The sequence below is a fragment of the Zea mays genome, chromosome 1, assembly GCF_902167145.1.
Source record: "Zea mays cultivar B73 chromosome 1, Zm-B73-REFERENCE-NAM-5.0, whole genome shotgun sequence".
In the NCBI taxonomy this organism is placed as follows: Eukaryota; Viridiplantae; Streptophyta; class Magnoliopsida; order Poales; family Poaceae; genus Zea; species Zea mays.
This window is the reverse complement of record NC_050096.1, coordinates 218,492,552-218,560,565: the sequence shown is the minus strand read 5'-3', so window position 1 is coordinate 218,560,565 and position 68,014 is coordinate 218,492,552. Positions and strand designations below refer to the sequence as shown.

Genomic DNA, 68,014 nt, shown 5'->3' with positions numbered 1-68,014 from the left:
GTCCTCAACGCAAAGGTCCCAAGACACGGGCTTCTAAATACTGGCCGGCGGGTTAATTATGAAGAACCCCGAGGGCTCTTGTGCAAGATGCGCTGGCTAAAGGGGTACCGGCCGCGATCAACCGTCCGATCAATACTGGACGCCTCAGATTAGATCCATATTTCATCGAACCGGTATCGGATACGGACCGTCAGATCACCATCCAAGGTTCGGGATCTAACGACACTAGCGCTCCCGCTCACCCACACATCCACAGATCTACGGCTCTGATTTGTTTTCCCCGAAGTGGTAAGCTACAATTGATCTGGGCCGCCCAAAGTCAAACGGACGATCTAGAGATCGCCCCCAACCTCCACTCAGCGGTGTAGCGCCGTTGAGACAACCCCACGGCAGAGTTGGTCGCCGGCGCTCATCGCTCGACGCCCCCAAACTCGTATCCCATGGTTACTTGCCCGCACACAACCACCCGACCCCCTGAACTCGAAGACTGATAGCAGGTGACCGATTGACAAGCCGAGCTTCACAACCACGGCGAACCGCTGCAACCCAAGCCGGATTAACACGGGTGAGCAATTGCCAACGCCCCAATACTCTAATCTATCCCAATCGAGGTATACACGCTGGTGAAGACGAGGCGAGCACGGGGTGGAAGCCTTACCAGAGCTAGGAGCCACGGAGATGCCCGACCACGGTGTGGAGGAAGTCCCTACGCTCGCCCCACTCCGGCGAGCAGCACACAGCACCGCGGCGCACCGAGATGATGTCGACCGCTACGACCAACCCCACGGCAGACTGGAGGTTCCCAAAGCTGCGCTCCCAGGGTCGAACAACACCGAGCCGTCGCTCACCCCGCGGTGCCGTTCGTGATCTTCCCCGTAGAAATTGGGTACGGCGATTCCGAGCTAATCATAGGCGTGGTTCCAATGGAGGGTTCTGCGACTCTGGTATTTGTAGCCCGTGACACGATCACCGCCAAAATCGCGCCAACGGAGCGACCGAATCAGCCCAGGAGATGCGCTTGGACCCAGTCTTCACGCGCGATGGTTGAAACAGAGCGTCTGCGAGAGGGGAGAAGACCATCCTGACCGGTGGGAACCACACGATAGCGATAGGTGATGACGCAAGAAGCTGACCAGTGGGCCACAACTTTAACGTGCGCGGCCAGCCGCATAAGGCCAGAGAAGTGGGCCGTGAGGAGCAAATCCGGCCCATGCAGAGGAGATGAACCCTTTTCTTTTTCTTTATTCTGTTTTTTTAAATTGAGTCCAAATTTTGTAGTGAATTTGTACTCAGATTTGAAAGTATGGTTTGGACATTCCATTATGGGTTGAGTCTATTTCTTTATAAATTCATTTTGCAATCTATAGTATTTCTCTCTTCTTTTCCATTTTTCAAATCCCAAACTCAAATTTAAATTCCCCTCTCATTCTCTTTTGATTTACAAATTTAAAAATCCAAATCCACGATAAAGTTTAGGAATTCAAATTTTTATTACATACTCAAAATCAATTATGAAGTCATAGGTATGTATTTATTTTAATTGATGTTTGAAACATGAGAAACACTCATATTGTTTTCTTTTTTTAGAAAAATAGTATTTTGAATGTGGGTAAGAAGTAAAAGTCACTTCAAAATCAAATATTCATGTAAATAAATGCTTATGGCGCATCATTTAATGAAATGAATAATCATCTAGTAGTTGAACTAAAAACCTTTCTATTACTTCTTTTTAAAAAAATAGTTCTTGGTTTCAAAATTCAGCCCTCAAATTTCAACACTCAAGTATAATTTGAGATTTTTGTATTTGCTATTTTATTTCTTCGTGTATTTATTTTATTATTATTTTTTTCTTATACACATTTTGGGTCTTACAAATCCTACCCCCTTAACAGAAATCTCGTCCTCGAGATTTGTAAGGAAAGGGTATATAAGCATGTTGTCTCAACACATATGCACAAACAAAATCTCAGCATGATGCATACTTTATTAGCAACACATGGGGTCAATAAGACCTTATTATTCTTCCTAAAATAGTATCATACCATCCACTAACTAGAGTAACATTTGGATCTTACAAATAGTAATATATATATATATGTATATTGGTGGAGCTAGTGGTGGTGGAGGAGGTAGTGGGCGTTGTTGTTGTCTTTCCAACCGTGCTTGCCTCATTTCTTGACGCATCTCCAGCCGGACCTGACGTACTTCCTCGCGTTCTTGTCTTATCTGATTTTGCATTTCGGTCACCATGTTAGTCATTTGTTGTATTACCCGCGTTTGGGCGGCAACTACTTGATCGATTCCAACCGGTGGAGGATTTGGAGGATTCATTCCTGTTTGTTGTTGCCTGATAATCTTCCCTTCCTAGTATTGACAATCGAAGTTAGAAGCATATGGTAATATAATTTGCAAGGAAAGTTATTTGGCAGGCTGACGAATAGGCCAATAACTGATTATGAACTGAAGATTTTTTTTGGCAGTGTTTAATCTTTGTTTTATGTCCAGATTGGGTAACTAGTCGTATAAGGTGAATTTCCAAAGGTAAGATAGCATTTTGTCAAGATAGATAGACTATATGGTGTAGGTCAAAAACTTGTTTGACATTTGATGGGGCAGATAGATTATGCCATTCATCATGACTCTATGGGTTGGGTTAGCTCATGGTTGAGTTGATCTAATGTGCTAAGTTTAGTTAACACCTGGCTAGAAGGGTCCAAGTACCACTAATCTGTTTAAGCAGACCACATTGGATTAGATCACATTAGATTCCATAATCCTATTTAAGAATAATATTTAGTTAAGCATAACAAGCTGACTTTATCTTTATGAAATTCTAGTATATTTTTTCCTCAGTGGAACCTCCAATTAGTATATATTTTTATACACCTAAAATTTTCATGCCATTAACAGGTGTGGTATAGAAACTAGGCTACATCATGTTTTAGCTATTTGGTGAGTGTTGACACAAAATGACTGTACTATGGCATAATCGAGCTTCCTTCGGGGGTCTGATTACGAACCATCGGTCGTGGTGTTAGGTGTCATTATCTGAGTTGGGATAACAATTGCGGGTTGATGGGGTAGTTAGGTTAAACAGAGTTTTACTTTGCTTTTGGGATAAATGGGTTGGGCAATCTATAACATAGGCTAGGTCGTGGTTTCACGGACAAGTTGGTCTAAGACACCACTTTAGGTTTAAAACCCATTTATAGGAATATGGTTTAGTTAATGCTTGTAACATAGATTAGACCATATTAGATTAGGTAGGGTCTAGATTAGATTGGATATAATTGGATTAAACTTAGTTTAAGTTAGATAGGTCTACCAGGGTAGAATATGTATTATTAGGATATGTTAGAATCTTTTGGGATAAGATGGATTATATGGTGTAGGTAGATCATAATTTCTGTTAGGTTAAAACAGAGGAATTATGCAACTATCGGGTGGTTAAGGTAGTTGCATATGGCCAGGTTGGACTAAGACTCCAATTTAGGTTAAAACCTATTTATAACAGTAGGGTCCAGTCTTATCTTACCAGTATTATCTAACATGGTTGTCCATTAGATTAGAATTGATCAGATTAGATGGGATCAGAAAATTGGTGTATCCAGATTAGACTTAGATAAGATCTACTTAATTTATTTTGGAATAGATCATGTTTGTTACACTGTTTTAAGATAAGCAAAGGATAGGTATGCTTATTAAGACAAGATGAGCCTCTAAGAATAAGATAGAATCTTTTGAGTTTAGTTAGATCTATTAGGGTAAGATAGAATCTTTTCGAGATAAGATTGATCTTGTTAAGATAAGAAAGAATCTTTTAGGATAAGAGAAAATATGTTAAGATAAAATGGATCTATTTAAAATAAGAGAGAAGCTTTTAAGATAAGATGGATCATTAAGGTAAGAAAGAATATTTTAACATGAGATGGATCTATTAAGATAAGAGATAGTCTTTTAGATAAGAGGGATCTCTATGAAATAGATACACTTTAATGGAGGATAATCTAAGTTATTTAGTTATCTCATTAATTTTATTTATTCATATTTATGTCTATATGTATATGCAGATGTAATTGTGGACGTTACTCCACAACTCATCACACTCAATCAAAGATCCAAATCAAACAAGCATCATAAGAACAAGCATTCAAGTGCATAGATACCTATAAAAGTATTTTTTCCTAAGAATAGGTCTCCTATTCCTAAAGTCACTTTAGGCACAAGATTTCAAAGTGTGAAATCCACATTTGTCTTTAGAAGGAACAGGTAAGAATAATCAGAGTAAAGCGGAAATAGATGAGATAGGATTAAGATAAGTTTAGAAAAGAATCAGAGTAATGTAAGTAGGTAAGGGTTGTCCAGTTCTATCTAGGTTTCGTCCTACAGTCAACATTCCTCTGATACCACTTCTGTAACACCCGGGCTTTAAGGGACAAAGCCGGGTGCATCTCATACATACGCCAAAGAAGACAACATATATAATAACAGAGTGTATAGAGATAAATGTCACAATATAATCAGAGTATTTATTACATAGCGGAAGTCTTATAAAATAAAAGATAAATATAAAAAGATCTAAAATCCATCCTTGGCGCTAGAAAGTCAACTGGGAGACGCCACCTAGATCGAATCGAACTCCTCGTTGTAAGGCTCCTCTTGAACCACATGTTATTCTCCTGTGGGGGGTGTGAGACAGCAAGAGTGAGCTCACACATGATCATAGCTCAACAAGTTGTGGGGAAACCAGTGTGCATGAACTCACCAAAGGTGTGAGTTCATGTGATGTGTAAGGCTGATCAACAATAGGGGTTAAGGCTGAGCATTGCTTTTAATAAGTTGGTCAAATTTTATTAGCAATTACTAAATGTAAGTAAATACCAAACCATAATAAATAATAGAAGAAAATTAATATAAGTCCCATGCAAATGCAAATGATAAAATTGAATTTAAGTTCCATAAATTAATCATGCGAGAGTCCTGAGCTGCTCATGACCGTGAGCTCGGCTAGTATACCAGTTTTACACTCTGCAGAGGTTGTACCCTGTACCCACAAGTCGTGTATCCTATGTCGCCAGGGTTAGCTAGACCCTTAGACACTACCGAGGTGAATGGCTAGGGATCCACTATGAGGCCTTTACAAAGTTCTACTAGCTTCCGAAAACCCGCTACAGTTTATGGGAAGAGCACTTGCAAGAATCCCTCGTATGACTGCCATCGCAGCAAAATCAACTCGAGAACCTCCTTGCATGCAACTCCCCTACTGCCCTTGCCCCTTTCGGGTAAGGTAATCTTCCACTAGCTTTCCTAATTAGTCAGCCAAGGGCATCCCATTCCACCCTTGTGGTGGCACGTGGTTTCTCAAGTTAAGCTCCATGTTCCAATTAACATTAATGATCTTGACATAAACATAATTAAATGAACAAAATAATTGGAACATGGATATAATGAAATATTATCCCAAAACCATATAAAGCAATTGCATAACTACCCAAGTGAATCAGGGGTAAACAAGGTAAACAGGAATAACAGACTAGGGTGACCTATTGGGTCCCATCAAAATTAAACCTATGCATTGAATAGTGATAATGAAGAATATTATTGGGTAACAAAAGTGAATCAAGGGCACAACTTGCCTGGCACTTGAGATTCCAGTTACCTGGGTAATTCTTCAGATCCTCGTGACCTCGCGCTAGTTGTAGCAATACAAACAAACATAGTATATGCAAGATTAACATCACACCAAACATAAGAATAAAACTGCGTAATAATGATCTACGCGTGCTACGAGATCGTGGAAACGAGAACCACTAAAACCGGAGTTACGGTTAAGGGGTTATGATTTTATAGAGGATTTATGTGATTAAAATATTAAACTATATTATAAATTGGTTAATATAAATCATATGAGAGGTTATCCTATAAATAATTATCTCAACTTTAGTCTAAGTTATAAATTGACCATAGCTCATATTCTGGTAGTTGATAATGATAAGCAGTTTAACCAAACTAACCAACATCAGTTAAATATAGGTCTAATTATAAAATAATGAGACATGGTGTAATAAATGATGTTATTGCATAGTAAATATTCATACGAGACTAACGCAACTTGAACGGATCAAATTTGAATTATAACGAAGGAGTTATGAATTTCCTAAGATTTTATGTATTTGATATAAGATTAATTAGGAAATAAATTTTAATATGACTTTCATATAAAAACAGTGGCACTAATTGATAAACAATAATATCACAAAATTATAGGAACTAAAATGGGTCAATTTGGACAAAATATGAATTAAATATGATTTATACAAGTTTCTTGAACTATTTTTGTACTAAAAATCAATTTCTAAATGATTTTCTCTGTTTTATATTCATCGAATCGATATCGTGTACGGACCGTCAGATCACCATCCAAGGGTCGGGATCTAACGACACTAGCGCTTCCGCTCACCCACACATCCACAGATCTACGACTCTGATTTGTTTTCCTCGAAGCGATAAGCTACAATCGATCTGGGCCGCCCAAAGTCGATTGGACGATCTAGAGATCGCCCCCAACCTCGGCTCAGCGGGGTAGCGCCGTCGAGACAACCCCACGGCAGAGCTGGTTGCCGACGCTCATCGCTCGAAGCCCTCGAACCCATATCCCATGGTTACTTGTCCGCACACAACCACCCGACCCCCTGAACTTGAAGACTGATAGCAGGTGACCAATTGACAAGCCCAGCTTCACAACCATGGTGAACCGTGGCAACCCAAGCCGGATTAACACCGGTGAGCAATTGCCAACGCCCCAATACTCTAATCTATCCCAATCGCGGTATACACGCCGGTGAAGACGAGGCGAGCACGGGGTGGAAGCCTTACCAGAGGTAGGAGCCACAGAGATGCCCGACCACGGTGTGGAGGAAGTCCCTACGCGGCTACGCTCGCCCCACTCTTACGAGCAGCACACAGCACCGCGGCGCACTGAGATGATGCCGACCGCCACGACCAACCCCACGGCAGACCGGAGGTTCCCAAAGCTACGCTCCCAGGGTCGAACAACGCTGAGCCGTCGCTCACCCCGCGGCGGCGTCCGTGATCTTCCCCGTAGAAATTGGGTACGACGATTCCGAGCTAATCCTAGGCGCGGTTCCAACGGAGGGTTCCACGACTCTGGTATTTGTAGCCCGTGACACGATCACCGCCAAAATCGCGCCAACGGAGCGACCGAATTAGCCCAGGAGATGCTCTCGGACTCGGTCTTCACGGGCGATGGTTGAAACAGAGCGTCTGCGAGAGGAGAGAAGACCATCCTGACCGGTGGGAACCACACACCAGCGATAGGTGATGACGCAAGAAGCTGACCAGTGGGCCACGACTTCAGCGCGCGTGGCACATCCCAGCCGCACAAGGCCAGAGAAGTGGGCCGCGAGGAGCAAATCCGGCCCATGCAGAGGAGATGAACCCTTTTCTTTTTCTTTATTCTGTTTTTTAAATTGAGTCCAAATTTTGAATTCAAATTTTGTAGTGAATTTGTACTTAGATTTGAATGTATGACTTGGACATTCCATTATGGGTTGAGTCTATTTATTTATAAATTCATTTTGCAATCTATAATATTTCTCTCTTCTTTTCCATTTTTCAAATCCCAAATTCAAATTTAAATTCCCCTCTCATTCTCTTTTGATTTACAAATTTAAAAATCCAAATTCACGATAAAGTTTAGGAATTCAAATTTTTATTACATACTCAAAATCAATTATGAAGTCATACATATGTATTTATTTTAATTGATTTATAGATGTTTGAAACATGAGAAACACTCATATTGTTTTATTTTTTTTTAAAAATAGTATTTTGAATGTGGGTAAGAAGTAAAAGTCACTTCAAAATCAAATATTCATGTAAATAAATGCTTATGGCGCATCATTTAATAAAATGAATAATCATCTAGTAGTTGAACTGAAAACCTTTCTATTACTTCTTTTTAAAAAATAGTTATTGGTTTCAAAATTCAGTCCTAAAATTTAACACTCAAGTATAATTTGAGATTTCTGTATTTACTATTTTATTTTTTCGTGTATTTATTTTATTATTATTTTTTATACACATTTCGGGTGTTACGCATCGGATCCCCGCCTCAACAGGCCACCTAGTCCAACGAGCCCCATTCCAATTCGGCAATTCCCATTTCCCCTTCCCAACAGGCCAACCCCCTCTACCTATCTTTTTCCTCAGCAACCGTGCTCGGTTCCTCCTCCCTCGAAACGGCTCCCACCCCCGCGCCGCGATAAGAAAACCCACCAAACCCTAACCCTAGCAGCGGTGCCACAACCGCCCGCGTTCCCGGCCGGAGAGGAAGCCGAGCCAGCAAGGATGCCGCCCGGGTCGGCGACGCAATTTCGGTACACGCAGACGCCGTCCAAGGTGCTGCATCTTCGGAACATGCCATGGGAGTGCACCGAGGAGGAGCTCGTCGACCTCTGCAAACCCTTCGGCCGGGTCGTAAACACCATGTGCAACGTCGGCGCTAACCGCAACCAGGCATTCGTCGAGTTTGTAAGCCCCTGCTCTCTGCTCAACTCCCCGTTTCTCGGATCGATTGCGATATCGGTAGCGATTTGCGCCCTGTTTCTGCTGTAAGGATGACTGAGATTACGAGAAATTTGCGATTTTCGGTGTGACGAGATAGCATCTAGTGATTGTACTGTTGCATGGTGTTCATTGTGGTAAACTATAAGCAATATGTGTCATGTATTAGGTTCTTGTGGGGCATGCCCTAGATCATGATTTAGGTAATTCATGATATTTAATCTCATCTATTTAGATGTTATTTGTTTGTGAACGTCAGGGTGTTGGTTGGTGGTGATTATTAGTATTTCATCGAACTTTTAGGGTCGACTGCTATTATTATAGCTGCATACTATTACAGCTCAGGTGCCAACTTACAACAACAGTGCCACTATATTAGATGAAATGCATTGACTTTAAGGCATGCATTAGGAATATGCTGTTCTAGCTAGATATTCTAGGTGTTAATGTTAATGTGTATTGTTTGCTTTTGGTGTGGTTTAGTATGGTTATGTTACATGGATTTTCAGTACTCCTAGGTTGTGTCCAATCTAATGTAAGCTAGAATTTCAATGAAATTGTACTCATCAGAAGTGGCCACAGCCCACATGTCCAATCATTCACTTTATTTATCTCACGGAACACGTGATATGCCGATATTGTATAAATGAAGAACTAATTTTGTTTGTTTCCTTAATTGGTTGTGTACATTTAGAGGAAAACATATTTGTACTGCGTGTTGCCCATTTATATCAAGTATTGCGTAGTTGCATTATATTTTACAGAGTGACGATGATTGAGTTGAAGTTTAAGAGGATGAAACTTGGAGGAATATGATTATTATATTCATCTTCTAATGCTCCGTTTTGTACAATGTTAACTTGTTTGACAACATTATATATGTGATGGAGTGGATTGTTGGTTACTAAGAGATTTTTGTTCCTCATCCTAGAATCATGGATGAAATGCCTGTCTCGTTGATATATATTTTGTAGCATCAATATTATGTTAACTGCTAGCAATGGAATACCTGTTTTCAGAAGGATAAGCACTAGCTAGCTTGTCGTAATTTATAAGATCTGTTGAACTTCATGTGTGGTCTCGTGGAAGGCAGCTTATATAAAGATATTTTATTCTATGCAAAATAGAAAATGTTTATTTATTTTATCAAATATGCAGGAGAGCTCTGTATCATTATATTTAGAAGAAATAAGGAAGGGTAAAGACCCCTAGTACATAGAGGACACACACAACTGTCACCTGATACAAACAAACACTACCACGACCAACACAAGGGAAAACACTAAGTGCCTAACCCACCGACTTGGAGAGAGGTTAGAGCTTTAGCACAGGCCATATGTCAGTACAGAAGCTCCTCCTTAGCCATTCTAACAGCAGAAATAACACTAGTAAAACACTTATAAAAAATACACTTATTTCTTGCTTCCAAATGATCTATGCGCCCAAGATGACCATGGAGTTGAGACAGTTCTTCAGTTGAACGGCAATTCTTGAACAACTATTCATCCACCAGGTTTCGAAGGAGAGATGAACTTGTTGGGGAGACAGTTCTTGCAGGTTAGCCAGCTGGAGGAAATCAAACCAAAATTGTTTGGCAAAGACACAATCTACCATCAAGTGATTGATGGTCTCCGAAGCTTGATCACAAAGAGAACATCGTTCTGGATGAGACAAACCTCTCTTGGCCAGCCTATTCGCAGTCCAACATCTGTCATGTTCAACAAGCCAAATGAAGAATCTGCATTTTTGGAGAGCCCAAGTCTTCCACACCCTCCTAGCCGGTTCAAAATCCACTGACCCAAAGAACAGAGCACAATAGGCCGAGCTGGTAGTGTATAATCCGGAGGTGTTAAACCTTATCTTGCACCCCTTGTCTCTGATTTCAAGTCGTCCGACTAATCGCGATTAGTTGGGCTGGTCGGTTTAGGGGTAGGCAATTAGGGAAGCAACCTGATCAGGTGATTTGGTCGACCTAGTCCTCCGACTAGTCGACGACTAGGTCCGATAAATCGCTCGATCAGGTAGTGCTTAGCGACTAGGGTTTATACCCTGTAAAAAAAATTGTGGGCCTTTTTGGCGGGCGGCCCGTCTACAGGAGGCGAAACGTCGGGAGGCGCCGTCGCAATATACCCTTGCACACAACGGTTTGTTTCCAATCTCCTTGATTCCTGGCGTCTTCATCTCCTTCCTTCTGCAGTTCTGCTTCTCTATCTCTAATCTCTTCTCTTGTCGTCGTTCTCTGTCCTCCTGGCGCCTGGTTTTTGATCACCGGCGTCGGTGCACCGCGCGAGGCTCCTGCCTCCTGGTAAGTTGATCGCCGGCGGCGCGGCTTCAGTGACAGTCGACATATGAGAAGTGAAAACCTCGCTCACAAGCACGGGTGTCGAACTCTAGTCTAGATCAGTGCCAATGCGGCACTACGAGTCAAGGTGCCGGATGATTGATCGAGGGAAGAAACCCAAAAACCTCAGCCCCAGTTCGTCTTCCTTGGCGTGCGCGGCCCCAGATCACCGGTGCATGGCATGAGTTCATCATCTGGAGATCATATTCACTTCTGTCTTCTGTATTGTGTTCTGTCCTTCTATGTTTCTGACTCAGTTCATGTAGACAATAGAGATTCTGTTCATGTTGCCATCCTCTAAATCCTTATTCCTTTGATACATACAGAGTTTGGTTGCCGCTGTCATGATAATGTATGCTATGTGGTATCTGGTAGTAACTAGTAAGTGTTTCTTTGTTGTTTTCAGTTGGATATTTGGATGAACAAATATCTTCTCTCAATTTCTTAAATCAGTATTGCAGAATTCATGTCATGTTTACCCTATCCTTTATATATAGTTATATAATTATATACTATATAGTATATACATATGTCCTGGATGAACAAGACGACTAATATACGACTAGGTCGACCAGAGGTCGATTAGTCGACCTAGTCGTCGACTAATCGAGATTAGTCGCCTGGTCGTTCCCCCAGTTCGACCAGCTGGTCGCTCGACCAAAAAACATAGCCCCTTGTTGAAGCACTATATTATAGAGTGTTTCGTGCAAGTCCAAGAATTCTGCCAACACTGTTACGGTGAGGGCATCTTTTAAATCAGCGACTCACTGAAAATTGGGCAGGGCCTCACTGATCAACCTTCTACTAACCAGTCGGGCAAGCACCAACTGAAACAACGAAGGGGCCACGTCTTTAACACACTTGCCTGACAGATACCGATCTTTCCAAAACAGGGTGTTAGAACCATCCCCAATTTGAATAAGGACTGGCACACTAAACTAATTTCGAACCTCCTTACATGTCTGAATAGGATAATCAGTCCATGGCTTGTTCAATTCAGTTTTTTGGAGCCACAATTAGCAAACCCTCAAAGCCCAGCCATGAAACCGTAGGTCAAGCAACTAAGCAAGCCTAAACTGCCTAGGTCCTTTGGTTGAGTCACCTTTGGCCAAGCTAGAAGATAATGTGGCATCTTTCCTTCCTTTCCACAAGAACCCTCTCCGAAGCTTGTCAATAGCTTTGATGGCCCACATAGGAAGGTCCAGAGCGATAGCTGCATAAATCAGTTTTGATGTCATCACAAACTGAACATGTATAGACTTCCCAGCGCTTGACATAAGCTCCGCTTTCCAGTTAGGCAAGAGAGAGGCTACCCGGTCAATAATAGCTTGAACTTGGTCTCTGGGCAGCTTCTTAATTGAAAGAGGCAAACCAAGATATTTGCAAGGAAAGCTCAAAATGGAGCATGAAAACAGCTCCTGGACACATGCCAAACTATCGTCATTACAGCAGGCAGGGAGCACATTACTTTTTTTGCACGTTGGTCTTGAGTCCCGAGGCTGTGCCAAAGAGAGTAAGAATATCCAAGACCAAGCTGATATCCGAGGCTACTGGCTTTAGAAACAGCACTGCATCATCCACATAGAGGGAGAGCCGATGTTGCATACTCCTTTTTGAGGCATTTTGGCATAAGCTGGAAGTTGTGGACTATATGCTGAACTTGCAGACCTTTTAGTTTTGTATTATTCGAATTTCCTGCTTAGTCAATGTTCTTTACTGTTTTCCCTTCAACATGCTCATTTTCAGGCAGATCAAAACCAGGCAATTTCAATGGTGTCCTATTATGCTTCATCTTCAGAACCTGCTCAAGTTCGTGGTAAAACTGTATATATCCAATATTCAAACAGGCAAGAAATTACTAACAATAAAGGCACTGGGGATTCTTCTGGCAATGTTCTACTTGTCACTTTTGAAGGTGTTCAGCCTAATGATGTTACCATAGAAGTTATTCATTTGGTAAGTTTTAGTATCTATATGTATGTATGAATGTATTCACTTAAATGGCTGAGCAGCTTCCTGCATTGCTTGGGCTGTAAAAATATATTTTACTTCTTCTCAAAGCATGTCTGTGCTTAATATGAAGTAATTCTCCTACAAATGTATCTATATGTAGGAGAAATCTTTTTTCACTTGATATACATCTTCTCAAAGCATGCCTGTGCTTAATATGACCTATTGATGATGCATGACCCATATCTTTCCATCTATTGAAAACTCAGTAAAATTATCTTAAAACACGCAAAATTACTGTTTGATTGCACTCTGTTAATTGAGGACGTATATCCTGCTTCCTTGCAAGAAAAGATTGTTAGGAAGTCCAAAAAGTCGGCATTGAATTCTTCCTTGAATAATAGTTCACTGTGCACCAGGCAAGTACTTCACTGAGAACAGCAATTTAAATAAGATTCAGAAATGTCTTTTAGTTATGTTTATTATTTGTCATATTCTGCTTTAGCATGGAACTCTTCTGTCTTCTCCATGGTTCTTAAGGCGGTAAGGCGAGATAAGGCGCCGGACCCCCGCCTAGACGCCTAGGCGACGCCTAAGGCGAGCAAGGCGACGCCTTATCAACCTGAGAATCAGCAAAACAGCCCCATGGAGGAGGAAGAAAAAGAAAAAAAAAGAAAAAGAAAAAAGGAGAAGGAAGGGGTAGGAGGCCCAGCCCACCAGCCAGCCCATATAATCCTTCCTCTGGCAACCCTAGGTTGCCTCTCTCCCCACCATTCAGCTGCCGCTGCCCCCGATTGAGCCGCCGCCGCCTCAGATTCGCCGTCGCCACCTCAGATTCGCCGCCGCCGCCGCCGATTTGGACGCTGTCGCCGGCGATTCAGCCTCCGCCGCCCTGGATTTGGCCTCCGCCGCTCCCGATTCGGCGCTGCCACCCTGAAACAGCGCCGCCCCTTTCCCTTCCCCTATGCCCTATGCCCTCTTGCTGCTTCTCACCTAGGCGACGGGGACGCCTTGGATCCTTCGGGCGCCTGGACGCCTAGGCGACGCCTTTAAAACAAGGGTCTTCTCTGTATTAAATATTTTCTGATGTACAGTAGCTACCTTGTTAATTCATGCCTCCAGCATGATTCTCCGTTGTGCTCCATCTGTTTGTTGCTTGACCTTGCGCCTTGTTATTCTGCCATTTGGTTGAGGATAGATTAATCCTCAATTGTCTGACAATTGTTCACGTCTAATTTAGGTTTTTTCGGCATTTGGGTTTGTTCACAAGATAGCTACTTTTGAGAAAGCAGCTGGTTTCCAGGTAACGTGTTTCTTCTGCCAATTTGCCCATGCACTATTCTATTCTACATTGAGCTTACCGATCAGACTTTTGACAGGCACTTATCCAGTATACTGATGCCCCAACTGCTCTTGAAGCTAAAAACTCATTGGATGGAAGAAGCATCCCAAAGTAATGCATTTTACAAATTTGCTAATTGCTATTGTGGATGCCAGGCCTGACTTCTCTCTTTCAGATATTTACTTCCAGAACATATCGGTGCCTGCCACATGCGCATAACCTTTTCTGCGCATAAGGATTTGAATATCAAATTTCAGTCGCATCGCAGCAGGTACTAGAAATTGGCATCAGCTAAAGTCTTGCGGCTTCCTGTTGATAATGCTTAAAATTATTATCCTTTTAAGTGCTATGCTATTTATTAACCATCTAACCCTTGTGAATTGTGATCCTATTTTTGTTCATTTAACAGGGATTACACCAATCCTTACCTTCCTGTGAACCAAACAGCAATTGAGGGGATTGTGCAGGTTTGCTTCATATGTTCATATCTCGTGATGTTTCACCCCCTCTTTTTTTAAAGTTTTTATGGCTGCTTACTGAAAGGAAAATTTGCAGCCCACGGTGGGCCCTGATGGGAAGGTAAAGGAGCCTGAGAGCAATGTACTTTTAGCATCAATTGAGAACATGCAATATGCTGTGACAGTGGATGTTCTGCACACTGTAAGAATAACCTAGAACCTTTTGTTTATTTCAAACAAAGAGCTGACTTGGATGCAAGCTGTTTAGTTACATGAATGCAATAATTTCAGGTGTTTTCTGCTTTTGGAGCTGTTCAAAAAATTGCAATGTTTGAGAAGAATGGTGGAATGCAGGCTCTAATCCAATATCCAGGTATGTGCTCACCAATGCACCCAACAGGATATGCTCTTGACCTTGGTGCACTGTGATACATCGACAATTTATTGCATTGGCATGTCACCGTAACTTGCCTACACAGTTGAGCACACTTTATGTCTTGCTCCCACTGTTTGAAAGTATTGAAGTCTGTAGTTCTTCTTTTAAGACTTGGTTCAGAATGTACCATGTTTATGCTCTATGTTCTTGATTTATATCCTCCAGCTCTCACCCTCTTCCTCCCATCCTCCCTCCCTCTCACCATTTATGAGTGAACCTGCCACACTGTTATTCTCTCCCTTTTTGCATCATAAGTTTCTAAGTTTGGGAACTTCAGCAGAGAGGTGTCGGAGTTCGTGAAGGCTTAAAATGGACATCTGCAACTTTCCACAGCTATAAAGTTGTTTTTAGTAATACTCTCTTTCTTACTAGAGGCTTGCTTTAAACTTTCATTTTGTCATCATTGAACTTCCCTTGTGACATGCGAGTCCTAATTTAGGTACCTTTACCTGTTTAATGTGTTGGGCATTAGAATATAGTCAGCACCTCTATATCATTGGTTCTTCTGTTGAAAAAACATTTTGACATCTAATTTGTGGGCCTTATCTAGCTTATTGAAATAAATATCTTTGAAAAGTATGGCAATTCAAATGACATCAATCTTGTTGGTGCTCAATACTGTTTGTACTGGTTAGTGGTAGTTGTAATTGAACTGCTTTGATGAAACAAGAATCTCTAAATACCTTTGCACCCACACTTATCACATTATGACCCTGGAATCCAGAGTATCTTAAAATTTATTCTTTATGGTCAAGTGGAATTGCTAGTTCTGTTTCCCCCTTAGCCATGGAAATATATCATTAATATTTGATGTACAAATACATAGGTTCATCTGACTAACAAAATCTTTTTTTAGATATAACTACCGCAGCCGTTGCTAAACAAGCTTTGGAGGGACACTGCATATATGATGGTGGTTACTGTAAGCTTCATCTGTCATACTCTCGTCATACTGATCTCAATGTAAAGGTATAAATAGTAGTTTTGGGCTGTGTAAATTAGCAAATAATTTAAGTATATACTGTTCAGGACTAATGAATAACGAATTCTGCTCAATTAGTAAAAAAAGAATACCTATTGTTCATGCAAATTGACAAAGTACGCTTTCTGAACATCTTTTTTTGTTCTTAGTGGGTGTTTGATTTATAAGGACTAATTTTTAGTCCCTACATTTATTCTATTTTAGTCCCTAAATTGCTAAAATACGAAACTTAAATAGAGTTTTTGTTTCCGTATTAAGCAATTTAGGGACTAAAATTGAATAAAATAGAGGGACTAAAAATTAGTCCCTAGAAGCCAAACACCCCTTAGTACTGCCTGCTTTTGCCTTATTCTAATTGGCTACCTATTTGCTTGCATTCAGGCACATGATGAGAGAAGCAGGGACTACACTCTTTCAGACCCTAACGTGCAGCTGCAAGCTGCTGCACAAACGCCAGTTCTAAGGTCTCCGGGAGTGGCATGGCAGAACACTGCATCAGTACCAGCTGCTCCTTTTTATGCAAGCACAGCGACTTCAACTCCTATTGGAGTTGGACAGGTGGCTGCTTGGAATCCTAACATGCAGGCAGGGAGTTTTGCATCTGCATCGACTGCATACCCCAACCAACCATTAATGGCCAACTCCATGCCTCACTATCCTGCTATTGGATCGAGTTCCGGTGCCCCACCAGTAGCATTTCAGGCTTCGCAGCAGATGACACAGTATAGCATGCCCCCTGGTGCTCCGCCGCACGCACCACCAGCTGGCCAATCGATTTACTACCCGAAGTAAGCGGTTTTGGTTCAATATTATCAGAGAGCAATCAGGCATTGTTACCTGCGACAATTGTGGTCCGCAAATGCAATCTTGCGAATTTTGCAAGTGCGCTGTAGCACTTGTAACTTGCGAGCGCCCTTCGCAAGAATGCATCAGCGTCTGCTGTGTCTGTAAAACTGTCAAAGATAGTGTTTACCTATTAGCTTGCATGGTATATTGGTGGTGAGATATGTTGGAGTAGTTTTGATGCCTCAAGAATCTCTTACGCATCTTTTTTTTTTAAAAAAAACTGCGCTTTGCTTTTGGTCTTGCCGTGCCTTTTGTAGCAAGCAGTGCTATGGTAGAGTACTGGAGCACCGAGAACGTACTGCTGAATCATTCCGATTCAGAACTTTAACTTGGGCACATTTTGTATGGAAATGTGCTGTTTATTCTTCATATCCGTTCCCATGCCAACCCATCACCCTGTGCGACAAAACAAACAATAAACAACGCAATCAATTGACACCCATCACACAATGCTGCAAACAAGTAATGAACAACGCAAACGTTGTAATCCCGCGAAACGATCCAACTAAAAAGCAGTACAGCACCAAGAGGCTACTGTTGGCTTCCAAGTCAACCGTTGATCCAAAACTGGCTACTGTTGCCTGTTGGGCTCCAAGTCAACCGTTGATCCAAAAATTTTTGCCGTGCAGGAAGATACTCTTGTCGGTCGGTCAGTGCCATGATTGCGATCGATGTTTTTTTCCTAGGCCACCGCAGCGCTAAATAATCTAAACAGGATCGATCTGGACCAGACATTCCTCACGCCTGCCTGTCCGACGTGGCAGCCAACACTAGCCATGGCTGACACTCCCATCCAATGGCAACACTCTCATTGATTCCCCCGTATCCCTCCCTGCATCCGGATAAGGATAACGCTGGCTGGATAAGAGACGGGGCTTCTCATTGGCCACACACGTATCAGACAGCATCCCGTCCGTCCGATCCGTCCGCACGGCGTATCTCCGCCGTCGGCCGCAGCCGGCGTCTCCTGGCCACACCCGCCGCCCCGGCCCGGCAGGCGGCAGTTTAATACAAACCAGGCTTGCTCGTGGCGGCAAAAAACCAACGTGCTTGATCTCCCTCCGCCACTCCATCCATCTCCTCGCTCCCAGTCCCCGGGAAGCATGGCGTCCGTCACCGCCCGCGCCCCGGTAGCGGCCCTTCGCCCGTCGTCGGCATCGCTCAAGTCGTCGTCGGCCTTCCTTGGCCACTCTAGCCGCCTCGGCCGCACCGCGTCTCCCACGAGGCGCAGCCTCAAGGCGGAGGCCAAGGGCGAGTGGCTCCCCGGCCTTCCCTCCCCCTCCTACCTCGACGGCAGGTCAGTGCTTCTTTTGCTAACTCTGGTCTGGCCACACTGGATAGCCCGCCCGCAGCGATGGCTGGCAGATGACTGACGACATGCCCATCGCCCATGTATGTACGTGTACGTACCGCGCGCGCGCAGCCTGGCGGGTGACAATGGCTTCGACCCGTTGGGCCTGGCGGAGGACCCCGAGAACCTGCGGTGGTTCGTGCAGGCGGAGCTGGTGAACGGCCGGTGGGCCATGCTTGGCGTGGCCGGGATGCTCATCCCGGAGGTGCTGACCAAAGCCGGGCTGATCAACGCGCCGCAGTGGTACGACGCCGGCAAGTCGGAGTACTTCGCGTCGTCGTCCACGCTGTTCGTGGTCGAGTTCATCCTGTTCCACTACGTGGAGATCCGGCGGTGGCAGGACATCAAGAACCCCGGCAGCGTCAACCAGGACCCCATCTTCAAGAGCTACAGCCTGCCGCCGCACGAGTGCGGCTACCCGGGCAGCGTCTTCAACCCGCTCAACTTCGCGCCCACGCTCGAGGCCAAGGAGAAGGAGCTCGCCAACGGTGAGTAGTAGTAGTAGTAGTACCGTCGGCCACTTTCCGATCCTTCTCTGACGACGGTTATGATCTCATCATCCGGTTCTGCGTGCAGGGAGGCTGGCGATGCTGGCGTTCCTGGGCTTCCTGATCCAGCACAACGTCACCGGCAAGGGGCCCTTCGACAACCTGCTGCAGCACCTGTCTGACCCATGGCACAACACCATCATCCAGACCTTCTCCGGTTGAGTCGAGGTCGAGGAGGGATACGATCCATCGCTGGTGAGCTGATATGGACTGGAAGGCAAACATTGAAACCTTAAGTTCCTTTCTGGATCAGTTTGTGTGTGTTGTTAATCTATCTGGAGGGTACAGATTCGGGCCGTGTTGCAATGCATGCATGGTCTGAAGGGAGCGAGGGCTGAGGAGTGACTGGTATGTACATTAGCTGAAGGGGATATTAAGGGTAGAGATCGTTTGATCAGTATCATCTGTATATCCCCATGCATGGGGTTTCGTTTTGTGCGCTTACTTCTGGCTTGCCAGCGTATGGTTCAATGTGGAAACACATGTATTAGTACGAGAACTAGTAGACTTATAATTAATATAAATCAAGCACGTACGACTTCTAGCTAAAAACAACTCAACCTACTCGGAAGCCCTGAGAATGGTAAGCAACCACATTAGGGCTTGTTCGGTTATTCCTATCCCATGTGGATTGGATGGGATTGAAAAAAATTGTGAAAGATTTTGACTTGTTTGGAATTGAAACCCATCCAATCCCACCCAATCCACATGGATTGAGAGCAAAACGAACAAGCCCTTATTCGGAAGCTACTTCTGTGGTGTGAAGAAAATAGCGTCCTATTACAAAGTGAAACAACCTCCCGATGCTACCTGGGAAAACAACCTACAGATCATTCATCAACAACCAACAAACACAGGCCGTGCGCGCGTGTGCAGACCAGGGAAGCCCATTAGTCCAGATCGTGGGGCGGATCTACATAGTAGGCAAAGGGGCCATGCCCCCTCAATTTTTAATATTTCTTATACCTAATGTTGGTTCACTGTTAAGTATAGAAAAAATAGAAGTTTTAGTGGACCAAACCAATTCTGTCTGGGTCCACCTAATCGGAGTTCTTCTAACTCTCGTCCTACTCGTCGGTTTAGTCCTTGCATCTATCTGTTCGATCTCATTCTTCTTGACGCCACTCGAACCAATCCGCCCCGATGCCACGTTCGATGCCACTTGCCGCTGTCCGCTTCCCGACGCGAGTTATTGCCCGCCCCACTGTCACACCCGATTTAAGAAGGCAAACCGAATGCGAACCATGTACGTGCCAGGATCAGCAATTCACGTACACAGCAGTTACATAACTGGACATCATTACACAGTGCTCAAATGATCACATAAAGGAGTAATAATAGTCGATTACATCACATGTCTGAGACATCCACATAGTCTTTTGTCGGCGTTTCGACCCCGGAGGGTCCCTGGACCGACGAGTAAAATCGTCGCTGCGTGTCCCAGCCCAGATGGGTTGGCGTGAGATGGAACACAAGGGGGGAAAACGCGGCTCGTGTTATCCTGCGCCAGGGGGATGCGCTTGCAGTAGGGGTTACAAGCGTTCGCGAGGGAGAGAGAGTGAGCCTGTTCGTCAGCCCGTCCTCCCGCGCGACCCTCCCGCATGAGGGCCCTGGACCTTCCTTTTATAGATGCAAGGAGAGGGTCCAGGTGTACAATGGGGGTGTAGCTATGCGCTAACGTGTCCGACAGAGAGGTGCCTGGGCCCTGTGTACATGCCAACGTGGCTGTCGGAGAGGTGCTAGAGCCCTGTGTACGCGGTGTCGTGGCCGTCGGAGGAGTGCTTGAGCCCTGTAGAAGCACAGCTGTCGGGGCTGCTGGGACCTTGCTGACGTCTCCCTGCTTTCGTAGGGGGCTGAGAACCACCGTCGTCATGGACACACGCGGGGAGCCATCATTACTTGTTACCGGGGCGAGTCTGGATGGGACGCCGGTCTTGTTCCCCCGTAGCCTGAGCTAGCTAGGGTAGGGTAATGAAGTATCCCCCGTGGCGTGGTCGGTCCGAGCCCAAGGTCAGGCGAGGCGGAGACTCCTCCTGAGGCCGAGGCCGGGGTCGGGCGAGGACGCGATTCCTCCCGAGGTCGAGGTTGAGGCCGAGCCCTGGGGTCAGGCGAGGCGGAGACCACCCTCCGAGGCCGAGGCTGAGGCCGAGCCCTGGGGTCGGGTGAGGCGGAGTCCTCCTTCCGAGGCCGAGGTTGAAGCCGAGCTCTGGGGTCGGGCGAGGCGGAGTCCTCCTTCCGAGGCCGAGGTTGAGGCCGAGCCCTGGAGTCGGGCGAGGCAGAGCTTCCTGTTGCGCCTGAGGCTGAACTTGGCTGTTGCCAGCCTCATTCTAGCGGGTGGCACAGCAGTCGGAGCGAGGCGAGCGGCGCTGTTTTCCTGTCAGGTCGGTCAGTGGAAGGGCGAAGTGACTGCGGTCACTTCGACCTTGCCGACTGAGGCACGTGTGTCAGGATAAGGCGTCACGCGATCCTCGCATTGAATGCGCCTGCGATACGGTCGGTTGGTGAGGCGATTTGGCCAAGGTTGCTTCACTACGAAGCCTGCCCGAGCTGGACTTCGGGCATGTCGAGGGTGCGCCCGTTGCTTTGAGGAGGCCCTCGGGCGAGGCGAGAATTTGTACGGGACTACTGTTCCCGCCCGAGGCTGGGCTCGGGCGAGGCGAGATCGCGTCCCTTGAGTAGACGAAGCCTTGACCTGAATCGTGCCCATCAGTCTCTACAGCTTGTGCTGATGGTGGTTACCAGTCGTGTTTAGGAGTGTTGGGGGTAACCCTAATTACGGTACCCGACAGTAGCCCCCGAGCCTCAAAGGGAGTGTTGGTACTCGCTTGGAGGCTTTGTCGCACTTTTTTTTGCAAGGGGACCGGCCTTTCTCGGTTACACTTTGTTCCGGTGGGTGCGCGCGAGTGCACCCGCCGGGTGTAGCCCCCGAGGCCTCGGAGGAGTGGTTTGACTCCTCTGAGGTCTTAATGCCTTTCGTGATGCCTCGATCGGTCTGGTTGTTCCCTCATGCAATCTGATTGTAGCCCGGGTGCATGGTCAGTGTCACACCCGGTTTTAGAAGGCAAACCGAATGCGAACCATGTACGTGCCAGGATCAGTTATTCACGTACACAGCAGTTACATAATATGGACATCATCACACAGTGCTCAAAATAGTATTAATAAGGGAAATAGTCGATTACATCATACGTCTGAGACGTCCATATAGTTCTTACAATAAATCAAAGTGCGGAAAAGAAACGTAGATAACACGGCCTTCACAGGCAGCCGACTGGGGGTTTGCCGCTAACCCACACCTAGAACTCGTCGTAGTCTTGGAACTCCTGGAAGTCTCCTTCCACAGCTTCATCTTCGCCTGAGCAGTGGTTGCAATGCTGACAACCTGGGGGGGGGGTTTGGTGTGTAGAGCAAGGGTGAGTACACATCAACATACTCAGCAAGTATCCTATTTGGCTGTAGTGGACTAGCTTTATGTGGGGATAAGTCAAGCAGTTGCTTTTAGTTGGTCAGGTTATTACTTACTAGTAGAAAGCCAGGTTTTAACATTAACCCAAGTTATTAGCCCAATGCATCCTTTCCAAACGGAAAGAATACCACTTACCAATACCATAATCGTAATCAGAACCATCAATCTCATTGTCACCTGTACCAAAGTATCTCTGATCAAGTATCACTAATCTCTGGAGCTCCCTTGGCCGCTCATAACCGCGAGCACGGCTGATATATCAGTTTCATAACACTCTGCAGAGGTTGTGCACTTTACCCACAAGTCGTGATTCCCTCTCTGGCCCGGGCTTGCAAGACCCTTATTCACTCCCGAGGTGAATGGCCAGGGATTCACTACGAAGCCTTTACAAAGATTCCCCGGGGCTGTAGCCGCCCGTTAGGTTTCCTAAATGTACCGCACTCCTCCCCAAGGGACAAATCAACCTTGGCAGAGCGAGCCGCATACACCGAGCCCCATTGACGGCACGACGGCGAAGCGAACTACACCCCGGATCCTCTAATTATTCAGCTAAGGGCACCCCATTCCACCCTCATGGTTGCACTGTTTTCCCGGGCGGTCATCCATTGAACAGGTCCTTACGGAGAGGCACTCGAGAAACCGCTCGAGTCCCCTTAAATGCCACAAGTATAATCATAAATAAGAACGGGAAAACAGCGTATCATAGATAACCACATCATGTTCATTGATTAAAGTTGAGCAATAGCATCAAACTAAGCAGTAATAATCCGACCCAAATAGGTAAACAAGGACATGGATAACAAAAAGCTAGTCAATCCTTAGGTATAAATGTGTGATGCGGGAGGTGAATTAAAGAATGATTAGGACAGAGATAGGTCAAAGGACACTTGCCTCCACCAACCGACTGCTGCTCAGGGGCTTCTCCTGCGAATTCCTCGGGCTCTTCGACCGGATCGTTCTCTATGCGAGCGCAAACATACATACATCCATCCACATATTTAATACAAAAGAACAGTACACCATACAAGGGAACAAATAAAGCGAATATGCATCAAGTATGACATTTGACATTGCATTTGTTATGGTTAGAAAGAAACGGGAAAGGGTCTCGCAGGGGGTTAAATCTTATGTACTAACGATCAATTACAATTGGTTCTTAACAAAAGAATTCTGTTACATATACACTAATGGAAACCTAATCATTTTAAGTTGATCAACATTGAACGAGATAAACAGTGAATCACATGAATCAATTAGCGTAACGGAATTCTAAATTAAACTTCCTATTTCAATAACATGAACAGTGATTAGCCTACCTAAAATAAAATAGCTATGATCACATAAAGTAAATAAAATAAAATAAAAAAAATAAAAAAAAACAGGGGGGCGGTTGAACCGGCCCTAGGGGCGGTTGAACCGGCCCTAGGCGAGCGGCTGGGGGGCGGCCGGGCTGGGGGCGGCCGGGACCGGCCAGGGGCGGCCAGCGGCCGGCAGCGGCCGGCTGGGGCGCGGCCAGGGGCGCGGGCTGGGGGCGGTTGGGCGCGGCTGGGCGGGCGGCCGAGGGCGCGGCCAGGGGCGCGGCCAGCGGCCGGGCGGCTGGGCTGCCAAGGGGAGGGAGGAGGGGAGAGGGGAGAGGGAGGGAGGAGGGAGAGAGGGAGGAGGGGGCTCACCGGCGATGGGCGGCCGACGGCGAGGGCGGCCGGCAGGGGGCGGCGGCGGCTTAGGGCAGGGGGCGGCGGCGGCTTAGGGTGGGGGAGAGAAAATGAGAGAAAATGAGAGGGAGAGGGAGAGGGTTTGGGGAAAAAAGGGGGAATGAGGGGGGGGCGGCTGGGCCTTTTTGGGCCCAAGAGGGGGCGCCAGGGGCGGCTGGGCCGGCCGGGGTCGGCCCACGGCGCGAGAGAGAGAGAAAAAGAGGAGAGAAAAAGAGAGGGAGAAAAAAGAAAGAAAAGATCTTCTCCTCATTTTCGAAATCCGATCTTTCTACATGAATGCAATTGCGCTTTCAAAGCAATCAAAAGAAATGCAAGGTTCGGCATGGTGCATCAAACAACATAAAGTATTTAGGGTTTTTCTTACACGGGAATTCCAAACCGAATCCCGCTAGAACTTTGGAAAAGGTCAAGGTTTAGCGAGGGGAAAAAAGAAAAAGAAAAGGTAACGCCCGAATTTTGGCGAGTAAAGAAAAGAAAAAAAAATTTAACTGCAAAATTCGGGGCGTTACAAACCTATCCCCCTTAAAAGAATCTCGCCCTCGAGATTCAGGGCTGGCTAGCAAAGAGCTCTGGGTACTTGGCCATCAAATCATCTTCACGCTCCCAGGTTGCTTCTTCCTCAGAGTGGTGATTCCATCTGACCTTGCACATTCTGATGGTCTTCCTTCGGGTGACTCTGTCTGCAATCTCAAGGATTTGAGCTGGCTGCTCAACATAGGTCAAGTCCTCCTGGACCTCAAGACCTTCCACTGGCAACTGCTCTTCTGGCACACGCAAGCACTTCTTCAACTGAGACACATGAAAGACATCATGCACAGCAGACAAATTCTCTGGTAGGCTGAGCTGATAAGCCACTTCTCCACGCTTTGAGAGGATCTGGTACGGACCAATGTAGCGGGGTGCTAGCTTGCCTTTCACTCCGAATCTTCTGACTCCTCTGATCGGTGACACTTTCAGATAGACAAAGTCTCCGACTTCGAAACTCAGCTCTCTTCTTCTTGTGTCTGCATAGCTTCGCTGCCTCGATTGCGCTATCTTCAGATTCTCTCGAACCATCTTGATGTTCTCTTCGGCTTCAAGCAAAATGTCTGGCCCAAACACTTGCTTCTCTCCAGGCTGATCCCATTGCAACGGAGTTCTACAACTCCTTCCATAGAGCGCCTGAAATGGTGACATCTTCAAACTGGCCTGATAACTGTTGTTATAGGAAAACTCCGCATAAGGCAATCTCTTGTCCCATCCGGACTGATCTTGCAACGCACAGGCTCTCAACACGTCTTCGAGAATTTGATTGGTTCTTTCGGTCTGGCCATCTGTCTGCGGATGATAAGCTGAACTGAAATTCAGATGCGTGCCCAAAGCTTCATGCAACTGCTGCCAGAAATGAGAGGTGAACTGCGTTCCTCTGTCTGACACTATCTTCTTTGGCACACCATGAAGACAAACGATCCGAGACATATACAATTCTGCCAATACTGCACTGCTATAGTTGGTCTTGACAGGTATGAAGTGGGTTGACTTGGTCAAGCGGTCCACTACTACCCAAATGGAATCGTAGCCGGCTCGAGTGCGAGGCAATCCGACTATGAAATCCATACCAATTTCATCCCATTTCCACTGAGGGATCTGCAACGGTTGCAACAATCCAGCTGGTCTCTGGTGCTCTGCCTTAATTCTTCGACAACTATCGCACTTAGCCACATGCTCTGCGATTTCCCTCTTCATTCCGTACCACCAGAATTTCTTCTTCAGATCCTGATACATCTTCTCACTACCAGGGTGAATCGAATAAGCTGTCTCATGAGCTTCCTTAAGGATCAACTCCCGAATAGACTGGACATTGGGAACACACAAGCGGTCTTTGAACCATATCACGCCTTCTGCATCTTCTCGAAAATCTTTGCCTTTACCATCTAGAATCAGTCGCCGGATCTCACTGATTTTCTCATCATTCTTCTGCGCTTCTTTGATTTCTCGCTCCAAGGTAGGTTCCAATTCAACTGTGACTCCTCGCGAATTGTTCGGAAACCCGAGACTCAACCTGTCGAACTCCTTGGCCAACTCATAAGGCATCGGACGAGCGACCATCAGATTGACTTGACTCTTTCTGCTCAAAGCATCTGCCACTACGTTTGCTTTGCCTGGATGGTAATGAATCTCCAACTCATAGTCTTTGATCAGCTCTAACCATCTTCGTTGCCTCATGTTCAACTCTGACTGAGTGAATATGTACTTCAGACTCTTGTGATCTGTGTAAACATCGCATTTCTGTCCATACAAATAGTGCCTCCATGTCTTCAGTGCGTGAACCACTACTGCCAACTCTAGATCATGGATTGGGTAGTTCTTCTCATGAACCTTCAGCTGCCGGGACGAGTAAGCCACAACTCTTCCCTCTTACATCAACACGCATCCCAAACCTGTGTAACAAGCATCACAATACACCAAGAAGGGCTTGTGCACATCAGGCAAGATTAGGACAGACGATGTAGTCAACTTCTCTTTCAGCGCTTCAAAGGCCTCTTGACATTTCTGGGTCCATTTGAACTCAACCTTGTTGCCTAGCAACGCTGTCATTGGTTTCGCAATCTTCGAAAACCCTTCAATGAATCGCCGATAATATCCGGTCATTCCAATGAAACTCTTGATTCCTCGAGCATCCGTTGGCGCTTTCCAGTTCAGAATGTCTGCCACTTTCTTCGGATCCACAGCCAATCCTTCCTTGTTGATTATGTGACCCAAGAACAGGACTTCGCTGATCCAGAACTCGCACTTGCTCAACTTTGCGTACAACTGGTGCTCTCGCAATCTCTGCAATACCATCCTCAAATGATCTGCGTGCTCTTCTTCGCTTTGGGAATAAATCAGAATGTCATCAATGAATACCACCACAAACTTATCAAGGTAATCCATGAATACACTGTTCATCAGATTCATGAAGAACGCTGGTGCATTGGTCAAACCAAAAGACATCACTGTGAACTCATACAAACCATACTTGGTAATGAATGCCGTCTTCGGAATGTCCGAAGGTCGGATCCTGAGCTGATGATAACCTGACCTCAGATCAATCTTGGAGAACACACTGGCTCCTCTCAACTGGTCGAACAGATCTTCTATTCTGGGCAAGGGATACTTGTTCTTGATCGTGACCTCATTCAAAGCTCGATAATCGATGTACATCCTCTTGGTGCCATCTTTCTTCTCCACAAATAAGACAGGGGCGACCCAAGGCGAGGTGCTTGGCCGAATGTAACCTTTCTCTGACAGCTCATCAATCTGCTTCTTAAGCTCAACCAACTCTGGTCCGGATATTCTGTAAGCTCTCTTAAAGATGGGGGCGGTTCCAGGAAGAAGCTCTATGGCAAACTCAACTTTCCGCTCTGGTGGCATACCCGGTAAATCCTTTGGAAACACATCTGGGAATTCAGACACAACCTTGATGCTCTCAATTGGATTTGCTTCACTGCTATCGACAGCCATCTGATAACAACTTCCTTTCTTCGGCTCAGGTGGGACTAACTCGGTCACCACTTCCTCTCCTAGTGGGGACACCAACTTGATTGTCCTTTTATCACAACTGATAACTGCCTGATACTTATCCAGCCAATTCATCCCTAGGATGACATCTATTCCCTGAGTACCCATTACTATAAGGTTGGCGGGAAACGCTATCCCCCTTATTTTCACACTTATATTCAAACAAATGCTATCGGCTCGAATTCTACCACCGGCTGAGTCAATTTGAATGGGGGTTGACATGGTAGTAGTTGGAAGATTATGTGCTTCTACCCATGATGCAGTAATGAAAGAATGCGTTGCTCCAGTATCAAATAACACTTCTGCAATATGGGAGTCGACTGGGAACATACCTACTATCATGCCGGGGGTCTCCTGAACTGCTTCGGCCTCCAAGTGATTCAATCTTCCATGATTATAGCGCTGTTGAGGGCGGTTGCCTGCTCCAGGCTGAGACACATTCTGCTTTGCTGGGGCATTGGGGCCTGACTGCTGCTGGGCTGCCTTCTTCGGACATTGCATCACCCAGTGACCCTGCTCTCCACAATGGAAACATGCCCTGTTTCCAACCTGAGCTGGTGCTGCCTGACTGTTCTGCTGGTTTGCTGGGGCAGGAAGACGGGGTGCTTGCTGATTCTGCCTTTGAAACTGACCTCCTGACTGATTGCTCTGACGGTTCTGGTACTGATGATGAGGATACTGCCTTTGAAACTGCTGATGCTGCTGAGGTGGACGCAGGTTCTGCCTGAACTGCTGAGGTTGATTGCCTGAAAAACGAGGGCGGCTGCTGCTTCCAGGCTGGGGTCCACTGATCTTGCGCTTACGATCTTCCATCTCCTTACGCTTCCTTTCTGTCATGATCGCTCTATCAATCAGGTGCTGGAATGTCGGGACGGTGTGATTCATCAGCTGATACTGCAGGGGGTCGACCAAGCCTCTCAGGAAACGGTATTGTCGCTTGGCGTCAGTGTTGACATCCTCAGGAGCATAGCGAGACAATTGCAGAAACCTGTCTCGATACTCACTGACAGATGATGACCCTTGCTTAAGGGCCAGGAACTCCTCCTTCTTCACTGTCATCAGACCTGCAGGCACGTGGTACTGACGAAAGCTACCTCTGAATTCTTCCCAGGTGATGGTGTCGGGGTTGGCATGGGTGGCGAGGTAAGACTCCCACCATGATTGGGCTGCTCCTCTCAACAGACGGGGACCATACAAGACTTTCTCCCTGTCATCACACTGAGCGGTATGCAACTCCCGCTCCACAGTGCGCAGCCAATCTTCAGCATCCATGGGGTCAGAAGAGTGAGCGAACGTTGGGGGATGACCTCTCATGAATTCAGCACGCTTGTCTCTGGGCATCTGAGGCTGGGGTGGTGCTTGCTGCTGTTGTTGCTGCTGAATGGCGGCCAGAGTCTGACCGATGGCCTGAACTGCCTGAGTCTGCATCAGAAACATCTGCTCGATCGACATCGGGGGCGGGGGTGGCAGCTGCTGCTGCTGGGGCGCCTCATCCTGCGGAGCAACTCGCTCCTGTTGAGCACGCCTTCCTCCTCTGCGCCTGTTCTCTGACATCTGCAGAATGCAACCACACATCAGAACTGATCTTGCAAATCTTGCAGCATAAGAAAAGAGAATAGAATTCTTCAACAGCACTGAACAGATGAGCATCTTCACTGATCTCCAACACAGACCACACAGCTTCTCAGATAGAAAGGAAAGGGGAATAAAAGGTTTCCCAACTATATAACTAACTTTATTAACATAATATGTAAACCAAAATGCAGGGGATACCCACACTCTGGTGACAATCATTACAAAGATCCAAACCAAACATAGTTCATCATGACAAACATAAATGCACAGGATATAGCAAACTACCCTGTCTAACTAAGACTAACTAAGACTGAGACTAACGCTAAGACTGAAGCTTCTATGTATATATATTTCGTATTAATTACAAGATCCAACTCTAGCGATCTATGGTTCTAGATTTATCTTGGTCTTGCAGTCGGGATTGCCATAAGGCTGGTGTCCACGCTGAGGTGAGCGGTACGGGTGCTGAGTCCCGACGGGAGCGGGGGAACCACCATCCAGATGACGACGTTCCGCGCGCTCAGCCCGCAGCAGGGCAATCTCAGCACGAGCCCTACTCAGCTCATCTAATGCATGGTCCAGCTCCGTGTTTAGCACGGCGGCTAGGTTGACTGTGCTGCTCAACCTAGGATTGCCCTCACCGACAGGTGAGACAATCACGCCTCCTGTGCTGCCAGATGAACGGCGGGGGTAATACTTCAGGTCAAGACCGTCAGCTGCCCCACCGAAAACCGAGCAGTAGTGCAAAAGCGCACGCCGTGCAGCATCTTGCATGGCTGCCTCAGCTGAGTCCCGTTCAGAGATAGAATAGTGCTCTGAGCAGGCCTCTGCACCCTGGAGACTGTCCTCCGGGCAGCGCACCAAGCAAGTCGCCTCCCAGCGGTCCGGGTAGACCCCGCGACTATGCTGGTAGACCACACAGCGATACTCGACGGACCAAGTATGCCGGTCAAATGCCCGACGTAGCAGGGTGTCGAGCGCATCGTGGAAGTGACACCCGCGAGCAGCGTCGCGAGTGATGGGTCGAGCAACCCATCCTTCCGGCTCAGGGTTAGCAGAGAAGTCGGTGTCGTGGCTCGAGCTGTCGTCGCCATCTCCGTCGTCTGGGTCTCCTCCAGCAGCTACTCCAGAAGCTGGGGCGCCCAGTGGTGGTGCAGGGGGCGCCTCCAGAGGAAGCACAGGAGAGCAGCTCCTCACAGACTCTATCTCCTGGTGGAGCGAGAAAGAAGAGCCCTGCTGCTCCTGTCGTCGACGTTCCTGCTCCTCACGCAGGCGGTGGTGTAGTCTCTCCAAGTGGCTAGACTGTCCGGCCACGGGACGGCGAAGCGGACGCTCAGCAAGGCGGGAGGGTAAGAAGGGGATGACGGACTTTCGTGCAGTGTGTCTAAGTCGAGCCATCTACAAAAGACATCGCAAGCAAAAGGGTGAGAACAGAATTAATATGACCAGCAAATAATGAATCATAAGTAAATGAAGGATTAGAATAAAACATGATTTTCAGCAAGGTATAATATATAGTAGAACATAGGCTTGGTCGGTATGACCAACTTTTGAAGGGATATCAAAGTCAAGGCAGAGACAGAGGTCTATAGTCCTTAGAACGACCATTCTACTCTAGGTCAGCGGTCCTACAGTCAGCACGGCTCTGATACCACTTATGTCACACCCGGTTTTAGAAGGCAAACCGAATGCGAACCATGTACGTGCCAGGATCAGTTATTCACGTACACAGCAGTTACATAATATGGACATCATCACACAGTGCTCAAAATAGTATTAATAAGGGAAATAGTCGATTACATCATACGTCTGAGACGTCCATATAGTTCTTACAATAAATCAAAGTGCGGAAAAGAAACGTAGATAACACGGCCTTCACAGGCAGCCGACTGGGGGTTTGCCGCTAACCCACACCTAGAACTCGTCGTAGTCTTGGAACTCCTGGAAGTCTCCTTCCACAGCTTCATCTTCGCCTGAGCAGTGGTTGCAATGCTGACAACCTGGGGGGGGGGGTTTGGTGTGTAGAGCAAGGGTGAGTACACATCAACATACTCAGCAAGTATCCTGTTTGGCTGTAGTGGACTAGCTTTATGTGGGGATAAGTCAAGCAGTTGCTTTTAGTTGGTCAGGTTATTACTTACTAGTAGAAAGCCAGGTTTTAACATTAACCCAAGTTATTAGCCCAATGCATCCTTTCCAAACGGAAAGAATACCACTTACCAATACCATAATCGTAATCAGAACCATCAATCTCATTGTCACCTGTACCAAAGTATCTCTGATCAAGTATCACTAATCTCTGGAGCTCCCTTGGCCGCTCATAACCGCGAGCACGACTGATATATCAGTTTCATAACACTCTGCAGAGGTTGTGCACTTTACCCACAAGTCGTGATTCCCTCTCTGGCCCGGGCTTGCAAGACCCTTATTCACTCCCGAGGTGAATGGCCAGGGATTCACTACGAAGCCTTTACAAAGATTCCCCGGGGCTGTAGCCGCCCGTTAGGTTTCCTAAATGTACCGCACTCCTCTCCAAGGGACAAATCAACCTTGGCAGAGCGAGCCGCATACACCGAGCCCCATTGACGGCACGACGGCGAAGCGAACTACACCCCGGATCCTCTAATTATTCAGCTAAGGGCACCCCATTCCACCCTCATGGTTGCACTGTTTTCCCGGGCGGTCATCCATTGAACAGGTCCTTACGGAGAGGCACTCGAGAAACCGCTCGAGTCCCCTTAAATGCCACAAGTATAATCATAAATAAGAACGGGAAAACAGCGTATCATAGATAACCACATCATGTTCATTGATTAAAGTTGAGCAATAGCATCAAACTAAGCAGTAATAATCCGACCCAAATAGGTAAACAAGGACATGGATAACAAAAAGCTAGTCAATCCTTAGGTATAAATGTGTGATGCGGGAGGTGAATTAAAGAATGATTAGGACAGAGATAGGTCAAAGGACACTTGCCTCCACCAACCGACTGCTGCTCAGGGGCTTCTCCTGCGAATTCCTCGGGCTCTTCGACCGGATCGTTCTCTATGCGAGCGCAAACATACATACATCCATCCACATATTTAATACAAAAGAACAGTACACCATACAAGGGAACAAATAAAGCGAATATGCATCAAGTATGACATTTGACATTGCATTTGTTATGGTTAGAAAGAAACGGGAAAGGGTCTCGCAGGGGGTTAAATCTTATGTACTAACGATCAATTACAATTGGTTCTTAACAAAAGAATTCTGTTACATATACACTAATGGAAACCTAATCATTTTAAGTTGATCAACATTGAACGAGATAAACAGTGAATCACATGAATCAATTAGCGTAACGGAATTCTAAATTAAACTTCCTATTTCAATAACATGAACAGTGATTAGCCTACCTAAAATAAAATAGCTATGATCACAGAAAGTAAATAAAATAAAATAAAAAAATAAAAAAAACAGGGGGGGGCGGTTGAACCGGCCCTAGGGGCGGTTGAACCGGCCCTAGGCGAGCGGCTGGGGGGCGGCCGGGCTGGGGGCGGCCGGGACCGGCCAGGGGCGGCCAGCGGCCGGCTGGGGCGCGGCCAGGGGCGCGGGCTGGGGGCGGTTGGGCGCGGCTGGGCGGGCGGCCGAGGGCGCGGCCAGGGGCGGCCAGCGGCCGGCAGCGGCCGGCTGGGGCGTGGCCAGGGGCGCGGCCAGCGGCCGGGCGGCTGGGCTGCCAAGGGGAGGGAGGAGGGGAGAGGGGAGAGGGAGGGAGGAGGGAGAGAGGGAGGAGGGGGCTCACCGGCGATGGGCGGCCGACGGCGAGGGCGGCCGGCAGGGGGCGGCGGCGGCTTAGGGTGGGGGAGAGAAAATGAGAGAAAATGAGAGGGAGAGGGAGAGGGTTTGGGGAAAAAAGGGGGAATGAGGGGGGGCTGGGCCTTTTTGGGCCCAAGAGGGGGCGCCAGGGGCGGCTGGGCCGGCCGGGGTCGGCCCACGGCGCGGGAGAGAGAGAAAAAGAGGAGAGAAAAAGAGAGGGAGAAAAAAGAAAGAAAAGATCTTCTCCTCTTTTTCGAAATCCGATCTTTCTACATGAATGCAATTGCGCTTTCAAAGCAATCAAAAGAAATGCAAGGTTCGGCATGGTGCATCAAACAACATAAAGTATTTAGGGTTTTTCTTACACGGGAATTCCAAACCGAATCCCGCTAGAACTTTGGAAAAGGTCAAGGTTTAGCGAGGGGAAAAAAGAAAAAGAAAAGGTAACGCCCGAATTTTGGCGAGTAAAGAAAAGAAAAAAAAATTCAACTGCAAAATTCGGGGCGTTACAGTCAGGTTCCGAGTTTTCAGGCTGGTTTGTTGACGCTGTCAACGGTTTGGCCGTAGCCGGGTTTGCGAGAGCAGCCCCCGAGCCTTTGCACGAAGCGAGAGGACGATCAAGGACTATCTCGACTTTTATTGTACGCCCCTTCGTCGCCTTTCCGCAAGGAGGAAGGGGGGGAAGCGCCATGTTGCCCTCGGAGGGCGCCGAACATGGTGTCTCCCGTGAGTTGCTAACGGGTGATCCGAGTGGACGCCCGTGCCCCGTTCGATAATGGTCGACTAGTGGCCCAGAGGCGCGCTCCAAAAGTACCTGCAGGTGATTTGCCAGACCCGGACCCGTTCGATGGGGTCCGAGGGCTCGATGCCTCCCTTTGATGGGATTCTGTTACAAAATCGCTCCTGCTGGTCTCGGAAATGTCCTAGGGTACCTCGGGAGCATAGCCCGAGCCTCGGCCATGTAACGGACGTACCCAGAGTCATCCCTCGCTCTGCGTGCTCTGGGGCGGCTATCGAACCCTTCCGAGGGGCCAGCCTTCGAACCCCTGATCAGTAGTGGGCGCGGAGCCCAAGTGCTCTAGGCGGCTGTCGAACCCTTCCGAGGGGCCAGCCTTCGAACCCCTGATCAGTAATGAGCCTGAAGCCCGAGTGCTCTGGGGCGGCTGTCAAAAAGAGGGTTCCCCCCTTCTAGCCCCCGAGGGAGGGTCGGGCTTTGCCGAGGTAAGGCTGACCCTTCCTTGACGGTGAGACTTTATTTGTGTATGTATAGAAAACGAGGTATATGAACGACTTGTAAACATCTTAAGGGTAAAAGCGACGTAGCTGTCGGATGTCCCAAGCGTTGCCGTAGACCTCGCCTTGATCGTTGGCAGCTTGTATGTTCCGGGCTTCAAAATCTTAGCGATGATGAACGGCCCTTCCCAGGGAGGAGTAAGCTTGTGGCGCCCTCGGGCGTCCTGCCGCGGCCGAAGTACCAAGTCTCCCACCTGGAAGTCTCGGGGCTGAACCCCTCGGGCGTGGTAGCGTCGTAGAGACTGCTGATATCGCGCCGAGTATAGTAAGGCCATGTCCCGAGCCTCTTCCAGCTGGTCCAGTGAGTCTTCTCGGCTGGTCTGGTTGCTTTGGTCGTCGTACGCCCTTGTCCTTAGGGAATCGTATTCTAAGTCTGTGGGCAAGATAGCCTCGGCCCCATAGACTAGAAAGAACAGCGAGAAACCCGTGGCTCGGCTTGGCGTCGTCCTCAGACTCCAGACCACCGAGGGTAGCTCTTTCATCCATCACTTGCCGAACTTGTTGAGGTCGTTGTAGATCCTTGGTTTGAGTGTCTGCAGAAGCATACCGTTGGCACACTCCACCTGCCCATTCGTCATGGGGTGAGCCACGGCGGCCCAGTCCACACGGATGTGGTGGTCCTCGCAGAAGTCCAGGAACTTCTTCCCAGTCACTACAACCTTTTAGGCCTTCTGTGACATTATGATTATGTCACTAACTAGTGTTTATTTGTCATAGGTTGTATTTTGGTGACACCATTGTGACAAAAAGGACATCGTCATAGAAGGTGCGTGTTAAATGAACTACAATGACGATCATCAAAAAAATGTCATAGGTTTTGTGACGCATACCAGATTCGTCACAAAATCTATGACACTTTATTTCGTCATAAGTGCCTTTGAAAATGTCACAATTTGTACTGTCGTGCATTGCCACATGGCTAATAGTGATGACGTGGTATGTGACGTGGCAAAATGTTAATGACAAAAATATTTGTCATAGATTTGATCGTGTGGCAGATGACATGGCAAAATTTCATCACAAATTGGAAGGTGGTGGACTGGTGGCCGCTTCTATGGCAATACATTTGTGACGAATATTTTCATCATAAAATATGATGACATGGCAGTGATGTGCCAAAGCATTTGTGATAGATACAATAGTCATTAGAAGGAACACATCATAAGCATTCATATCGTCAAGGAATATTACACATCACAACCAAAATATCGCATGAATTTGTTCACTACAAATATTTCTTGCTTCTTGATCTCAAGTTCATCCTAAAGTTGTTGAACCTTTGCAGAAATTGACGCTATGGAGCTTTTCTTGGATGCAGACCGAAGACCAACATTGCATAGGAACACACTGGAGCCCGGTATGATACTAGAAACAACTTTTGTAGGATATTTTGGTTGTTATCCATCCTAAATTGGTGCTACCATTATTTCTTCCATGTCAACCTAATATAAAGGTTAAAGGTTATTCATCAGTATAGTATACCAGAAGTTGCAAGTTGTGAGTACAAACATGAAAGGAAAACAAGCACTTACAATAGCTTTCTCAATATTTTCACTAAAACCTTTCTTTTTGTTGCAATGCATGTCCTTTAAAAGATCTATTGCACTAAGTTCAGCATCCTTACATTTTTCTTGCTTTTGAAATGATATAAAATGAGTCCAGTGAGAATGAAGGTCTTAAAATAAGGTACAAGTTAGATTTCAAAATAACAATTCAAAATACATTTTAGATATAAATAGTGATAAAACATTTAAATAAAACAGTAAATGAAGCAGTCCTCAAGTAACATGCGTCAATAACAAAAATAAATACAATTCAACGAATAATTAGGACATCACAATCATATGTCAAGAAATAAAACATATGGTCTTGCAGTTGAAATGGGTGCAGCTTGATGAAACATAGTTTCATAACGGCCGTTTGGTGGCGCAGCATGCAAGATCAATTAAAGGGCAGGTTAGTAATTGCAGAGCAATGTATGTAAACATTTATTTTGCTATAAGTAATTAAACTGACGACATGCCTAAGGCACTCACATGTGTTTGATTTGTTTCTGTTTAAGTTTTTTATGAGGTGTTAATTTAGTAACTAAAACCAACTGAAATGAATTACCCTTTTGTCCAACTCTACTTGTCCCCTTAAAAAAATTTCGTTGAACTTAGCGAAACAAAGAATCTGCACAAAACATCAGTTATGGTACAACAATTTAATTGAATGATTCAGGCTGTACCGCTGTAGAATGCAATTGTTTAAAAAGAATGGCTTTTGATGTTATGAAATGGTCAGATATCACATAGGACTTATTGTGCAATGTTGATATTATGGTGACTTAGGATTAGAACAGCAGGTAAATTGATGAACCAAATGAAGCACGACATACTTGTAAAATAGGATTATCACAGATGAAGCAGGCAAACATTAACACCAATTTTTAGGGCAACAGGGTATTAGGAGCGGGCAATAAGACGCATCCATGGAAGTAAAAAGATTACGCCAGCAGATAACTTGGTGAACCAAATGAAGCATGGCGTACTTATAAAACAGAATCATCACAGATGAAGTAGACAGACATTAAACCAATTTTAGGGCAAAAGGGAATTAGAAGCAGTCAATCAAACACATTCTAGATTATAGAGGTTATGTAACGAAATAGGTAAGCACCATTACGATTTGCAGTGGAACAGGAAGTAAGCAACGACCAGTCAGTGAGATAGTTGAGGCTTTGTTGGATCCCATGCCAAAAATTCTTTTTTTTTGTTAACGGGATTTTTTCCACGCTATAATATATAGTAATAGTAATGGGCAACTAATAGCAAATAAAATATATACATTGGGAAGGGTTCTCGTGATGAGCTTACCATCTTACCAACTTTGCTAATAAAAAATATACAATTAATATAGAGGTTTGTGTTGTTCTATCCACCCCATAAATCATGATAAGGAGTTTGCTAGAGTCACCAGATGAACTTATCTAAGATTACTATTTACTATGCCGAGGTCTCAACACCCTTAGCCTAAATAAGTACTCGTAGACTGTAATGATTAAATAAAGGTTGCTCATAGTTAAACTGTGTGGTGATGAGTCTTTCAACTAAATAGCTCTCAAGTAAAACAACTAAATTGAGGTGAGTACCGTTTCAAATGAGGACTTAGTTCTAGCTTACCTCACATTAATAGATGTAGGCAACCATATTTTCATGATGATAACATAGTATAATATCTGGATGCATGTTCAAGGCTATACTTTTTTTTGACGTACTGAGTGCTTTGACAGAAAAAATGAGCAGATTGTTGTAAACAAAAAAAAACATGTTTGTAATGGCAAAACTGCATGCTCAGGGTTGGTATTTTTTAGTTTACCTGGTAGTCATCGCCAAGCTCCTAGGTGAAAGACTGAAAGCACATCCTTGATGGCCTCGCCAGATGCGTGGTGATCGCCGCACATGATGAGGAGCATCACCGCCTTGGCCCATGTTTTGGCCTCCTCTACCTCGCCTACCTCATCCAGATCCTAAGAAAGGGGCACAACAGAAATCTGATTTGAGGCGGCGCAAGATCTTTACCTCGTGCAGAAAACCCTAGCCGCCAGTCGCCATCTGCAACGGACGGGGCGGAGGCATCCGAGAGCGAGGTGGCGCGGGATCCTCACCACGGCCTCACCTCATGCAGCGATGGCGTACGACGAGAGCCAATTGGTAGGAAAAACGTCGCATGCCTTGCTCTCCTCCCGGTTCTAGAAAGTGCAAGACAGGACCAGATGATTTAATCCCCTAATCCCCTCCCAGTTCCCGTTTTAGGGTTTAATAAAAACACAACCTTTCAAAATAGATCCGACAGCGGTAAAAAGGGAGACATGGAGTTCTGGTTGGGCTTTGTGGTGCAGGACTTTTACATATGCAAATAAATAAATTAATTAAGACAATGTGGCCATTCTAGTTGTGGAGCTTCGCTTCCATCTTTGTATATAATTAATATTTTATGCAAACAATTCTATTACAAGGAGTTGAGTCTATTTTATAAAAAAAAATTAAATGATTAAAGAGCTTTATCTCTCGGGTCCCAAATAAAATACCAATATATTTGTCCCTTTCTCGTTTTCTCTTGATCGGCAACTATTTATTTTATAATAATGTGAATTATTTTCTAAATAGCATTATTTAAGGTCTAGCTATTAATGTAAAAATATCTTTTGAGACCCTAAACACTTTAAATGTGCTCGCATTTCTTTTGAAGTAAATTTTTTTTAAGGTCCACTCTTGTTCGAAGACGCCAGATAGGTTGGGAATTATACGATGTGAAACAAAGTTGTCATTGCCTCTTTGCATCTATAAAACAAATATTTGACCATATGTGCATATCGGAAAGATTTGTCCTCGTGGACAAGTTAATAAATTATGGGCTAATAATCGAGGTGATGGGAGGTAAAATTCTACAAATTAGCTAACTACTAGAGGTACTTTAATACAAATAGTTGAAAAATCAAAAAAAAAATTAATGTGTTACATTAATAAACACCTCATGTTGAACCCATTTAGCCTTGATGTGGACCTGCCGTTACATCAATTATATGTTATTTCATTTTAAAAAATATAATCACATATCAATGACGAATGAACTTGTCATACAATTGTCGTAATTATGATGTAGAGGAAGCTATGACGATTTATTCTTATGACACACCCATATTGTCATAGACCATCGTCACAAATGGCATGTTAGCATGAGTTATGACAGTTTTAATGACAATGGTTACTTTTTTGTCATTAAACATATATGTCTCGTCAAAATCGTCATAAATAGAGCGGTGTAGTGACAATTCCAACTAGTGTCATCAAATATTTGTCATAGAAGGCCATATATGTTGTAGTGAGTGAACTGGGTGCCATTGTCGGTGATGATGGAGTTCGGGACCCCAAAGCGATGGATGATGTTGGTGAAAAATGCCACCGCCTGCTCGGACCTGATGCTTGTTAGGGGTCGGACCTCGATCCACTTGGAGAATTTGTCGATGGCGACCAGCAGGTGCGAGAAGCCCCCGGGTGCCCTCTACAAGGGACCGACGAGGTCCAGACCCCACACAGCAAATAGTCAGGTGATGAGTATTGTCTGCAGGGCCTGAGGGGGCAAGTGCGTCTGTCTCACGTAGAATTGACACCCTTGGTAGGACCGTACAATCCTAGTGGCGTCGGCCACCGCGGTTGGCCAGTAGAAACCTTGTCGGAAGGCGTTCCCAACGAGGGCTCGAGGTGCTGCATGGTGACCGCAAGCCCCTGAGTGTATCTCTTGCAATAGCTCCTGTCCTTCGGTGACGGATATGCATCGTTGGAGAATGCCTGAGGGGCTGCGGTGGTAGAGCTCCTTTTCATCACCCAGTAAGATGAACGACTTGGCGCGCCGCGCCAGTCGCCGAGCTTCGGCCTTGTCGAGGGGTAGCTCTCCCTGGTGGAGATATTGCAGGTACGGGGTCTACCAATTTCGATTAGACGTGACCCCATTCTGCTCTTCCTCGACGCGCAGTGCCTCACCCTCAGCGGCCGAGGCCTCGTCGGGCTCAGGCGTGTCGTCGGTTGTAGGAAACGGGTGACGCCTAAGAGGGGGGGGGGTGAATTAGGACTTCCAAAACTTTTACTAAACTAGGCCACAATTAAATCCCTAGAGCAAAACCTTTGCAAGTAATCAAACTAGAGTGTGCAAACTAGGTTTTGTCTAAGTGTTGCTATCTCTACCGCAAAGGCTAAGTTTCAATCTACACTAAATAAGTATGACAATAAGATTGAAACTTAAATGCTTAATATAAATGCGGAATGTAAAGAGCTAAGTAGAGAAGCAAACTCTCGTGGATGACGCCGGTATTTTTACCGAGGTATCCGGAACCACGTAAGGTTCCGACTAATCCTCGTTGGTGCCCCTACGCAAAGGGAAGCCCACGCGAGGGCCAAGCACCACGGTCGAGTAACTCCGTAGAGAGCCACGGGCCTTCTCCACGCGCAAGTGGTGCTCCGCTTCCGGCTCCTCTCGGACGCTCCCCGCCGTCTCCACTATCGAGCTTCCGGCCGAAACGCCGCGGGCCTCGTTCCCTCCGGTACACGGTGGCGGCCGTGACACAAACGCGGTTGTCACGGTCTCGCAAGACTCTCGCCCCACTCGGTACAATTACAACGACTCACGCAAGAGCCGAGGGGTTGTGTGGTTTTACAAAACTCACTCAACTAACTAGGGTTCACCTAGAGCAAGCGCTAAAGCGGTCTAACTAACCTAAGCACTTCGCAAAGCACCTACGCTAATCACCGAGTGATTCTATTAAGCACTTGGGTGTTTGAGCTCTTGGAAATGTGGACTATATGCCTTGGTATGTTGCTTGGGCTCCCACACATGAGAATGGCCGGTTGGGGTGGTATTTATAGCCTCCACACCCCCAACTAGCCGTTGGACAGAAAGCAGCAGCTTTCTGTCGTCGGGTGCACCGGACAGTCCGGTGCACCACCGGACACTGCACAATAGATGTCCGGTGCACGCCACGTCAGCCGACCGTTGGCGCCTGTAGCAGTCGACCGTTGGATCCGACCGTTGCCGTCTGCCCGTTGGCACACCGGACAGTCCGGTGCACACCGGACAGTCCGGTGCTACAGCCAGAGAGCGCCTGTATGCGGCCTCTCTGCGCAGACTGTCCGGTGCCTCACCGGACAGTCCGGTGCGCCACCAGGCGCTGGCTGACAGCCCTCATCTTGGATTTCTTCGCTGATTTCTTCGGGCTTCTTTGTTCTTTGAGTATTGGACTCCTATGTATCTTTTTATGTCTTCTTTTGAGGTGTTGCATCCTCATTGCCTTGGTCCAATTCTCTTCGCATCCTGTGAACTATAAACACAAACACTAGAAAACTTATTAGTTCACGGATTGTGTTGTTCATCAAACACCAAAACTCAATTAGCCGAATGGCCCGGGGTCCATTTTCCTTACAATCTCCCCCTTTTTGGTGATTGATGACAACACAACCAAAGCAAGCAAATATTACAAGTGTTTGAATGAAAATATGCATTTTACTTGCTAAGATGCATGATTGTCCCCACAATGTGATATTATGGACTTAAGCCTCCCCCTAACTCCATAATTCACTTACTTCCTATTTTTGGACCAAATAACCAGAACCACTTGGACCAAATAACCAGAACCACTTGAAAAGCCATTTGTAGATATAAAATTTTAAATTGGTGGTGTTTGGTGTTTGATATAGTTTTCATTGCTTTGGTCCCTAAACTTCTCCCCCTTTGGCATCAACCACCGAAAAGGAAGACATTAAAAGCATGTAGGAAGTAAATAAAAGCTTGCCCTCATCAAGAATTGTATCAAATGATATCACTAGAAGGATATTAAATTAAACTATGTGAATGATACCACTTGAAGGAGTCCTCAAAAGATTACTCCCCCTAAATGAGTTGTCTCCTTTAGAAAGAGTTTTTCTCCCCCTTTAGAGATGAAGAAATACTCCCCTTGACAGAGATCCTCTACTTAGGAAAAAGCATGTGAAAATTAGAGGTGCAAGACATGATTTGAAAAGACTAACTTCCCTTATGCATAGGTAACAGAATATGAGTTAACTACTTATGCATTTTTAGCAACATGGAAGCATATGATATGAAATATAGTCTAATCAAATATTGGAGAAGACATGTAAATGATATTGAATGTAGTCTCAAAAGATACCAATTGAAGATCAATGGCGAGCTTGAGAGACATGAGAGTTCTTGGAGATTTTGCAGTGGAAGATTGTTGTCTTTCTCCGGGGACCTTATTTTCCTTACAATGAGACTATCACATGAAATAGACTTGAAAAGGTGTTAGTCTCAAAGTGTTAGATTATAGAGTAACCTCCCCCTAAAGGTGTGCATATAAGTTTTGAATACTTGTAGGAGACATGCACTTTGATTTGATATCAAGAGGGGCAAATTATCCATAATCCAAACTTTGGCACATATAAGTTAAATGATACACTTTGTAGAAATCAAAATTTTCAATTGATGCATCATTTACTATGGAGTGATATAAAAGCTATGTGCCGTGCTTTAACTAAACATTTTAAGCCATGTAGGTTTGCTTAAGTATATGAATTTAAAAACTAGCAATCCTACCATATGATTTACCTAGTATGCATGATTTTGAACAAAAGTACATAACAAATGTAATACTAGGCAAGAAAGGTAAACTAGATAAAAGATAAATAGATACGCATATCTAAAAACGAGAAATATAATAAAACTAGTTACCTTAGTCATGGGTGGGAAATTTGGGTCCAAAATTTTTACTAACCCACTTGGCAATAAACTTGATCCAATATGATGTATCCCATGATATACATCCCAATTTTGCCAAGTCTCCAAATTTCCCGACGACCTTAGGTCCACTCACTTCCCTTTTGGGATCCAAACCTTCTTGGTGCTTTTCATGGTTGAAATTATCTCCTTTGGCACCCAGATGCGTTTGGCCCCCTTTCCTTTGTTGGCTTGCTTGTTGGCCTTGATTGCTATCACCTTTCCGTTCTTTTTCTTCTTGATCAAATATGGTGTAGCATCCTTTTTGTTCACCTTTTTGATGTAGGTGTTGGTGATTTTGCCTGATGGCTTTTGCTTGAGCTTTTGCCTTTGTTTATCCCCGGTCATCGCCTTGCATTGGAAAGACTTGTGGCCTTCCTTGTGGCATAGCCTACAAATCACAGTTTCTCCCTCCATAGACTTGTTCACTCCCGCAGTGGTGTTATCCTGTGGAGGTCGGATTTGTTTGGCTTTGCCTTTCTTGTCATACAAAGCCTTGCCAAGGCGAGCCACTTCTTGCTTTAATTGTTCATTTTCCTTTGCAACCTCATCCGAACATGTCTCTATAACAATATTCTCAACAACGACTTGGTTGCAGGGGTTAGAATCATCAATTAAATCAAAGCAGGAAGTAGAAGCATCTTTCTTAATTATTTCAGGTATTTCAACTAAAGATGCTGCTGGGGTGCTACCAATGTTTTCTAGCTTAGTAGTTAGCTCATTATTGTGTATGCTAAGAATTTCCATTTTCTCTAGCAAATTTTCAATAGCTTCTTGGGAGCTAGCTAACTTAGCCTTAAGTTTTTCATTCTTTTTAATAAGGCTATCATCGGTAGCAGTGGATGAAGCACTAGACTCTAATAGCTCAATTTTAGTTGATAGCTCACTATTTAAGTTTGCAAAAGTTTCAAATTTTTCTAGCAAGCCTTTGTAATCATTTTGAGAGCTAATCAACTTATTTTTCAAAGTTTTAAGTTGAGCTTTTTGCTTAGTGCAAACATCCTAGAAAAAATTTACGGCTTCCGCAAGCTCTTCTAGAGAGGCCTTTCCCTCACCTTCATCATCACTACTGCTTTCATCACTAGAGGATGGAATGCTTTTGTTACCTCTTGCCATAAGGCATTTGTGTGATGACCGTGATGATCGTGACGAGGACCGGTGGCTGCGCGTCCTTGGAGGTTCATCTTCACTTGAAGAGTCATCCCAAGTTCTAACACTTGTGAGCGCCTTGCCTTTGCTCCTCTCCTTTTTGGGTTTGGCCATATTTGGACAGTTGTCCCTGAAGTGGCCCTTCTCCCCACATGCGAAGCATCCTCTCTTCCTTTGCTTTTTCCTGTCAATGTTAAAGAGAAGATCCTCGACCTGCAGGGGCACACCCATTAGATTAATCTTGCGAATCATCCTCATTACCTTTCCGACGCGTCGGATTGTTTCTTCGTCCTCGGAGGATGATGTGCATGGTTGATTATCTTCATCATCATCACTTTCTTCTTCTTCTTCTTCTTCACTTGAGGAACTTGGAGTGGGAGCCTTCTTTTTGCCCTTCCTTTCATCACATGCAAAAGCATATGGCTTTGAGGAAGTTGGCTCCTCTCCCCGACTCATTTTTCGCGACATCTCAAAAGCCGCGATTTTCCCAATCACGATGGTCGGGGTCATGTTGCTCAAGTCCTCCATGTTGTGAAGGATGGTGATGATGCTCCCATATCTTTGTTGTGGTAGCAGGGAGATAATCTTCCTCACAATGTCCGCATCACCTAGCTTATTAATGCCAATCGAATTGAGCTCATTGATAATTAGATTCAAACGAGAATACATGTCTCTAACAAGCTCATCATCTTTCATAGCAAAAGAATTATACTCATTTAAGACTAGGCAATGTTTTTGCTCACGGACATTGGATGTGCCGTCATGGAGCTCATGCAATTTTAGCCAAATCTCATTAGCAGTTTTCAGAGTAAATACTTGATTGAAAATATCCATGCTAAGAGATTCATACAAGCAATTTTTGGCTCTAGCATTTAAATGGATTTCTTTTTCCTCACTCGTGGTGGGTTTCTCAGGATTCTTGAGGGGTTTCATCCCGTCACGAGTGACTCTCCAAACACCTAGATCAACGCCCTCTAGGTAACAAGCCATTCTAGCACTATAATATGGGAAGTTAGTGCCGTCAAAGTGTGGTGGCCTATGGGTATCCATCCCTTCCTCTAAAAAGCGTCGGCTCTTTTAGCGGTGAAGCTAAAGCGTTTCAAATGAGCCAAACCGGGCCTTGATACCACTTGTAGGAAACGGGTGACGCCTAAGAGGGGGGGGGTGAATTAGGACTTCCAAAACTTTTACTAAACTAGGCCACAATTAAATCCCTAGAGCAAAACCTTTGCAAGTAATCAAACTAGAGTGTGCAAACTAGGTTTTGTCTAAGTGTTGCTATCTCTACCGCAAAGGCTAAGTTTCAATCTACACTAAATAAGTATGACAATAAGATTGAAACTTAAATGCTTAATATAAATGCGGAATGTAAAGAGCTAAGTAGAGAAGCAAACTCTCGTGGATGACGCCGGTATTTTTACCGAGGTATCCGGAACCACGCAAGGTTCCGACTAATCCTCGTTGGTGCCCCTACGCAAAGGGAAGCCCACGCGAGGGCCAAGCACCACGGTCGAGTAACTCCATAGAGAGCCACGGGCCTTCTCCACGCGCAAGTGGTGCTCCGCTTCCGGCTCCTCTCGGACGCTCCCCGCCGTCTCCACTATCGAGCTTCCGGCCGAAACGCCGCGGGCCTCGTTCCCTCCGGTACACGGTGGCGGCCGTGACACAAACGCGGTTGTCACGGTCTCGCAAGACTCTCGCCCCACTCGGTACAATTACAACGACTCACGCAAGAGCCGAGGGGTTGTGTGGTTTTACAAAACTCACTCAACTAACTAGGGTTCACCTAGAGCAAGCGCTAAAGCGGTCTAACTAACCTAAGCACTTCGCAAAGCACCTACGCTAATCACCGAGTGATTCTATTAAGCACTTGGGTGTTTGAGCTCTTGGAAATGTGGACTATATGCCTTGGTATGTTGCTTGGGCTCCCACACATGAGAATGGCCGGTTGGGGTGGTATTTATAGCCTCCACACCCCCAACTAGCCGTTGGACAGAAAGCAGCAGCTTTCTATCGTCGGGTGCACCGGACAGTCCGGTGCACCACCGGACACTGCACAGTAGATGTCCGGTGCACGCCACGTCAGCCGACCGTTGGCGCCTGTAGCAGTCGACCGTTGGATCCGACCGTTGCCGTCTGCCCGTTGGCACACCGGACAGTCCGGTGCACACCGGACAGTCCGGTGCTACAGCCAGAGAGCGCCTGTCTGCGGCCTCTCTGTGCAGACTGTCCGGTGCCTCACCGGACAGTCCGGTGCACACTGGACACCAATGTCCGGTGCGCCACCAGGCGCTGGCTGACAGCCCTCATCTTGGATTTCTTCGCTGATTTCTTCGGGCTTCTTTGTTCTTTGAGTATTGGACTCCTATGTATCTTTTTATGTCTTCTTTTGAGGTGTTGCATCCTCATTGCCTTGGTCCAATTCTCTTCGCATCCTGTGAACTATAAACACAAACACTAGAAAACTTATTAGTTCACGGATTGTGTTGTTCATCAAACACCAAAACTCAATTAACCGAATGGCCCGGGGTCCATTTTCCTTACATCGGTCTTGGCGGAGGGTTGATGTATGTCTCTGGAGAAGACGTCCGGGGGAACCGTTGTCCACCCCGAGGCTATTTTAGCCAGCTCATCCGCAGTCTCGTTGTACCGTCGAGCGACGTGGTTGAGCTCGAGCCCGTAGAACTTGTCTTCCAGGCGCCGAACTTCATCGCAGTAGGCCTCCATCTTCCGGTCGCGGCAGTGGGAGTTCTTCATGACTTGGTCAATGACAAGCTGCGAGTCGCCACGAGCGTCGAGGCGCCGAACCCCTAGCTCAATGGCGATGCACAACCCGTTAACCAGAGCCTCGTACTCGGCCATGTTGTTTGACGCCAGGAAATGGAGGCACAACACGTAGCGGAGATGTTTCCCAAGGGGTGAGATGAAGAGCAAGCCCGCGTCGGCTCCTGTTTTCATCAACGACCCATCGAAGTACATGGTCCAGAGTTCCGGTTGGATCGAAGCTGTTGGTAGCTGGGTGTCGACCCATTCAGCCACGAAGTACGCCAAGACTTGGGACTTGATGGCCTTCCGAGGAGCGAACGAGATTGTCTCGCCCATGATCTCCACCGCCCACTTTGCTATCCTACCCGAGGCCTCTTGGCACTGGATGATCTCCCCCAGGGGGAAGGATGACACCACAGTCACCGGATGAGACTCGAAGTAGTGTCGCAACTTTTGCCGGGTCAGAATTACTGCGTACAGTAGCTTCTGAATTTGCGGGTAGCGGATCTTGGTCCCGAATAGCACTTCACTGATGAAGTAGACCGACTTCTGGACGAGCAGTGCATGCCCTTCTTCTTGTCTCTCGACTACGATCGCGGCGCTGACCACCTGAGTGGTTGCGGCTACGTAGATCAAGAGGGCTTCTCCCGCGGCGGGGGGCACCAAGATGGGCGCGTTTGTAAGGAGTGCCTTTAAGTTTCCGAGGGCTTCCTCGGCCTCGGGGGTCCAAGTGAAGTGCTCGGTCTTCCTTAAGAGGCGGTACAAGGGTAGGCCTTTTTCACCGAAGCGCGAGATGAAGCGGCTCAGAGCCACAAGGCATCCCATGACCCTATGTGCTCCTTTCAAATCTTTGATAGGCCCCATGTTGGTGATGGCCGCGATTTTCTCCGGGTTGGTCTCGATGCCCCGCTCGGAGACGATGAACCCCAGGAGCATGCCTCAGGGGACTCCGAAGACACACTTCTCGGGGTTGAGCTTCACGCCCTTCGCTCTCAGACACTTGAACGTCGTTTCAAGGTCAAAGGCTTTCCTCGTCTTGACTACGATGTCATCGACGTAAGCCTCGACCGTTCGGCTGATGTGCTCTCCGAACACGTGGTTCATGCACCTTTGGTATGTCGCACCTGCATTCCTCAAGCCAAATGGCATAGTAGTATAACAGTACATGCCAAAAGGTGTGATGAAAGAAGTCACGAGCTGGTCGGACTCTTTCATCTTGATTTGGTGATACCCTGAGTAGGCGTCGAGGAATGACAAGGTTTCGCACCCAGCAGTGGAATCCACAATTTGATCGATGCGAGGCAGAGGGTAGGGAACCTTCGGACATACTTTGTTTAGACCAGTGTAGTCTACACACATCCTCCATTTCCCACCTTTCTTTTTCACAAGCACAGGGTTGGCTAACCATTCAGGATGGAATACCTCTTTGATGAACCCTGCAGCCATCAGCTTGTGGATCTCCTCGCCTATGGCTCTGCTTTTTCTTCGTCGAAACGGCCCAGAGGCTGCTTCACGGGTCGGGCTCCAGCTCAGATATCCAGCGAGTGCTCGACGACATCCCTCGGTATGCCAGGCATGTCCGAGGGACTCCACGCAAAAACTTTGGTGTTTACGCGGAGCAAGTCGACGAGCACTGCTTCCTATTTGGGGTCGAGCTTGGAGCCGATCCGGACTTGCCTGTAGGCGTCATTGCTGGGGTCGAGAGGGACGGACTTAACCGCCTCAGCTGGCTCAAAGTTGCCGGCGTGGCGCTTTGCATCAGGCACCTCCTTGGAGAGGCACTCCAGGTCGGCGATGAGGGCCTCAGACTCGGCGAGGGCCTCAGCGTAATCCACGCACTCCACGTCGCATTTGTACGCGTGTCGGTATGTGGATCCGACGGTGATGACCCCGTTGGGGCCCGACATCTTGAGCTTGGGGTAGGTGTAGTTGGGGACAACCATGAACTTGGCGTAGCATGATCTCCCTAGCACCGCGTGGTAGGTTCCTCGGAACCTGACCACCTCGAACGTGAGGGTTTCCCTGCGGAAGTTGGAGGGAGTTCCGAAGCAGATGGGCAGATCGAGTTGTCCAAGGGGCTGGACGCGCTTCCCGGGGATGATCCCGTGAAAGGGCGCCGCACCGGCCCGGATCGTGGATAGATCGATTTCCAAGAGCCCGAGGGTCTTGACATAGATGATGTTGAGGCTGCTGCCTCCGTCCATGAGGACCTTGGTGAGCCTGACGTTGCCGATGACGGGGTCGACAACGAGCGGGTACTTTCCTGGGCTCGGCACGCAGTCGGGGTGGTTGCCTTGGTCGAAGGTGATGGGCTTGTTGGACCAGTCTAGGTAGACTGGCGCCACCACCTTTACCGAGCAGACCTCCCGGTGCTCCTGCTTGCGGTACCGAGCCAAGGCGTTCGCCACTCGCCCACCGTAGATCATGAAACAACCGTGGACCTCGGGGAACTCCTCTGCCTTGTCGCCCTCCTTCTTGTCGTTGCCTTGGCCTTTGCGACCTTCCGCCGGGGGCCCGGCCTTATGGAAGTAGCGCCGAAGCATGACGCATTCCTCAAGGGTGTGCTTGACGGGGCCCTGGTGATAGGGGCACGACTCCTTGAGCATCTTGTCGAACAGGCTGGCCCCTCTAGGAGGCTTCTGAGGGTTCCTGCGCTCGGTGGCAACGACAAGATCTGCATCGGCGGCGTCGCGCTTTGCTTGCGACTTCTTCTTGGCCTTCTTCTTCGTGCTGCGTTGGGCGGACGCCTCGAGGACGTCTTCCTACTGGCGTCCCTGAGGCTGCTTGTCCTTCCGGAAGATGGCTTCAACCGCCTCCTGACCAGAGGCGAACTTGGTGGAGATGTCCATCAACTCGCTCGCCTTGGTGGGGGTCTTGCGACCCAGTTTGCTCACCAGGTCGCGACAAGTGGTGCCGGCGAGGAACGCCCCGATGACATCCGAGTCGGTGATGTTGGGCAGCTCGGTGCGCTGCTTCGAAAACCGCCGGATGTACTCTCGCAGGGATTCCCCTGGTTGCTAGCGGCAGCTTCGGAGATCCCAGGAGTTCCCAGGGCGCACGTACGTGCCCTGGAAGTTTCCAGCGAAGGCTTTGACCAGGTCGTCCCAGTTGGAGATCTGCGCAGGAGGCAGATGCTCCAGCCAGGCTCGGGCGGCGTCGGAGAGGAACAGGGGAGGTTGCGGATGATGAGGTTGTCATCGTCCGTTCCACCTAGCTGGCAGGCTAGCCGGTAGTCCGCAAGCCATAGTTCCAGCCTTGTTTCCCCCGAGTACTTGGTGATAGTAGTCGGGGCTCGGAACCGGGTCGGGAACGGCGCCCGTCGTATGGCCCGGCTGAAGGCTTGCAGACCAGGTGGTTCGGGCGAGGGGCTCTGATCCTCCTCGCTGTCGTAACGTCCCCCACGCCTGGGGTGGTAGCCTCGGTGCACCTTCTCGTCGAGGCGGGCTCGACGGTCGCGGCGGTGGTGCTCATTGTCGAGGCAACCCGGGGCCGCAGGCGTTGCGTCCCGCGTGCGCCCGGTGTGGACCGAGGCCTCCCGCATGAATCAGGAAGTTGCTGCACGATGCTCTGGGGGGCACCCTTGCCTTCGGGAGGAGAGCTCTTGGCCCGTCGGACCACGGCGTCCTCCAGGAGATTCTTGAGTTCTCCTTGGATATGCTGCCCCTCGGTGGTGGACGGCTCCGGCATCGCTCGGAGCAGTATTGCCGCTACAGCCAGATTCTGGCCGACCACACTGGAAGCCGGGGGCAGCCTTGCCCTGGCATCGTCAGCGATACGATGCTGGACTTCCCGGGCCTGATGACGCGCTTCTCCGGCGAGTGCTCGGCCTGCCCACTCCTGCTCGATGTTTTGCCAGAGCTGCACAAGTTGCCCTGCTTCCTCGTCGAGCTTGGCCTGCATCTCGCGAATTTTCTTGAGCTGTGTGTCCTGACCCCCCGCAGGGACTGGGACATGAACTCGAGGCTCCCGAAGCGGAGCAGCGTCCCGGGCTGAAGAGGTTGCTGGAGACTACCCATCTGGAACTCAACGGGAAGTTGTTCGTCAACACGCAGCAGGCCCCTACCTGGCGCGCCAACTGTCGGCGTTTCGACCCCGGGGGGTCCCTGGACCGACGAGTAAAATTGTCGCTGCGTGTCCTAGCCCAGATGGGTTGGCGCGAGATGGAACACAAGGGGGAGGGGAACGCGGCTCGTGTTATCCTGCGCCAGGGGGATGCGCTTGCAATAGGGGTTACAAGCATTCGCGAGGGAGAGAGAGTGAGCTTGTTCGTCAGCCCGTCCTCCCGCGCGACCCTCCCGCATGAGGGCCCTGGACCTTCCTTTTATAGATGCAAGGAGAGGGTCCAGGTGTACAATGGGGGTGTAGCTATGCGCTAACGTGTCCGGCAGAGAGGTGCCTGGGCCCTGTGTACATGCCAACGTGGTTGTCGGAGAGGTGCTAGAGCCCTGTGTACGCGGTGTCGTGGCCGTCGGAGGAGTGCTTGAGCCCTGTAGAAGCACAGCTGTCGGGGCTGCTGGGACCTTGCTGACGTCTCCTTGCTTCCGTAGGGGGCTGAGAACCACCGTCGTCATGGACGCACGCGGGGAGCCATCATTACTTGTTACCGGGGCGAGTCTGGATGGGACGCCGGTCTTGTTCCCCCATAGCCTGAGCTAGGTAGGGGTAGGGTAATGATGTATCCTCCGTGGCGTGGTCGGTCCGAGCCCAAGGTCGGGCGAGGCGGAGACTCCTCCTGAGGCCGAGGTCAGGGTCGGGCGAGGACGCGATTCCTCCCGAGGTCGAGGTTGAGACCGAGCCCTGGGGTCGGGCGAGGCGGAGACCACCCTCTGAGGCCGAGGCTGAGGCCGAGCCCTGGGGTCGAGCGAGGCGGAGTCCTCCTTCCGAGGCCGAGGTTGAGGCTGAGCCCTAGGGTCGGGCAAGGCGGAGTCCTCCTTCCGAGGCCGAGGTTGAGGCCAAGCCCTGGGGTCGGGCAAGGCGGAGCTTCCTGTTGCGCCTGAGGCTGAACTTGGCTGTTGCCAGCCTCACTCTGGCGGGTGGCACAACAGTCGGAGCGGGGCGAGCGACGCTGTTTTCCTGTCAGGTCGGTCAGTGGAAGGGCGAAGTGACTGCGGTCACTTCGACCTTGCCGACTGAGGCACGTGTGTCAGGATAAGGCGTCAGGCGATCCTCGCATTGAATGCGCCTGCGATACAGTCGGTTGGTGAGGCGATTTGGCCAAGGTTGCTTCACTACGAAGCCTGCTCGAGCCGGACGTCGGGCGAGTCGAGGGTGCGCCAGTTGCTTTGAGGAGGCCCTCGGGCGAGGCGAGAATTCGTCCGGGACTACTGTTCCCACCCGAGGCTGGGCTCGGGCGAGGCGAGATCGCGTCCCTTGAGTAGACGAAGCCTTGACCTGAATCGTGCCCATCAGTCTCTGCAGCTTGTGCTGATGGTGGTTACCAGCCGTGTTTAGGAGTGTTGGGGGTACCCATAATTACGGTACCCGACATCTTTACAATAATCAAAGTGCGAAAAATGAAACGTAGATACACGCGGCCTTTACAGGCAGCCGACTGGGGGTTGCCGCTAACCCACGCATAAACTCGTCGTAATCTTGGAACTCCTGTAAGTCTCCTTCCACAGCTTCATCTTCTCCTGAGCAGTGGTTGCAACGCAGACAACCTGGGGAAGGGGGGGTTTGGTGTGTAGAGCAAGGGTGAGTACACATCAACATACTCAGCAAGTGTCCTGTTTGGCTGTAGTGGACTAGCTTTATGTGGAGGTAAGTCAAGGAGTTGCTTTTAGTTGGTCAGATTATTATTACTAGTACAGAGAGCCAGATTTTAGTATTAACCCAAGTTGTTAACCCAAAAGTACCCTTTCCAAACGGAAAGAATACCACTTACCATTACCATGGTCAATACCAAAACCATCATTCTCATCACCACTTGTAATCCGAACACCTCTGATCAAGTATCACTAATCAATGGAGCTCCCTTGACCGCTCATAACCGCGAGCACGACTGATATATCAGTTTTCAAACACTCTGCAGAGGTTGCACACTTTACCCACAAGCCGTGATTCCCTTTCGGCCCGGAGATCATGACTCTCCATTGATCACTACCAAGGTGACCCAGCAGGGTATCACTACGTAGCCTTTACAAAGATTTCCCGAGGCTGTAGCCGCCCGTTAGGTTTCCTAAATGCACCGCACTCCTCCCCAAGGGGCGAACCAACCTTGGTAGAGCGAGCCGCATACATCGAGCCCCATTAACGGCACGACAGCTAAGCGAACTACACCCCGGTTTCTCTAATTATTCAGCTAAGGGCGTCCCATTCTACCCTCATGGTTGCATTGTTTTCCCGGGCGGTCATCCAACGAACAGGTCCTTACGGAGAGGCACTCGAGAAACCGCTCGAGTCACCTTAAATGCCACAAGTATATCATCATAAATAAGAAGGAAAACAACTTATCATAGATAAATCTCATCATGTTCATTGATTAATGTGAAGCGCTAGCATGTAGCTAAACCAAAATAATCTGACCTAGATAGGTAAGCAAGGACATGGATAACAAAAGCTAGTCAATCCTTAGGTATAAACTGTGTAAATGTGGAAAGTGAATTAAGGAATATATAGGACACAAGTGGGTCAAGGGACACTTGCATCCACCAACCAGCTGCTGCTCAGGATCTTCTCCTGCGAGTTCTTCGAACTCCTCAACCAGAACGTTCTCTATGCGAGTGCAAACATACATTCACATCTTAAATCAGAAAAGGAACAATACACCATATAAGGAAACAAATCAGTTACACGCGCACATGACATAAAGCTCGCGCTTACGACCATGCGAAACTAGCGTCCGCGAAACAGCACAGGCGACTCGCAAGAATTACTAACTTGACAACACATTTATATCTAACGAATATTAAACATAAACACCCGAAATGGTCTATTTACACTCACGTATACTCACCTAGCGTAGCTTCAGATTGTAAACTAATCCTCGCCTAAGCACTACTTTATTAATTATTGGATCAACAATTAATTGAATAATTATCGAAAGCATATACTGCGATAAGCTATACTACTAGTATGTGAATGATATTGTCAATTTATCATAAACCTATCATGACAGGAGTAAACCGAAATCGGTTAATGACGCATGAAGAAGTATGTAACCATCAGACATAGACTACATGGCTAGTAAATGAGATCGCCGAGGCTTGTAAACATCCTAAATTTCTTTACGTGGTTCATTGGGGTTCCTTTTTACGAGTCTAACAAATAAACTAATGAAAGATGATAAAATAGTGGACTCGTCCTCTCCTAGCCGAGTAGACCATGGAGGGCTCGGCCGCGCGAACGAGTTGGCCATGCTCCACGCAGGCCGTTGCAGGCGAGCCGGGGACGGGCTAGCCGCGCGCGCTGCGCAGGACGCCGCAAGGAGGCCGCGGGCCGCAGCAGCGAGCACGCCGCGGACGGGCTGGCCATGCGCCATGCAGGCCACGGCGAGCAAGCCGCGCAGGCTACCGCGAGAGCGCCGCGGGCGAGCTGGGACGCCAGGGGCGCTCCACGCCGCGCAGGAGTCGCGAGCGTGCCACGCCGGGGCCGCGCCACAGACGCGAGCAGCGAGCGCGCCACGCCGGGGGCACGAGGGATGAAAGGGAGGGCCGCGCCGGGCCATCCGCATCGGCCAGAGGGCCGTGTCGGCCAGGGCAGGGGGCCACGCGAGCGCCGAACCGGGGCAGGGGCCATGAAAGGGAAATGTGCCCTTGGGCCATTTCTAAGGATTTTGGTGATTAAGTGCCAACACAAATGGTTATGTGTTAAACTATGCCAAATGGTGGACAAAGTGCAAATCAATACAAAGGTATGATTCTAGACTTAGTAAATTGGTTTTTGTGCACTAACATATTTGTCTAAGTGCTAGAATCAGAGAAAAGACAAAAGGAAAATGTCTTGGCTGAAGCAGCCAAGACTCTGCTCAGTCTGGGTGCACCGGACTGTCCGGTGGTGCACCGGACAGTGTCCGGTGCGCCAGGCTGGCGCTGATCAACTGGCCATTCTCGGGAACTGAACGGCGGCATACGGCTATAAATCACCGGACTGTCCGGTGGTGCACCGGACTGTCCGGTGAGCCAACGATCGGCCATGCCAACGGTCGGCTGCGCAATCCGCGCGTGACGCGTGGCCGAGCCAACGGTCTGATGGGAGCACCGGACAGTGTCTGGTGCGCCAACGGCTCCAAAACTTCAACGGTCGGCTGCACCAGAACAGGAAACAAATCAGCACCGGACAGTGTCCGGTGGTGCACCGGACTGTCCGGTGCACCAACCGACAGAAGGCAAGGATAGCCTTCCTGGATTGCTCTCAACGGCTCCTAGCTGCCTTGGGGCTATAAAAGGGACCCCTAGGCGCATGGAGGAGTACACCAAGCATACTTTGAGCATTCTTGATCATTCTCACTCCGACTTTGCGCACTCGAACATTCTTAGTGATTTGAGCTCCGTTCTAGTGGTGAACTTTGTGATACTCATTTGAGCTCAATTCTTGGCTGTGTGTGTGCGTATTTGCTGTGGATTTGAGTGTGTTGCTTCCCTCCCTTACTCTAGTGCTTTCACCTTGATTCTTATTGTAAGGGCAAGAGACTCCAAGTTGTGGAGATTCCTTGCAAACGGGAAAGATTAAAGAAAGAAGAACACTGTGGTATTCAAGTTGATCATTGGATCACTTGAGAGGAGTTGAGTGCAACTCTCGTCCATTGGGACGCCACAACGTGGACTAGGCAAGTGTTATACTTGGCCGAACCATGGGATAAATCCTTGTGTCTCTTGTGCTTGTTCTCACTGTGTCAATTGTGTTTCACAAGAGCTCTCCTTAGTCACTTGATTTAATTGTGCTAATACTTAATCAAGTTTTGTGGCTTTAAGTTTTGAGCTAGAGCGGGGGCCGCGCGCCGGGCCGAGCTCCAAGCCGTGCCGCGGGCACAGGGAGGAGGGGGATGGGGAAGGGAAGACGGGGCGAGCTCACCTCAGGGAGCGACGACGGCGCATACGGGCGCGATGGCGGTGGTTCCGAGCGGCGTGGGCGAGGTGGAGGAGTGAGAAGGCACTGGGCGACGTGGGAGGGAGAAGGGAGATGAACAGGGGGCGACTAGGCAATGATGGGTGGGCCCCACTAGAGCGGCGGTGGCGGCTGTAACCACCCGCGCGCGAGGAACGTGGGGGAGCCGGTTGGGCCACCGAGCTGGGTCGCGCCAGCCAGCCGGCCCAAGGGAAAGTGGGGGGGGGGGGGGGTAGGTCGCGCGCTAGGCCGGGTCGCAGGGGGGAGGGAAGTAGGCCGCGGCTGGGTTGAAAGGAGAGAGGGAGAGATTTTCCTTTTCTATTTTCTTATTATTTACCTATTATCCATTTTCCCTATTTAGTTCTAACCTCCACTCCAAGAATACTCTTCACAAATCACTCAACCACAAGCAAGAAAATCATGGTCCAGCATGATGCAACAACCAAGGAAAATATTTCTAGGGTTTACTCACACAAGGTCTCGAGCTAAATCTCGCTAGAACTTTGAAAATGTACAAGGCTTAGCGAGAAGAAAAAGAAAGAGGAAAGGTAACGCCCGAATTTGGCGAGTGATGGAGAAAGAAAAAAAATTCAACTCTGAAATTCGGGGCGTTACACCCACCCCTTCTTGGTGTCCCCCGCCCCCTTCACGACACCCCATCCTCCACTGTAATACCCAAACTTTTGGAAGTAAAAGAAATAAGTCTTGAGAATTATAAAGGTCTATGTGATGATGATGATAATTATGATGATGATGATAATTATGATGATTATGATTATGATTATTATTAGTATTATTATTCTTCTTTCTTTATGCATAACAAAATATTAGGCTTGATTAAAGAAACTAATAATTAAAAAATAAAGTAAATCTGCACCATGTTGGTATTCCTTGTTGCATTTGATTTGAATTCGGATGTCACATCATATTTAAATCTGAATTCTAAACCTTGATAGAAAAGATGAATAGGAAATAGAAACAAATTGAAAAAGGAAAAAGTAAAGGATAAACCGCCTGGGGCGAAAGCCACCCGTTTGGCCCAATATTCATTCCGCTCCACCAGACCCAGCCCGTCAGCCTCTCCCCGCGCCCACGTCTCTCCATGTGCGCGACCATCCCGTGGCTGAATTGTGGGCCCCGTTGTCATCCTCACAGCCGATCATGCCCATTCACTGGTCCTGCTACTTACCTCCGGGTCCCACCACGTCAGCGTCCCCCTCATCCGCAACAAACCGGGTGTCGACCATGGCGATGTACGCGCGGCGATAGCTAGGATCGGGCTAGGAATAACAACCTCAACCACCTGAGGCTCTCCTGCCGGGTACATAAAATTCCTCCTAGGGCTCATCTGCGTGACCATCCATGTACAACTCGTGAGCCGCCATCACCGTGCAAAAGAGATCGGAGCCGCCACACCGTAGGCGAGCCGCCAGCACCGTCGGTGATCCGGAATCAAGTCGAGGAGCACCGCGGGAGCATGGTGAAGTCACTCACGGACGCGTCGGGGAGGCTGTCGTTGAGGAACCCGTAGATTCTCACCGTTGGGAGACCACCATCGCCGAATCACACCCCTATCGTGGACAGAGGAGTTCTGCACGTCAAATGAAGGTGTATGTGCCCTTGCCGTTTCGTATTGGTAATCGCTTCATATCACACCGATTGATGTGAGATTTTGGGCACCGCTGCGCTGGTAATTGCTTGCCGTGGTGCGTAGCATCGCCGCGGACCGCATAGCTCGGGGGACAGAGCTCGTCGCGATGCAAAATTGGACACTTGTTCCACAGTACGGTTTGTCGTGGTGCCATCTTTGCGTAGCGAGTAAATGTTCATAAGCCGTGGCTCGGAACCACAGAGTTGGCGTTCACCAGCGTGTAGCGCCGTCGTGCGGGGCGCGCTCTGCCGCGGCCATGAGGCAGAGGTGCAAGACGACCTCGGGCCGTGAGATTCGTGATTGACCACCGAGATTAGAGAGTGACCATTCGCGTTCATTAGATTCGGACCGTTGGGTGGCGATCTGACCGTCCCGATTAAATTAGGGCGTGTGCATCTTAGGGGTCGTGGATTGGGGATCTGATGGCCTCTACTGCATACCAGTTCAGTTAAGGCACATTCTAATCTGAGCCTTCTATTCTAAATCGTGCGGCTCAGGATCAACAAAACACTAATACCCCTTCGCCGTGTGAAGTTTCTAAAAGAGTCCCTAGAGAATAAGGAAACTAACCCGTGGTCCACACGGAGTATAGAACCACTAGAATATTCGAATTTCTAGTATACAATTTATCTCAAAACACTGTATCCAAAATATGGCTAAAATTGAAGAAAAATGAACAAAAATTGGCAAGAGAAATATAAACCAAACTTTTCTAGCTATACTCTTCTCTCTAACACATGGTGAAGGCCTAGTTCTAAAATGTAGATAAAATTGAGAAAAAAATGAACAATAACTGCCAATGGAAACATAATTAAACCAAGCTTTCATAGAAACTAATAAAAAATCTTGCTCTATCTGCATACAACACATGCACCATTCATTAAACAACTAAATTTGTCATGGACAAACAGATTTGAGAACTAAACATGAAAAAGGAGAGAGGATATATAAAATCTAACCACCTTAAGCTACCTCATTTGAGGAAACAGAGAAAATAACCTAGCTATACTCTTTCTCTCATATGGTGAAACCCTAGATCCAAAATGTGGCTAAAATTGAGCAAGAATGAACAAAAGTTGACATTAGAAACATAAACCAACCTTTCTTAGCAACCTTCTTTCAAAAAATGAAGGTCAAAACCTCCCCTTGTATTTTGTGTAATCTGGACCTCCAAAGTCGCCTTCAATGGAAGTTGGCTGCGAGCTTCAACTCCTGTCGGGGAGGACAAAGTAGTATTATACTACTAAGGTCACTAGCGGTTGGCTTAAAAACCGCCAGTGGAAACCTATTTCCACTAGCGGTTCTCTTAACAGAACCGCCAGTGAAAATGGAGTATTTCCACTGGTGATTGGTGTAACAGAACCGCTAGTGAAAATAGGTTTCTATTTCCACTAGCAGCTCCTTAAGCCGGCCCCACCTATTTATTTTTATTGGCGCGTGGTAACTGAAACCGCCAGTGAAAATTTGTGCGTACGGTAGGCTTTGAACTCTTTTCTACTAGTGAGAAAAGGAAAAAACATTTTCTATTTTTTCATATCAATTAGAAATATGTGGAAGATAATTTGGTAGAAATTTGTGGTTAATAATATTAGTGAAAATATGAAGATTGATATATAGAGAACGTAATTTAGAGGATGTTGCTGAAGATGAAGAAGATATAAAGAATGCAATATTTTAGAGTGTGCTGTAAAGAACCGAGAATATTTTTTAGGGATGAAATTTAGAGGACATTGCTGAAAGCAGCCTTTGACTGAAAACTTCATATGCCGAGAAGAGACCCATCAGGGTCACATGGTGTGGCATCTATGGGCTTCTCTAGCTAACTTAACCGTTCTTACACGTTTCAAAATCGTTGATACAACAAATATTGTTGACAACTAGCCAGTTGCCCGTACTTTGCTACGGTTTTTTATATCATATATATAGTATTGAGATATTTATTCAAATACATTTATTGTTTATTTCTAAACACTAAGCTATATGTGGTCTGATGGTTAGCCCAAATTTCTGAAACAGGGGGCATGGGTTTGAGTAATCGATCTGCACTATTTTTTTGCGTGGTGTGGTAGCTACGCGGGCGGGGTTAGGTGCGTAGACGTGACGCAATAGCTGGCTACGTAGACGTGGGGCTCACAGGGCACGACAGGACGTGAGAACTAGTCCAGAGTGTGAGCGGAGGGTGGAGCCGTGGTAGCACCAGGTGCCCACATTAGTTTCTATTGGAGCCGTGGTAGCACCAGATGCCCACATTAGTTTTTAATAGAGTAATATAGATGTAGAACGAGAAGCAGAGAGAGTAAAAATAAGAATAAAGGGTAAAGTAATATACTCTCTATCCTGAAGCTGGAATACAATGTAACCAAATGAGGCATGTAATTCTTCGCGATTATTACATTTGAATGTAATACTTTTTTCTAAATATACCCTAATAATTAGTAAACTCCATATTTAGTTCTAAAATTATTTGGATACCTTATATTTTACAATAAATGGAGTAAAAATTACTCCCTCTGTACCAAATTAAAATTCGTTTTATCGGAGTCATAATTAATATACGTGTTCTATATAAATGTCTAGATTTATAATTATTCGTTTGAAGGTGGACATAAAAATTCAGAACTAAAACTACTGTTTTAATAAGGAAAGAGTAATCAATATGTTCATGGCCACGAGTTGGCTCAACACGGTACCGCCAGAAGTACGGACAGTCGGATGTACACAGTTCCCACGGCGCGCGGGTACCATGATGCACAGGAACGTGGCGCGGTCTGTCAGACGTCGCGTCATGCACGAACGCGGCTACAGCGGCGGCTGCGTGGAGTCGTGTACCGGCGGGGCCGGCGACGGCGAGCACGCAGATGAGATGAGCCGACCACCGATGGTGGTCGATACTCGACACTGCTGGTAGTAGGACTACAGTGACCAGACGACGCAGGCTTGCAGAGCCGTAGCCCGTGGATGTAACGGAAGGTGGTAGTGCCTGGGCCCGACCGACAGAGACGCACGGGCACTCTCGAACTGCGAGCAAAGTGGTGGTGGAGTGAACCGACCTTTGAAAGGACGGGGTTGGAACTTCATGGATATCGCAGAGGATCCCAGGAGGCCGACCGGTGCTGCGGCCGGCGGGGCCCGTCACGTCCGCCTCGGCAGACTCACCAGCCTGCGCGTGCGTGCGGGTCGCACGGGGGCGTGGAGACACGGCTTCCTCTCTTCCTCTGGTCTGGCCGTCTGGCAGACACAGACCGATAGACGCAGACGGACCGAATTTTTTGTATTTTAGCTATTTTTCGGAAAAAAATTCACGTTTAGATCTTAAAAAATTTTAATGTCATTTTTGGACCCTTTACTCGGCACAACTCAGACGCGTGGCGTCGACGTGGCACCGAGCTCGGCGCCACAGATCGTGGCGCCGAGCTCGGCTGTGTTATCAACATATTTGTTGGAGATATAGACACAAAGCCTATCTAGCCCAGTTGGTAGAGCACAAGACTTCTAACCTTGGGGTCTTGGGTTCAAGCCCCATAGTTTACATTTTTATTTGTTTTTTTGTTTATGTCGCTGGTGTGTCCGTCTAAATTTATTTCTCACCTAAAATTTTTAACTTTGTCATTACTTATTTTTTTAAAATCATCTAGTTTGCAAAAAATGGCTAAAATACAAAAAAAAAATCAGCTTGCGCTGCTGCCTGATGGTGGCTCCCGAGTTCCGTCCACCGGTCGCGCGACGTGATGAAACACTGATACTATATGAATCTTTTTTAAAAAAAATTAATCAAATTTAAGTTACTATAACTCTTAAAACCTAGTTATAATTCGAAAATGTGGTAATATATTAATTAGATGGAGCTATGCGAGCGAGCGGCCTCATAAAAATGACGTTTATTATATTGTCATACTGTAGTATTTGTTTAGCTATCAAGAGCGGAAAGCAACAGAAATCCTAATTCAGAAAGGATAGAGACCAGAATATATATTTGTTTAGCTATCAAGAGCGGAATTTATTTAGACGGAGCGAGTATAATTATAGTTATGTTTTTTAGACGGAGCGAGTATAATTATTATTTTTAGCATGTTGCTGTTAAATTTTGCCGCCCGTAGGTTGCGGCATTAAAAATTCATGCTGTCTGCACTGCACGTCAGCATGGAGCCAAACAGACACACAACAGCTGCAATGCATCTAGTTGGATTGGATTCGTGCATGCACCTGTAGCGTAGCAGTAGTAAGTGGAACGATCATAGTCACCATGCCCTGTAGCACGAGCGCTTGTTTGGACAGGCCCACTCTAATCATGTGGATTGAGTAAATACATGTGTGTCTAAAGATTCTAATTAGATTGTCATATATACCCACATCGGTTAATGTATGTTGAAGTGGATTAATATGAAATTTAAACTAAAATCCACACTAAACTACTCTTAACACATGTAAATTAAGATGAATACACGTGTAATCTAAACAGATATTAAATGACGCAGCTATCACTAATAACATGCGAGGCCTACTCATAACGAAAAATCTGGACAACAAAAATAAATCAGTGAAAAGACAAAAAAAATATTAAACGTCGACTGTGGGGCTCGAACCCACAACCACAAAGGTTAATAGCCTTGTTCTCTACCAACTAAGCTAGATAGGCTTTGGATTATATAACCAAGCTCGGCGCCATAGATCTTGGCGCCGAGCTTGGTGCCACACCGGCGCCACGACGTTTGAGTTGTGCCAGCGCAGCACGTACCTCGGCGCCATAGACTATGGCGCCGAGCTGTGTTACATCGGCGCCATAGGCTATGGCGCCGAGCAAAGGGTCCAAAATTGACATTAAAATTTTCTAGGGTCTAAACATAATTTTTTTCTAAGAAAGGGTCAAAATACAAAAAATTCGGCGCAGACGGAAGACACGGCTTTCCTGAGCGAGCCCATCGTGCATTTCCTTCCGCTGCCCGGCTGCCGCCACATGTTCCACGGCGCTGTGAGCCATGCATGCTACTCGATCGGCCGTCGTGCATTGCATCCTGCACATTATTAAAGTATACTTAGGGGCAAAAGAGAATTAAGAGAGAGACAAATGACAGTTGTAGATCTTTATTACAGAGAATCTGGTTTATATACATGTGGATACAGTGTCTTCCAAGGGGTGTGTCCCTTGAGAGAACTGTCAGGGGAGAGGGTTGATCACATGACAATATTTTGTAACAGTCCCCCTTGATCAATCCAAGTCCACTAGATCATCTGCAAGTTGTCTTCCAATATATCATCTCCTCAAAAACCCTGTGGGAAAAATAAGGAGTACATAATGTATTTTGGATTATGAGTAAAACTCACACTGACCTCCAAAAGAAAAATATGCCTATAATCATCATTCATAAAAACCCCAATGGGGAAAAGTTAATGATGAAGCATATAGCTTAGTTGACATTTACCTCGTTAAAAACTTTGGATGAGAAAACCTTAACAAGGCAAAACTCATACAAAAAAAAGAGTGTAATATGATGGTACAAAACAGGTCAAATATCATGAAGAATTACTTTCCCTGATCCTTGCAATCATTTAAGTCTTCTCATAACAATCACCTCAACACATTTCTAAAAACGTTGAGTGTTGGGGCGAAGGCAAAGCCGCCACCCTCCGCTCGAAGTCTTCGCCGCAGTCGCTGGTCCGACGGAGACAAAACGGGCAGGGACACCCTTCGCTCGGTACGACATCAGACGAAGGCCTGCAACGAGGTCCTCCCACCGTGCGGCCTCGTCCAGTTCGGAGGCCCACGTGCGATCCGACCCATTGTAACGGGCCCTGCGTGGCCGCCGTGTGTTACGGGCCTCATTTGTAAAGGTATTCCTGTAATTACAGTCTGTAACCCTGCTTTATGGGAATATTCCGGGGATAACCTGGGTAGCTGAGGGCACATGCGTCCTTAACACAAGGCGCTGGGCGCTCAGGTACCTATAAATACTCCCGCACAGTGCCCGTGAGAGGCCAGATTAACAGAGCTATTGCCTTCTAGCACGTAACCCTGTTGTCATCACTGTTCACCCTTGTTGGCCTCCTTGCGACAGAGAGCAAGTTCCAACATTGAGTATGGTAGAGATTTTGTGAATAGATCAGCAAGATTTATCACAAGACTTTGTTTGCAAGATGTTAATATTTCCATTTTCCTGTTTCCATCTGAACAACACAAGCTCAATTATCCTTATGGATAATGGTCAGTGGTTCAATTGAACCACAATACGACATTGTTCTCCAATGGACATCTAGCCCAAAGAACAATAATATGTCTATAGTCTTTTGGATCACTTGGAGCGCATATACAATTGCTGAGATGTATGTGTCGACACTTGTAGCTTTTAAATAACATAATTCTCCAGTTGACATAAAGTCATTTTTTTATGTACCCTTATGATTCCTCGTGAAATCCCAAAACGAGAATCAAGGGCTTCCGATAACCTAGCCTCATTAGTGCGCATTGAGCTAGGTTGTGAATGTCTTCCATTTACAGGATAATCAATATCCTTTAGGTGTCCACCAACACTCGGTTGGTTACCAACGAATAGATGGTCTGCATTTACTATCTCAGAAGGTATAGCCTTCAGCTGCTTGCAAGCATCTTAATCCCAATTTGTGACCATACTTCTCCCCCTCTTATTTACAACAACGTTGCAATAGGGAGTTAAGTGGTTTTCCATGTAACCACTCTTTCTGGCACTTCCTCATAAGATTAATTTGAGTGACACCTCATAGTAAATGCACATGGCAGTCAATTTGCAACTTCTTGCAAATCATTCGAACCCTCAATTGGAAGAATCCCTGTACAAGTTTGCACAACTCAAATTAATGAGTCTTCAACTCCCTTGATGAGTTGGTTCAACTCTAATCGATGAGCTTGTTAAACTCAAATCACATGAGTGATTAACTCCAATCGATGAGTTTGTTTAACTCAAATTCATATGAGTTTTTACACTCAAATCACATGAGTGTGTTCAACTCACATCGCATGAGTTGAACCTATCAATTATGAGATTATACCAAATCTCATGCATCATTTAAATAGTACTCAAAAGCAAATCATCTAACAAAGTGGTCTTCTCTTAGAAAAAAGAAGTGTTGTTACATGATTAGTCCAAATCATGATTTACACAACTAACCACTTTTTATCATGTCAGATGGAAGATTGAAGTACACTTCATATCTTAGCTTTCATGAGTAGTATGCATCTATTGGGATTTCATATACAAGATGCCTGGGCATACAACACTATATCACATATAGTGTAATGACAAAAGAGTTTGTCATACTCATTGCCCTTCCCTTTTTAATGTGCTTATATATTTGCTTTCAAGCAAAATATATGAATACAAAGTGTTAGTCTACAACTTAATGTAGACACATACTCATAAGTCCACAAGTCTTATGATTTTCTTTGCTATCCATTTTGGGCTTGCACATCAAGCCACAAAAGCACATTTGTTCTTTTCATAAGAACAACAAGAGAAAGAGAGCATCACACATATTCCAAAGTGAATAGGTGAATCCCATATCGTTAATGAACATATCCAATGAACATTGAGGATAATTAAGCCCATTAGGTGAGTTCATCAAACTCTATTAAATAATTATCCTCCTAATGGCTTAACCATTTTTATGATGTTGTAACATGCCGCAAAATATATCATATCTCTATATGTTGGAGAATTTTAGGTATCACATATAGTGTACCAAAAGATTTTTGAAAAATTGGTGGACACAACGTAGATAATCTCCATGTAATGAAACAATGGAGTAGATCTCCCAGTAGTGGGCAAAACTTTTGCTGCCTGAAAGCATGGTCTCTGGGCTGATATATTCAAGGAACATATCGCAGCCAATGCTTAGGACTCCACTACCTTGTGCTTGGCCAAAATTTCAAAAATAAAATGGAAATCACCATAAAGGTGAATAACCAATATCACATCTCCAACATATCTACTTGGGTGAACACATAGGTAATCATCATAACCAAATGATGTAGACCTCTTACTGATGGGCAAATAACATTTTGCTGTCTAAAAGCTTGGTCTCAGGGCAAATAAATTCCAAGAACTTATTGCAGCCAAAGCCTAGATCTCCATCATGTGTTGAATAATCCCAAGTTCAAGATATGTGTCATATTTTACAAGAATTCATCATTTAATTAAGTTGAACTTAATTAAAAGAATTCTTTTAGCAGTCACCATGACTGCAGCGTCCAGCCTGGCTCCATAGCCCGCGACGCCTGCTTGGTCCGTGATCTTTTTGGGTTAGCACGTATAGGTAATCATCTCGAAAGATGTAGACCTCATAGTGATAGGCATTTCAAATGCGGCCTAGAGCACGGTCTCTGGGCTACTAAACTCTATAAAGAATTTAGCGCAGCCAGTGCTTAGGACTCCATCACCCTATGCTTTTCCAAAAATGCAATATCATTTTGCATGAGGACCATTAGTTTCGACTTAATTATGTGCTATGTTTTCCATGCAAACATAAAAGAATGCAAAAACAAAAGTAAGTCGAAAATATGTGAACTATAAATGGAAATAAAATATAATTCACCAATAAGTCTGTATTTTTTATAAAAAATAGAGACGTATGTACAATTACATATACCATCAGTAGTCTAAATATTCAAATTTAGACGCACTAATACCGATCTAGACAGTAATTATGTACAAATACAGAGTTTATTTTGTCTGAAATTGCAGAAAATAAAGGCTAAAACGATTAAATAGTAGGTCCAACCAGTGGAAATAGCCTACGCTGTCCAGCCAAGTCAATGGCGGCGCATGAGGCCCATCTAAGAAAGGCCATATGAACAGGTAGTTAGGGTTTGAACCCTAACCATTTTCCCTTTCTTCCTGGCAGCGGCCAGCCCCCGACGGCGCGAGGGCGAGGCCCCAGCAGCCCCGGTCGGCGGCGTGGAGGCCCAGGCGCGAGGCCACGCGGTAGAGCGAGCAAGCAGCCCCTTGACGCCGTTCCGCTTGCCCGGCGCGGGCCCGCAGCGCCCTCGGCTGTTCGGTGCACGAGCGTCGGCGCGCGGCCCCCGGCTCGGCGGCACGGCTGCCTGTTGCGGGTGCAGCGGCCACGACGGGGTACGGGCGTGCGGCCCCCCGGCGCGCGGGCTCGACGACGCGCGGGCTCGGGCGCACAGGTGCGACACACGGGCAGGACAGGCACGTAGCCCCAGCGGTCGGCCTGGTTGCTCAACCGGCTAGGCACGCGACTCAGCATAGGCCGGTGGCCCGTCGTGGCCCCGACGGCTCGGCCAGGGCGCTGCTGCCCTGCGCGAGCGCACGGCGTCACGCGACCCCACATGCGGCCTCTCGGCGGCGCGTCGGCAGCGGCCCCAACGCGTGGGCCTGTGGCAGCGCGGTGAGGCGGATCTGGCCGCGATCCCGGTCAAGGCGCGGGAGCGGCGGCCCGGCCTAGGCGCACGGCGCACGAGCGCGGCGGCTTGGCCAAGTCGCGGGCGCAGGCCCTGCCCGGTGGGTGCATGCGCCGTGACCCGGCACGGACGAAGCTCATTTGATGGCCATGGTGTGCAGCAGCCAGCCGTAGGGCTCGGCGGTCAGGCACGACAACGGCCCTGCGCATGGCACGTTGCCCGGCGTGGGCTCTACCAGCCATAGCGCCTTCGGTCAGCGACTTCTCTAGAGAGCGTGTCCCTAACGCGGGCGCGGGCGCCTCCGGCACGGTCTCATCCGGTCACAGGCGGCACCGACGCACGGTTCCGTCTTGGGCGCGACCACGCGAGAGGTCGATGAGCCGTGAATCGCGAGGCAACAATCCAGAACAAGAAATATTAAACAATGGTGCTATAGTAGCGCAAGAATGCTGTCGGCGTTTCGAGACCGGGGGGTCCCTAGGCCGACGAGTGAAATGTCGCCGCGTGCCCCAGCCCAGATGGGTCGGCGCGAGGCCGAGCGCGAAGGGGGGAAGTGAGGTGGCCGGAGATGGGCAAGAGAGAGGTGGAAATCCCGCGGCCTTCGTGTTCGTCCCGCGCCCAGGTCAGGTGCGCTTGCAGTAGGGGGTTACAAGCGTCCACGCAGGAGAGGGAGCGAGCGGCCTCGCGCGAGCGCCTGTCTCGTCCTCAACGGGGGGTGTAGCAGAGTGCTACGTGTCTAGCGGAGGAGAGCTAGCGCCCTAAGTACATGCCGTCGTGGCAGCCGGAGAGGTTTTGGCACCCGGTTCGTGTGGTGTCGTGGCCGTCGTAGGAGCGTCGGAGCCTGGCGGAAGGACAGCTGTCGGGGCTGTCGAGTCCTTGTTGACGTCCTCTTGCTTCCGTAAGGGGGCCGAGAGCCACCGTCGTTTGGGAGCGTGCGGGGCGCCATCATTGCCTATCTGGCGGAGCGAGCCAGATGGGACGCCGGTCTTGTTCCCCGTAGTCTGAGTCAGCTTGGGGTAGGGTAATGATGGCGCCTCCTGTCGACGTGGTTGATCCGCGCCCTAGGTTGGGCGATGTGGAGGCTCCTCCGAGGTCGAGGTCGAGTCTGTCTTCCGCGACCGTGGTCGAGCCCGAGCCCCTGGGTCGGGCGAGGCGGAGACCGTCGGCTGAGGCCAGGGCTGAGTCCGAGCCCTAGGGTCGGGCGAAGCGGTGTACGTCGTCTTCCGGGGCTGAGCCCAAGTCCGAGCCCTGGGTCGGGCGGAGCGGAGTTCGCCGTCTTCCGGGGCTTAGCCCGAGTCCGAGCCCTGGGTCAGGCGGAGCGGAGTTCGCCGTCTTCAGGGGCTTAGCCCAAGTCCGAGCCCTGCTTCGGGCGGAGCGGAGTTCGCCGTCTTCAGGGGCTTAGCCCAAGTCCGAGCCCTGGGTCGGGCGGAGCGGAGTTCGCCGTCTTTAGGGGCTTAGCCCAAGTCCGAGCCCTGGGT

At 47.5% G+C, this 68,014-nt stretch overlaps 2 protein-coding genes and 1 long non-coding RNA gene across 7 annotated transcripts; 2 read left to right on the top strand and 1 right to left on the bottom strand.

The window, feature by feature from the left end:
* The first annotated feature begins 8,115 nt into the window (after positions 1-8,115).
* LOC100217199 (uncharacterized) lies at positions 8,116-17,181 on the top strand. 5 transcript variants are annotated; one of them, XR_002266797.2, is made up of 11 exons: positions 8,116-8,553; positions 12,674-12,883; positions 14,118-14,180; positions 14,257-14,330; positions 14,395-14,490; positions 14,629-14,686; positions 14,775-14,879; positions 14,969-15,050; positions 15,394-15,463; positions 15,970-16,035; positions 16,477-17,176. XR_002266797.2 is itself a non-coding variant. In NM_001143558.1 (11 exons), the coding sequence occupies exons 1-9, from the start codon at positions 8,371-8,373 to the stop codon at positions 15,411-15,413; spliced, it is 891 nt and encodes a 296-aa protein (NP_001137030.1). In that variant the 5' UTR covers positions 8,263-8,370; the 3' UTR covers positions 15,414-15,463; positions 15,970-16,082; positions 16,477-17,181. The 5 variants fall into 5 exon arrangements, 4 of the variants coding, with proteins under 4 accessions (XP_008665838.1, XP_008665821.1, NP_001137030.1 ...); NM_001143558.1 differs by having other exon boundaries at positions 8,263-8,553; positions 15,970-16,082; positions 16,477-17,181; XM_008667616.4 differs by lacking the exon at positions 15,394-15,463.
* Positions 17,182-17,943: 762 nt separating this feature from the next.
* LOC100284001 (uncharacterized) lies at positions 17,944-19,387 on the top strand. The gene is made up of 3 exons (NM_001156899.2): positions 17,944-18,238; positions 18,365-18,780; positions 18,869-19,387. The coding sequence occupies exons 1-3, from the start codon at positions 18,045-18,047 to the stop codon at positions 19,000-19,002; spliced, it is 744 nt and encodes a 247-aa protein (NP_001150371.2). The 5' UTR covers positions 17,944-18,044; the 3' UTR covers positions 19,003-19,387.
* A 15,895-nt stretch (positions 19,388-35,282) lies between these two features.
* Positions 35,283-35,858, bottom strand: LOC118476121 (uncharacterized). Its single transcript, XR_004855478.1, has 2 exons — positions 35,760-35,858; positions 35,283-35,669 (listed from the first exon to the last, which is right to left on the bottom strand). It is a non-coding gene; the product is annotated as an uncharacterized lncRNA (long non-coding RNA).
* Between the last annotated feature and the right edge of the window lie 32,156 nt (positions 35,859-68,014).

Excerpts from the sequence above, each read along its gene's own strand:
- LOC100217199 (XM_008667599.3), top strand. The coding sequence starts at position 8,371 with ATGCCGCCCGGGTCGGCGACGCAATTTCGGTACACGCAGACGCCGTCC. Across the intron at positions 14,181-14,256 it reads AGAAAGCAGCTGGTTTCCAG|GCACTTATCCAGTATACTGA; the intron begins GTAACGTGTTTC and ends GACTTTTGACAG. Across the intron at positions 14,880-14,968 it reads CAGTGGATGTTCTGCACACT|GTGTTTTCTGCTTTTGGAGC; the intron begins GTAAGAATAACC and ends CAATAATTTCAG.
- LOC100284001 (NM_001156899.2), top strand. The coding sequence starts at position 18,045 with ATGGCGTCCGTCACCGCCCGCGCCCCGGTAGCGGCCCTTCGCCCGTCG. Across the intron at positions 18,239-18,364 it reads CCCTCCTACCTCGACGGCAG|CCTGGCGGGTGACAATGGCT; the intron begins GTCAGTGCTTCT and ends GCGCGCGCGCAG. Across the intron at positions 18,781-18,868 it reads GGAGAAGGAGCTCGCCAACG|GGAGGCTGGCGATGCTGGCG; the intron begins GTGAGTAGTAGT and ends TTCTGCGTGCAG.